At 35.0% G+C, this 65,771-nt stretch overlaps 1 protein-coding gene across 1 annotated transcript; it reads right to left on the reverse strand.

Annotated features, from left to right (window-relative positions):
- Window positions 1–24,835: 24,835 nt before the first annotated feature.
- LOC143635767 (tobamovirus multiplication protein 1-like) lies at window positions 24,836–29,725 on the reverse strand. Its single transcript, XM_077103519.1, has 11 exons — window positions 29,570–29,725; window positions 28,244–28,334; window positions 28,109–28,161; window positions 27,917–28,009; window positions 27,739–27,810; window positions 27,432–27,504; window positions 27,267–27,312; window positions 26,438–26,501; window positions 26,293–26,346; window positions 26,123–26,200; window positions 24,836–25,234 (listed from the first exon to the last, which is right to left on the reverse strand). The coding sequence occupies exons 1-11, from the start codon at window positions 29,723–29,725 to the stop codon at window positions 25,142–25,144; spliced, it is 873 nt and encodes a 290-aa protein (XP_076959634.1). The 3' UTR covers window positions 24,836–25,141.
- Between the last annotated feature and the right edge of the window lie 36,046 nt (window positions 29,726–65,771).

Consider the following 65,771-nt stretch of genomic DNA (forward strand, 5'->3'; position numbering starts at 1 on the left):
TATCCTAAAGGAGGAATCGAACTCTATTGGATATGGTTCGATCTATGATGGCTAGAAGCACATTGCCTCTATCATTTTGGGGTTTCGCATTGCTCTCGACAGCCCGTATTCTAAATATGGCACCAACCAAGAAACTGGATAAGACACCTTTTGAAATATGGCATGGAAGGGTACCATCATTATCATATCTAAAGGTATGGGGTTGTGAGGCTTATGTTAAGCGCAATACCTAAAACAAACTTGAAAGCCAATCCACTAAGTGTATCTTTGTAGGATAACCCAAAGACTCTATGGGATATTATTTCTACAACCCAACCGAGCAAAAGGTGTTCATTGCTCGAAAGGCCGAGTTCTTGGAAACTAAGTTCCTTATGGAAGGAACTAGTATAACGGTGGAACTCAAGGAGGATCGAGAACCACAAGCCGATACACGTTTGGTTGATACTAGCACTCAACAAGAGTTTGTTAAGAATGATCAAATGGTTGATCAAGACACACAAAACGTTTGAAAATCTTGTAGAATTAGTAATCCACCCGAAAGATATGGATTTTTCATGGATGGATGCTATGTGGTAGATTCGGATGAACCCACCACATAGCGTGATGCAATGTCACAATCCGATTGTGACAAATGGCTTGAAGCTATGAACGTTGAGATGTAATCCATGCATGACAACCAAGTATGAGATTTGGTTGTACCACCTCTTAACTCCAAACCGGTTTGAAGTAAGTGGGTTTTCAAAAGGAAGACCGATATGCATGGAAACTTGGATACTTATAAAGAAAGACTTGTAGCAAAAGGTTTTACTCAAACTCAAGGGGTTGATTATGATAAAACGCCCGTGGCAATGCTAAATTCTATTATGATACTATTTGCCATGGCCGTATATTATGACTATGAGATTTGGCAAATGGATGTCAAAACCGCTTTTCTAAATGGACATCTTGAAGAAGATGTCTATATGGTTCAACCCGAAGGTTTTTTTGATCCACAACATCCTAATAAAGTATGCAAGTTAAAGAAATCAATTTATGGATTGAAACAAGCATCTAGAAGTTTGAATCACCGTTTTGATGAAGAGGTCAAGAAATGTGGATTCATCAAGAACGCTGATGAGGTTTGTGTGTATAAGAAAGCTAGTGGGAGCATCATTACTTTCTTAGTATTGTATGTTGATGACATACTGTGGTTTGGGAATGACATTCCAACCATGGAAGGTGTAAAAGCCTGACTTGGGAGTTGTTTTTCCATCAAATAACTTGGTGAAGCCGCCTATTTTTGGGAATAAATATATATAGGGATATATCAAGACGGTTGATAGGTTTAAACCAAAGTGCATACATTGATAAAATCTTGAAAAGGTTCAAGATGGGGAACTCTAAGAAAGGTTTGGTACCTATTCAAAGAGGAACAATATTGAGTGCGACTCAATGTCCAATCTCAAAGGATGAGCAAGAGAAAATGAAAAGAATCCCATACTCTTCGGCTATAGGATCCATCATGTATTCCATGCACTAGACCGAATGTGTCATGCGCTTTGAGCATGACAAGTAGATACCAACAAAATCCGGGAAGTAGCCATTGGATGGCGGTTAAGAGCATATTGAAATACCTTAGAAGGACTAAGGATATGTTTCTAATATATGGCTCTGGTGAGGAAGAACTCTTTGTAAAGGGTTACACGGATGCGAGTGTCCAAACTGATCGAGATGATTCTTGATCACAATTAGGATACGTTTTCGTTATGAATGGTGGGTTGTGTCTTGGAAGAGCGCAAAACAAGATGTGGTAGCATTGTCCACCACTGAATCGGAATACATCGCCTCCTCATTGAGAGCTCAAGAAACTGCGTGGATAAGAAAGTTCATTGTCGATCTAGGGGTGGTCCATACCATTCGGGACCCTCTAGAGATCTTTTGTGACAACGAGGGTGCGATTTATCAAATCAAGGAACCCCGTGCACATCAAAAGACAAGGCACATTGAGCGGAGATTCAACTACATAAGGGATGAAGTTCAAAAGGGAAAGATGTGTATTCGCAAAGTTCACACCGATCAAAACATTGCGGATCCACTCACGAAGCTCCTTGAAAGGCCGAAGCATGAGGGTCATACTTGCACCTTAGGACTTCGATATTCTAGTGATTGGATTTGATCTAATTTTGTATTTGGATAACGGAACAATTGTTATTTTGACTCATTCAGATGATTATGGTTTATGATTATGACATTTTGAGTTATGTTCCATTTTAGCATTTTAAATCCGTGAATAAGTTAATTATTCTAAATTTCCGTAGTCGTTCATATTTGTGGGAAAAAATATGAAGGTAAGACTATTAGGAACTTGGATTGGTGAATATTCATAAGGTATGAATATAGAGCAAGGGTTTGTTCCCAAGGTTCATAGATACTTATGGGATATAAATATTGGACTACCCCGCCCTTAAATGTTACTACATGAAATCCTTGTGATTGGTCATAAGTAAATTTGAGTAAAGACGAATATCATTGTATCCTCCGACCTGAGATAAATATTGGGTCTTGATATTCACCAAATATTATTCTTTAACTTAGTTTATTCGCTGCTCTGAAACATGACGGTACATAAGGCTAGGATTAGGTATGGTACGAGGTGATTGTGAAAGACGTATGTAGTCAATATGGGATTTGTCCCTTTTATTCGTTGAGAGTAATATGTCTAAGGCCTGATAAGTTAAATCAACAAAGAATGATCACTATGTGTCTTTGGATTTGACATGACATCTATGGCAAAAGGATAAATGATAGATTCACCTAAATCATTTCAAGTAAGGGACTTGAAGGGGATGATGTTATTGAATGGCACTTCGTCATACGTATTAGGGGTAGTAAACCGTTGTTAGGCGGTATTTGCTACTTGCATCAATCTTCTATGTATCTTGTGCAAGTGGGAGATTGTTGGAATCGGTCTGCCCAAGACACATATTATAATTGATGTGGCTAGTACGTTATGATCCAAGTCGAGTCATACCCAATAACAAGCTAGACAAACACCATAATATTTATTGTAGATACGATCTAACAAATAAATATAACACTTATGATATTTAGAAAATGGGTTTCTAAATATTTGTACTTGAGGAATCAATAAATTATATGGATAATTTATTTAGAGAGATTATCTTATGATATTATTTAAGTAGGTTAAATAATATACATATATGATAATGGTTATGATATATTGCATGAAACTTATATCATGTTAAAAGTGTTAAATGTCATAAAGTTTCAATAGACCTGTGACTAATACATGGAGTATTAAACCTATGACTAGTACATGGAGTATTAGTCATGAGACTAGTACATGGGGTATTAGTCTGTTGCTAGGAAGAAAGAGAAAAAATATTTTCTGGTAGGACAAGCCACTTTGAGGAAAAATTCCCACCCTTTTGTTTAAATATATTTTCTCTTTATAATCCTTCTTGGGACACAACACAACACAAGCCAATAACATTACATGCAATATTCATATCTCCATCTCTCTTTGAATTTCGGCCAAAAGAAGAAGAACACAAGAAATGATATTTTCACGTGCAAGTGTCATCAAATCCTAGCATACAAGGGTGTTTGTTGGATGCTTGTGGGTATACAAGCTTGAGGCTCTTCTCTCCTTGAAGACTAGCCTTTCAAATCATCATCTCCTTCATTTCTTGGAGTCTTGAAGGTATAATACACAAACACCCTATGGTTATTTATATTGGTAAGCATGTAATTTCGTATATGAATCCGGGGCTTGGGTTTTACATATAAAATGGGTTTTATATTAATCTATATACAAGATTTAAAACTAATGTATCCGCTGCGTTTTTTATATAAATGGGTTTATATGACTTTGATAATCTTGTTAAAACCCAACACTTACAATAACCATAGACTGTGGTTTACGTTGGTGCCCACACACTGGATGGTTGGCGATTTTTGCCACCAGTTCCACGAGAGTCGTCTTGATTTCTATTATTATTTTCGCGGTAGTTACCACGCGAACTGCCACGCCAATTTCCAAGACAATTATTTGAGGAATGATTTGCAATAAAGGCTTTAGATTGGTTGGTCTTCTGTATTAGAGGGCTGAGTTGATACCCTAATTGGGCTACCATTTGTTGCACAACGTCGAATTGTGAGTTTTGGGGAGTACCTGCTGGAGTAGGTGCAAGACCAACGAAGGCAACCATGAATGCTTGAGGAGCAGTAGTTGTGTGACTAGTGACCATGTAGTCATAATTCATTGAATATCACGGGAGGGGAGCGATTTATAAGAGTTTGTTTTAAACATGTGTACCCTTGACGTAGACCTTCACCAACAAACATGACTAAGTTTTGTCTTTGAAGGGTTCTCCAATGTTGGCTAGAGCGATGGTGTACTCCTGTGCACGAGTAAGGTAAGCGGAGGGACTTTCATCGTCTTACACCTCAAGCCTCCACAATTTGGGTTTTAGTGTGTATTCTCTAGAAGAGTTATGTGGTGCATACGCTCGTTCAAGAGAGAGACATAGATCCCAGGAGGTAAGACCATGAACATGTTAGAAGGATGCTTCAGAATATAATGGAGATGACAAGCATTTTGACATGAGCAATTGGGGTAACTAGGGTTGTCCATAGATGTTGTGTCAGTGGTGTAAACAGTACGTGATGGTGGGAAGGGAATTTCTCCATCTATATAACCGAATAAATGGTTGGTGACTAAGAATGGATGAATCATATTGTTCCATAATCCATAAGTAAGAGTTTGAAAGAAAACTTATAGGAATTGTGAGCAGTCTTCTCAGTGGTTGTGAAAGCAGGGATCATAGCCATGATTTATTATAGATAGGTTGTGGAGATTAACAACTGTAGGTTATTGCTAATGATGGAGATTAGTTGCTACATGATGTGTTGATCAACTGCATGTATTGTTTTGAAGAGAAAATGAAAAAAAAAGTGTCTGATAGCAAGTAGGATTTAAGAAAAGGTTGATTAACCTAGTTGTGATACCATATTGACACATGATAATAATTGTTTATTATCATATATAACCAATTGCATGAAGACTTATATATAGGAATAGATATTATACTTAGATACCATTAGGAATAGAGAATATATAATACTAGCTAAAATATATTGTCTAATATGTTACGGCATTTGAATTTGATGTGTACTGTACGCACCACCGAAATCCTGGAAATTAGCCGATGATCAAAATCATGTTGAGAGAGCAATCAAAGAAGCAATAGGTTGAAACTTATCTTTCACTTTAATATTTTTTTAATATCATCATGAATCACATGTATGTCTAATAGATATATGAAATAGTTTCACAAGTTATATAACTATACCACTATTGGACTTTTCCCACCAAATTCTAAGTGTAAGGGAACAAATTCTTTTACATCGAAATTGAAGGCAAATGAACAAGTCGCTAACCCTTTTGGATTGCAAACGTGATGTGTTATAATCCGTGATACATATATGATATACACTTTGTTAGTTATATGAGGCTATACGCTCGTATATGGTAGCAATTAATTATGATGTTAAACGTCTGTGTACGGCAACAAATGGGCACATAGAGGTATGTGATTGTACCCATATGTTATAATCCGTATAACATATGATTGATGATTGTTATGATGGCATGTGGGTGCGTGGGTGTGTATATTCTCCTCAGTGTTGTTTTGGGAATTTAGTAACTAAAAGAAAATAAGGGAAATTGCAAATCACATATGAGATCAACAAGTAACTGAAATTCTGGCATGGCGAGGCAGTTTGCTAATCACGCATGAGACAAAGACTTGCTCATCCATCATCTTGTTTTGTTGAGAACATTACCTTACGATACACAAGAGTTCATAACCACACCATCACAAGTATAGTCTTGGATCGATCATCTTGTATTTATTAAAATTAAACACTAGGAAGTTCTTGCTACGGATACCTTTGGCCTTGTATTTTGATTCAAGTGAATCCCATATTTTCTTTAACGCATTTTAGTAAATATCAAATAGCCAGTCGAGCAGGCATGCATTTAGAGTGACCCGAATAATATTTTCTTCATGGATTTTGTATTATAGTAATCATTTTCCCATTTGAATCTATGCCTAGTTTGTTTTAGCATTTTATCCTTGGTGAACTCTGGCCACTCACTACTCAGAAAGTGCATTTTTGTAAACCATCTTCTTTCTGACTATTTTAGCCTTCAAATTTCTCAAATTCCATGCTCAACTTTGTTTCACATGATACTTCAATCTCCAAATAGAATATTGAATTATTGATTGACCAAATTTTTGAAACTTGTTTCAAAATATGGGTCGGATAACCATGAAATAGAAAACTAGTGTATGTAACTTTTACGAGTGCTAACTAATAATAGACCAAAAACCGTATGTACTTTGCGAACCAACGCATTGGGAATTGATACTCTAGGCGGGGTGGGGGGGGAGTAGGATCATCATTTTCACTAAAGTATTTTGTTGAAACGACACAAAACTTCATGTATAAATCCAACAGTTAACGGTAACCCGGTTGGCGTAAACTAGTCTTTTGATTTGGGTTAAAATAAATCATAATTCTGGTATTTTGATTGGCACAAACGGGTGCCATGTATTAACCCCATTGTTCGTCCGAGCAGTAAATTATTAGTCTCAAACGAGCACACACTCCAGACCTCTAACATGTAACGAAGCTTATTCAGGTTTCTTATTAATCTTAAGTAAATCCATAAATAGATAACTATAAAATCACAAACATTTATCAATAGACAACGTATTAAATTAATTTAAAATCAAATAACACTATAACACCATATGCTTGTAATAACTAGTTGCGATTAGTCTGCGCGTTGCGACAGGGATGCAACACAAATCTTTCGGTATTGGTTCAGAATTTTAAACAATAATAAGTTCAAGTTTGTTTGTGTAACCTTATAAAACTATATATAAACAAACCAATGGTGGGTAATCACCAGTTAAATCATAATATCTATTAAAAGGACAGTTTGGTCGACGAATTGAATTATTTGGTAGGGTGTTTACGGGTGGGTTTGCTAGGTAAAATCTACTCACACGCCACCTTAACTAGGCTTGATCACACACCATTCAGCATGCAGAAATTTTGGATTTGACTTTTTCAGATGTCGTACGCATCGTATGTAATGTTATACAGTTCATATAGCTTATATAAACAAATATACGAATCATCTTAACTGTGTACGAGTCGTATGAAAAAATTTTGTGTAAACTTAATTAACGCCTCGTATAGAAATGATACACTTCATATAATATAACATATGAATCGTCTATATTGTATATTAGTCGTATTCCCACTTTTGTGTAAAGTAGATAAAAGAGTCTTATAGGACATTATACGAAGCGTTTGAGAACATGTGAACGTTAAAGGAACCATATGCTATTTTATACGGTTTATATGCCTAATTTACAACTACAAACTACATCTTAGCTTTAGAAAAAACACATAATCTTTGATAAAATCTATTTTCATATATCACTTCTCACTTTCATTCTACTTGTTACCAGACACATAATTTTAATACATTTGATTTTTATAATATATATATATAATATGGCTTTTGATAATGCATAGTTATACGAAAGATAATATGTCTCATCCACTTATCGTGTTGGCTTTTGCTTCGTTTCGCATACATCAAACCCAAACATAGTTGAAAAGGAAAAGTATTACTACATCCATCCAGATTACTAGAATCCACTCATGTGTTATGAAATGTGCCTTACAAGATCTTGAATGTTATCAATATCATATGTGGTCACATATGAACCATGTCTTGCTGGATATTGAATGTCATAAATATCTTGTGTCTTCACGTATGAACTATGAATTGGGGGCTCATCGGGGAACACAAACGAACCATGTTTTGCTAGATTCCGTTTCTTCTTTTGTTGAGCCTTTGTAGGTCGACCACAAGTATTGGTTAGAACTTCTGGCTCTTCGACGTTCGTATCACAGTGGTTCCATAGGGCTCTTACTTTATTAATCCAACCATCTTGCTGGAGTTTGGGAGAACGTTGTATCGTTGCTTCAATGTGTCGAGTACATCAACAATGCATGTATCATAATCTCGAGGAACAACTGACGGACAAAGATCAAGCTTCATCTAGAACACACTTACAGATGGTAGGGGAATTGGTACACCATTATTCATACAATCGTTTATGAAACAAGTGCATGGTAGACCCCAACCCGACCGTTTCAAACATCCACATGGTCTCCTGTGCAAAGCATTTACCTGACCAACTTCTGTTACTATTAAATTTAAAGCCTCTCTAGAAACTTATATGGTACTTGACCTCTCTATTCTTTGGGATAGAGGAACAATTTAGAACTTTTTCCTCTCCATGGACATGGTCGGGGATATGAATTCTTGGAGACGTAGAATTAAGGTTAAGGACTTTTAGGAAGAATGTAGAGTTTTGTAAGAAATATGTCTTTAAAGGGCTCTCATTTACCTTAGTTTTAGTTTTATAGGATATATTATTGTAATTTTGTACTCATATATATATATATATATATATTTAAATTACTATTTTATTATCTTCTTATCCATTACCAATATCATCATTTTTATTTATCAATTTACTATTGTGACTATTTTTATATGGTGTTACTATTATCTCTATGATTTGGGATCTAGTGTTGATATTTATGTTTCTTGTATCTGGCTCATACGTATGTTTTTTTTGCCGAGGGTCTCTTTGAAAGAAACCTCTCTATTCTTTGGGATAGAGGAACAATTTGCCTACATCACACCCTCCCCAGACCCTGCTGATAGATGTGTTATTGGTGGGAATTTTACTGGGTTTGGTTGTTGTTATTTTCCTCTCTATAAATCTTTCGTAGAAATAGACTAAAGATTGGACGTTAATGGTGATGATGGAGAATGATTTGGCTATGTTCAAAGGTTGATTTTATATTAGCAACTTGCAACTTCACCAAGCGATCAATGATTATTGGAAAATTTTATAGAGTAGAATTGGAGTTTCTCAAATGTCTCTTTAATAAAAAATGTTGACTTTCCACTCAGTTGGTTGTATGGTTACCAAAAATTGAGATGTTTATTGCACCATGCAGACACAAATTTTTCTTTGCTAAGCTTCAACCATGTATCTTACAAGTAAGAAAATAGTCATGTAATTGTAAACACAATTGCTCGCGCCTCAATTGACGATAATATGTACATAGCAACCGAATGATTATGTGTATCACTCACAACTTTTAGTTTCTAGCCATCTTCCTCTTTGTGGTACTTTGAAATCAACTAAAATGGACAGTTGATTTTATTGGTATCATTGAGTCTGATAGTTGTCTTCCCCTTGTATACGCCACCACGGTCACATCTAAGAAACACATTGTTCTTGTCGAAGCAACATTTGTCTTAGATCTTTGGGTCACTATCACGTACTCATTGTCAAGTCCGGTGTTATACGTCCATTGCTTCAACTCATCAAAACACATAAACACCTGAAATAAGATTCGCTTTTATTAATGACATGATAACATAATACAAACATAGAGAGAAAACGTATACCTGTTCAGTTGCGAAAAAATGACCAGGTTTCACAAAAACCATGGCGAAAGATTCATCGGATTCCACAACATTTTCTTCAAAATTATACATCTTATCAACGAAATTTATCAATGTGGTTTGAAAGGTAAATTAAAAAAGTCTTTAGGCTTGTAATTTTCGAACAATTTTGAAGGGGTGAGGGGAGAGAGAGAAGAAGAAGTGGGTAAAGTGTCACACCCCGACCAAAGGTGGCGGAACATGCCGGGGCGTAACGTATTGATTGGACAGTAGCTCAAAGACACTAATTAAAGCGACAATTAATATTTAATTTCATTAATATTAAGCACGTACACAAATTCAATAATTATAACAATTACATCATATTTTTGTATGTTGAATAAGATCCTAAGGTCAAACTATTGTCTTTCAACTTGAATAATATCAACTACTTGTACCTGTAACATGTATGAAAATAGAGTTTGTCAACACGAAGGTTGGTGAGAATGCATAAGTTTTAGTTTTATATATATATAGATAAATCACAATTCATATGTAATTGATGAGTATTACAATTCCTGTGAAAATGTAAACAATTAAATATATGTGGACCCATTCTTATTGATACGAAATCAAATTACTTGGGTAAATGTATGATCATACTAGATAAGGATAGATGAGGATGAGATACCAACCACCAAACATAAAATAAACAATTAAGCACATATAGCATTATCATAGAGCATGCAATAATCACACATAAATATATATTGAATTGTGTTACGAATAGATAAGTAAATAAAAATGAGTATTTTAAATAGGGTATACATGTCACCCCCAAAATTTAAAATATGTAAAAGGGGAGATATGTAAACTCACCTTTGAAATTAAAGCCAAACTTGAAATGACAACCGAAAGCACGTTAAAGAAAATGAACGATCGAGCCTCACGAACTATATAAAAAATATTTAAATAAATACTAACTAATGGGATTGGAAAGTTTAAAGAATACTAAATCTAATGTATAAATATTAAGATAAAAAAAAGGAAAAGATCCAAAAGGAAGATGAAATACAAAATCATTTTTTGGACAGCAAACTGTTCTGTTTTGATTAAGGTATTTAAAATATCAAAATATTTTATTAGAAATCAAGACTTTCTGGTATACTAAATTAGAATGTTTTGAACAACTTTCATTTAGAAAAACTTTGCAAATTCGTAATCTAAATAGGCCAAAACAGCCATGTAAATCAGAGGGTACGAATCTGCGCACTGTTTTTAAAATATTTATTGCGAATTCATAGGAATGAATGAAAATGCATAAAAATAGTTTTTAGAACCATATTTCATTGAAGTATATCATAGAATTTGGTGTTGCACTTTTTCAGTTTGTTATAAACAAGATACGCCTCTTTCTTTGACGGTTATATCTAATATCAAAACTGAAAATTGCTAAAAGCGATATTCTAACGATTTCGAAAAGGATTTTGATGAAATAAAATTATGGACTTTTTTTGGATATGATTATATAACATTTATTAGAATATATCATCAAAAATCTTTGGGTCCTTTGAATAAAAAAATAATAATTCAAAACAGAAAAATAAAGATGTAAGAACATTTCAAGTGTGACCTTCGTGTAATCCATCATCTCTTTGTGTTCTTTGTCTCATCCACCCTATACACCATGGTGTATGGATTATGTGGATTCCTAAACATGATTGTGTTATGATCATATGACCATTTGATTAACTAGTATAAACAAGAATTTAAAATAAATATAAATAAGATGAAGAAAACTTGAATAATTAAAACCCTACCTTTGAAATAGAAAAAAAAAATGATCTTTTGAACTTGTCAAAGAGTGGTGCAAGAATGAAAGGTGTGGGAGTGAGTTCTTATTTATACTAAAATAAGAAGGTTATTCTTTATAATGTTTTAATGATAAAATTGATTAGGAGAGTGATTTGGGGGGGGGGGGGGGTTGACCAAAATTTAAATGGTGTAGGGAGATATTTTTCATCTTTTAAAAATAAATAACTTTAGGTAAAAATAAATGTGACATAACTAGATTAAAATGATGTACTTTGGTTATGTATCAATAATGTTATTTATGTGATATTTGAATAAAGAAAAAATCATGAGTGTTATAATTTTTATTTATATACATATTAATAATGATTAATATTATTAAATAACTTAGGAAAGAAAAGCTATTACGTATGAAATATGTAACATATGGGTATATGTATAATTAACCGAATCACAACGAAAATTTTAAACGAGTCGGGGTTTTGGGTCTGAAAATTGACGAATGCTACATAAAGCATAACTGCATACCCAACTTATATATACTTCATAAATGTTTGTTTATACTTATCTGAAAATTTACCTAGCATATGGAACGTATTGATTTTTATGTAGTTCGTATTGGGATGCATAGACATGCAGAAAGATTTGTTTATGGTCATACGCGTAATATGACTTGTCATAGGCTTTGTATTGCAGATGGGAAAAAGAACACTGTGTGATTAAATTTTCAAAGATTCTTTTTAAAACCTAGTATTCTTCTTACACGGACATGATATGATTAAAGTTTCAAAGATTCTTTTTAAAACCTACTATTCTTCTTACACGGTTCATATTGTCTAAGAGAGAAATTGATTGATTAATTTTCAAAAAAAATCATAAAAGCTATCGGCATACAGTTCGAATTCTTTCTTATACAGTTCCTATGGTCAGTTAAAGACTAACATTGTTCACACGCGCTTCCTACAAAAGTAATGGATTAATTTCAAGATTCTTCAGCATACGTTTCGTATTATTTCTTATACATTGATTAGTTTTCATGATTTTTCAAAAAACTACATGCATACGATTCGTATTCTTTCTTATACAATTTATATGGTCTTGTTAGATTTTTCAAAAAACTACATGCATACGATTCGTAATTATGTAAGATAATTACTCTACTTGTATATATAATTACTCTACTTGATTCTCACGTTTAACACGTTAATTTCATTTGTACGTTAACATTCCCTAGTAATAATTAACTTTGATTTTTAAATAGACTTTTACCATGACTAATCAAGTCAATACCGATCAAATCCCTTCCGTGTATGCACCACAACACGTGGGTTTAATTGATATTGACCAAGTTCACTTTGCGTCCTCGCCACAACGCGCGGGTTTAACTGATACCGACCGAGTTACCGTTGCGTCTCTACTGCAACATGCAGGTTGAAAGCAACTAGTTGGTTAAGGATAGGAAATATATAATGCATTGATAGTTTATAAAAATTAAAAAGTAGACTAGAAGTTAAGTGTTTGTAAGTTGAATGAACTTGTTTCAATTAGGGGTGTTTATAGTGTTTGGTTAGCGAGTTTGAGGTTAGAGGTTGATTGATCATGAACTCGAACATGACCTATATACTTATTTGTGTGAAAATACATCAACCCAAACTCAGACATACCTAACGTCAAGTAGCTTATTTATCTCGACAGGTCAAAGGGTTGATGGGTTAGCGAGTTGTAAATGAGTCGTAATCAAACGGCTTAAACATGCTGATGAGTTGTAATATTATATAGCTTAAACCGGGTTGTGAGCCGGATGGTGGTTTGCCTTTATAACACTTTTCTTTATTCTAGTTTTAACGGGTTGACATTGGATCCATGCATATACAGTTTCAACCCGTATAACATGCTACCACTTCAAACTCAACAAATTCTAACAAAAGTTACATACAAATATTAAAGATCAACAAAGTACAAATCCTAACTAAAATGGCATGTATGTTTTAATGTTCTATGGAATAGAGACATTGCCTTTCGGTAAGATCATCGATCTGTCTCACGTACTTTCGATTTCAACTTCTTTTCGCTAACCATGTATCGGGGATGAAAAATGTACTCTTGGGTTGGTTTCTTTACATTCATCTTGTCTATAACTCTTTCCAATACATGATCTTTATTCTTGAATGCATCATGGTTGGCTAGAATACACTTTTGTAACCCTACAAACGACTTCACACAATCCGACCCTTCAAAAAACACAAGAACGCCTCTGAAAACTGGGACCCACAAGGCCCGGTTGTAAGTTTTTGAATGCAAGGGGATTCCAATGCTAATTGGTCATCAGTGGTATCTTGTGTGTCTTCTAAAGGTTTCATGGAAAGAGGAGGAGCATGGTCCTCTATGGCATTGCTTTGAAAAACCCTAATAAACTCTGATAATAAATAAATTAATTAATAAGCATGCATGCTCTTTTTATTATTATTATTATTATTATTATTATTATTATTATTATTATTATTGTTGTTGTTGTTGTATTGAGCGGCAAGTTTTATACACTCTTTGGGTCGGTCACAAATTACGTAACCTTTTTAAGAGTTCTTTCAAAAATATTATTACGCATTTAAATATTTTGATCAAAAATCTTGTGTCTAAAAAGTAAGTCAAAAATATAATGGTGGCTTTATTAATTAATATATATCATGTAAACTTTTTACTATTATACCACTTTTACGAATTTTGGTGATTGAATAAACATACATGGGTCATAAATATATAGAGACTACCGTTAATGATTGTAGTGTAGAGTGATTTACTTTTTAATCAAATTAATTATAATATGAATTTAAATAAGTTGTTTGTAAGGTGCACACTTATTTGATCTTATTATAATTTGTATTCTAATGATACTTAGGGACGAGACCTTTAAGTCACGGGAGTTTCAAGGGGACAACGCCCATTGCTAGGGTCGGGCTTATATTAAAATTGTATTACAAATTTAATTATTATTAACTTCGCATATAATTTTTTTGCAATAAACATGAGCGTATTTTGATATTTTTGAATTTAAAATACATGGTAACTGGCAAAGGCATTTATCTAGAGACCCAACCTTAATAAGTTGTTGCTTGATCAAATGATTCATTTTCTGGTTCATCAAAATCTCTTACAAAAGTTCAAATTTGATCTAAAATGTGATCACAACTCTTAGATTTTCCGAAAACATACAATTTACATACCCCCAACTACTTTGTGTAAATCGTCAATAAAATTTAGTTAAATTTAGATATATAACACATCATCAAGATGCACTATTATGAATTTTAGTGGATGATTTATCAAGTTAGCTTTATTGCTTTCAACATGTAAATAAGAGGCGTCTAGGGGACACCTCGGCCCTTCTTCTATCTCACTACATTATATTAGCACTATGTACGAGTGCTTATTATAGTTCACTAGCTAAATTAATGTGTTTTAGACTTTTATATTAGGTGTGCCCCCTATATCTAGTTCAAATAATACCTTTTTGTTAAGCCTAGAAAGTGATTTGGATTGTTGATCTCACTAAAATTTTTGTATAATACAATTATAAGTTTGGTGCTGCAAATTCTAGATTAGGAAATTTTGCGGCATCTTATTGGTCCTTTTTTATTTGTTTTAGTTTCGATCCAATACAAATGTAACGAAACCGATCGAATATCAATTTTGTTTTTTTTTGTTTTGTTTTGTTTTGTTTTGTTTTAGTTCCGGTACCGTAACGAACATGACGGAAATCGACCGAGTTCGAGTATACTCAGCGCGTTTTGTTTTAGTTCAAGTATCGTAACAAACGTAACGAAAACCGACCGAATGCCGATTTTGTTTTTTTTTTTCGTTCCGGTACTATAACGAATGTGTAAAAAACAATCGAATTTGCGTAGACTCGTAATGTATTAGATTACTATTTAGTCCTGTGATGTATCTTTTTCCAAAATATCCGAAACTTAATTAAAAAAAACTAGAGACTAAGAGTTATAGCATGCTACATGAAAAGTCGATTAAATTGTATAACACAAAATTTTAAAATACATGTTATAATGTCAATGGATTTAACCGAGTACTAGAAAAGTTTTGTCACTATTAGTAATCAATCAACTATGGTGATGTTATTTATTGGAAGGACGCCTAGCAAAGTAGATGGGTCAGGTATGAGTAACAAGTAAAAAGAGGTTTCATATTGGTTTTGAGTAAAAAGATGACTGGGTCAAATTGGCTTTGGGTAAAATAGATACGGACCAAAATAGGCTTGATTGCGAGCTTGAATGTTATTTTAAAATTGCACCAATTTGTATCTGCTCAAAATAAGTTTTTATGAAATAGATTCGCTCGCTTTGAAATGAGCCACTTAAAAAAAAGTACTAAAAAGCGCTCACTCGATATATATTTGTTTAGTGGCAGCTTGCGGCAATAGATGGCAACAGCGGTGTTAGCAGTGAAATGAGTCAGATCGACTCATAATATGCTTAAATTTAATAAGTCAGAGAGTGAAATGAGTAAGATCAACTCATAATATGCTCAAATGTAAGAGCATTCTAAATCCAACACCCTATATTATGTGAGGGGGTGTTTTTATAATTTAGAAAGTGATTTAGGTGTTGTGAGTGAAGAGTTTTTATATTTTAGAAAACGTAGTGATTTTTCTGTATATTTGAAAAGCTACTGTTCAGCCCCTATAATTTTTAATATATTTTGAAAGTGGTTGTGAGTGAAGGAAAAATAAATGGTAATGATAAAGGTATAAAAATATTATTTAATTGAAAAAAGAGAGAAAATGTATTGTGTGTGTTAGTGTAATTTTAAATTTAGGGATAGGGGTTGGAGGGGAATGCTCTAAGTTCATTCGGATTTAAAATATATAATATTCTAAGTAAAAGTTAACATCAAAGTAGTCTCTAGTAGGCTTACGAACACATAATTATGTGGACTTATTTACAAATACAATTGCTTTAGGTACTACTAGAGACACCAACCCATATTAAAAACACCCATCTAATCCGCTACGGATCGGAGGATCCGCCACGGATTAGTGGAGTGTTTTGGAAAAATGTGTTTTTTTTGTATTTTGTTGTCTTTTTTTATTATTTTATTGTTTTTTTTTTTTTTGTCTTTTGTTGTCTTTTCTTTTTGTTTTTGTTTTTATTTCTTCATTTTGTTTGTTTTGTTTTTTGTTAGTCGGGTGTAACCATTTTTAATCGATTTTAAAGTTACAACGAAACAACAATTTTAAAATTGAAAACGAACAAAATAAACAGAACGAGATTTATATAATAATAATAAATACATAACGAGTTCTGTTTGTTTTGTTAGTCGGGTGTAACCAATTTTTGATCGGTTTTAAAGTTACAACGAAGCAACAATTTTAAAATTGAAAACGAACAAAATAAATAGAACGAGATACTAGATGAGTAATTTGTATTTCACATGTTCAAATAGGACTTGACGTCTTGACCCGTTTAATATTTATTAATATATTGATATACATACAAAAAAATTTATATACTTCTAATAAAAGTTTATATATAAATATAATTTATATTGTTTACTTACTTTTATATTATTTGATATTTATTATATAAATATTATGTAAATATATAAAAATAAATTTATATAAATAATAAACTTATTTAGACTTGCGAGCCTACTCGAGCTCGAATTTTTTTCTTTGAGCTCGAGTAGGCTCGCAAGTCTAAATAAGTTTATTATTTATATAAATTTGCTCAAAGAAAAAAATTCGAGCTCGTTTACATGCTCAAGTTCATTTCGAGCTTTTAACGATGCAATATCAAGTAGCTCATAAAACTGTTTGTCTTGATTACATCTCTACTAACCATGATCAAAATGAAAACCGGGACATGGAAGTGGTGTTGACAGACGGAACAAGAAAGGATTGGCTGACATTGTAAGTTTAGTTTAACTTGTAAAATATATTTAACTCAAGTTTTGTTGTAGTAATCTATTTTCTTTTGTTTGGTTAATCCACAAGTTTATTATTTTTCATTTATTACGTCTATGTGATTTGCACCACTCAATACAGGGATGGAATGGAATCACTGAAATAAGCGATGGGGCTCACATTTTATGTATTAGCAAAAAAATAATCTCACCTGAGTTAATTCTCTCTAGTAGTCCCACATTTTCTATGTTTCTTGGTTTATGATCCCCCGTTAAAAATAGTTAACGAGGTTAGGTTTTTGCTGAGGTGACGTGCTTTGCTGGCAACTAAAAATCCCACGTGGTTGTGACTTGGCTTTTCTTTATTTCCTTTCTGATTTTATTAACTCAATACTAAACCAATATAGGTCGATAAACCCATCATATTTCCTAACACAACCTAATTCGAAGAAGACGATCCCAAAATTGATGTCATATGAACCCTAAGTCGAAGAAGACGATCTTTAGGCTTGCGATTAGGTATGTGCTTGAATAGTCTGAACCCTAATTATCTAATATAAGTTTTTTTTGCTTGAATCCTTATTCTACTTCTAAAACGATCAGGATGGATTACAAAGTCATTGTAAAAGTTATTCAACAAGGGACTTTAAGATGTATTATTTGATGCCTCAATTTTGTTGGGAATTTGTGCTCGATATGAGGCGTACGAAGAGGATGAACTCATTTGGGACCCAATCTTAGGGTTCTATGCTCTCAATTTTGTTGTAGATGTGGGATTAGGGCTCCAATTGATCATTTGGGTTTAAATGAGGTGAGGGATTCAACGTATTTTGGCTAAAAAGAATATAAAAAAAATGTCAAGTGGGATTTTTAATTGCCAACACATCAAGCCACGTCAGCAAAAACCTAATCCAGTTAACTATTTTAACGGGAGATCATAAACCAAAAAGCATGGAAAAGGTGGGACTACTGATGGAAAATAACTCAGGTAGGATTAGTATTGGCCAATACACAAAAGATGAGATTATTTTAATCCAATTTGCCAAGATTTTATCATCCCAAACAACAAAGAAAAGTCTATCATAGCACCATGTAGAAGCAGAAAAATGGCATATCAAAAGGCAGGCGTTAACTGTACATCTTACCCATGTGAATATGAATATACCTTTTCTTTTTCTTAGTTCAAAATGTTCTATGATGACGGAATATAGAACTAACAATAGCAGTTAAATATCATAACATACCAATAATCAGCTAGATCCGTTAGCAATACTCTCATAGAAAAGAATGTAACCATGATCCGTGTTACTCGCATACTCCTGAGCCGAACCAAAAGCAGTATGAACCGCAGACTCCTCGATCATCTCCACATTCTCATCATCAAAAAACAGCCAGTGATTGTGGCTTTTAACCAGACTCACATAATGCCCGTGGTTGGGCCCGCTGCCCACATGAACCACCACTGCAAATAAAGAATATTTACAGTCCGCGTCTTCCATGGTGTTTCTTATTTTTAGCTCCAGTGGGAACACCATGCGATATGATAGTTTTTTGTACCTACCCATTTGTTCCATGTACTTGAAGCGTTTTAAATGTATAACTAAAATACGGGGCAGTTTTTTTTATCTTCATCCTCTTTTGTGCTTCCTGCAAACTGCAAGCATAAAAAGAAACAATTAGGTAAAACAGGTGCGTAGGGCAGGTTGGGTAACGGTTTACAAGTGATTTTTTAAGCGGGTCAAAAAGGGTTGATAGATTACATTTTTCAAACCAAACGCGACCATTATTTGTATGTGCGTCAAAAACATCAACCTTAACTCACACACGTTCAAAATCGTGTAACCTGAACACGACCTGTTTAACCTATGGATCTAAACGTGTCAAATGGGTTGGCGGATTACAATCAAGTTATAAATGCGTCAATCGGGTTGGTGAGATGTAAAAAATGGGATAAACGGGTTAGTGCGTTGACTCATTTGTAAGTATACCCTGCATATTTATTATTTAATTAGCAGTAAGAAACAAAAGCCTGAAATTAACCACCCCCACAATAAATCAATATTGAAAGTATTTGTGAAGCCACCCAGGTAAGAAAGGGCTCTTTCTTTGCACCATTGACATGGGGTCCGTTAAGGATCTTTTCAGGAGGTGATAAACTTCCAGCCGGACCTTTTGCCGTGTCTTTTTCTAGTATGTCAACAAGGTCGTTCAAAAAGAGATGAGATGAAAGCTGCAAGACGGTGTTGCAAATAATTAATAGCAAGTATTGCCAAAGTTTTCCAGACCGAAATAGCCTTCGCCCAAGGGCTTTCTCAACCTTAGACCCTGCACCTCCCATTGAATGAATTCTTTTCTTATTATTAGTAGGGAAAATACCATATACAAAACCAACATGCTTTTGGATTTTGTTTACAAAAGTCCTTTCACTTTTTTTTACACATTAAAGTCCTTTAACTTGGTATTTTTAAACATAATTGTGGTAATGACCTACAATAGCAGGTTTCATGTAATAAATGCACTATAAATAATAAAGAAAAAAACAGACAGATATCTATTATAATAATATACATAATAAATAAATTAAATCTTCATCGTCTCCTACCTATAACACAATCACATAACAACATTTCTATACCTCCAAATTCAACCTCCAAATTGACCCACTGGGATCGACAAGTGCGTTTATGGATTCATCACACATTCTCCCCCGCATTCCTCTCCGTTTAGCCTGAAGACATCGACTCCATGTGACTGACACGCCGATGGCCGGTTTCGGTTCCATCCCTAACCCCTTCCGATCAGCCGTGACGTTGTAATTTAAGGCCCGATTGAATATGAGAACTGTAGCGATGTTGTAAAGAATAATAAGAGGGCTGTAATTGGTTGGATTTTGGGGTTATTGTGATTGTTTTGAGGTGGAAGTTGAGACACATTAGGGTTTAGCGTCCATGATTTTGGGTATTTTTTTTTAGTTTGCTTTCTATGGATTGAAAAAGTGAGGGGAACATGAATTAACGGAGAAACGTAGGTTTTAGGGTCCATGATTTTGGACGACGTTGGGTCGCCAATAGTTAGGTGACCGGAGATACTGTGACATTCGTTAAATTTGAGTCTCGTTTTATATTCATTATTTTGTAATCATTTTGCAACATACTGATTTCTTTCGCGTTTATTTTAAATAAGTTATACTTCGTAATTGTGGTTAAACTTGTAGATTCGAATTGGAATTCATCAACTCAATGATAATATAACTCTAGCGTGTGCGAGGTTTGTCAAATACGGTTATTTATAATTTATAAGCTCGGTTAAGTAAACTTTAGTGACCAAAATGTGTTTTCCTTAAAGCTATACAAGGTTTAATTTAATATAACTAAATATCAAACATGAGGGACCAAAAATATAACTTTTATAAACCACCTATATAAACAACAAAAACCCTAACCCTAATCTTATTATCCAGCCGCCACCCACCCCCCTTAGCCGTTTTCCGGCGACCTCGAAGCTCCGGCGACTTCTGGTGACTGCCGACGGACCACCGACGCACGCCACCAACATCTCGGCCACTCCCTCTCCTCTCCGCACGATGTTCCGACACCACCTCCCCCCCCCCCCCCGTTTTTCCGACATCCGGCAGCCCCGTAACCCCCTTTCCCTCTTCTCCCTCGGCGTTCCGGCAGCCCCGTAACCCTGCCTTCCGGGTCGTTTTTTCGGCGACCGGAAATCCGGTCGCCGTGGCCTCACCGTCTCTCTCAGCTCCGCCGTCTCCCTCTCTCTCTTTTTCCCTCCGTCACTCTCTCTGCTCTCTTTCTCCCTCCCCGTCGCACACCCTCTCTCTCTCTTTCTCTATCTCTCACGGCCTCTCTCTCTCTCTCTGCCTCTCTCTCCCACCGTCTCTCTCTCTCTCTTTTACGGCCTCTCTCTCTCTGGTGGAAACATTCTCCGACGACCGTTGCTCGGCTTCGACATTGTTCTCGGCCAAACATCATGGTAAGGAGATTTAGAGTTTTTAATCGTTATTGTGTTTAACTCATAACTGGTAATCGAGTCACGAGTTCGTTTCCCCCTAAACCGACTTTGGAGAGTGTTTGGAATTATATTATTTATTTTATTAATCTCATAACTTATTATTATTAGGCTTATTATTATTATTATTATTATTATTATTATTATTATTATTAAGATAATATTTATTATTATTATTATCATTATGATTACTAACAAGATTATTATTATTGATATTATTAACAAGATAATTATAATTATTATCATCATTATTATTAACAAGATTATTAGTATTATTATTGTTATTATTATTATTATCCTTATTATTATCTTTTAACAAAACTATTATTATTATTATTATCATTATTTTCATAATAATAGATTATTATTATGATTATTATTATCTTTATTATTATGATTATTAAGGAATATTATTAAAATCTAGTATTGTTAATATCATCCACTTGTTTTATTAAACCGAAACCCATGTCGGGCCTAGTTACCATTTAACGTCATCATCACTCGAATTCTATCTTTTTATCACTAATACTACTATTTTTAAAATGTTATAAGTATTAGTTATTATTAATATGGCACATATAATAATAATAATAATAATAATAATAATAATAATAATAATAATAATAATAATAATAATTACTAAAACTTATAAATCTATTAATAACGTTTTCAACAATAAAGTAATAATTATTATATTTATTATTACTACTACTATTTTTAGTCTTAACAACAAATTCTCGATGAGTAGTATTTCACCATTATCTTATATATATATATACATATATATATATATAACATATTCTAAAGTTATTATTATCATAACTATCCTTATTATTAATAATATTATTTTACTTTAAATTACCAATTAAGTAAGAGTCCCTAATTATTACAAATTTACCGGTAACCCGATTAACAACCGAACCTTCTCGTTCAATGTTTCAAATGTAGTTTCAACTAAAGTTCAAGTTCATTAATATATTTTATTTATTCGTTTTCATTTAGCTTTCAAGTTGGATTCATTCGTTTCGTTCGCAAGCTTTTTACATTTCAATCATTTATTATTTCTCGATTCGTCAATTGAGGTGAGTACATTTCATCCCCCGTTTTCCATTTTATGTTTTGGGGGTAACATGCATACTTATTCAAAACAAGAATGATTTATTATACACTTTTCTCAAACCACAAACTTTAGGGTATATGACACTTGGAATACTTGCTCTTTTGTGTGTTATATGCCTCATATGCTTTACGTGCGCGAGTGTTTATTTTTATGTGGTTGTTGAGCCTCATTAAGTATGATCATACGCTCCCTTAACTACTTAGCCTTGTGCTAATAGAATATGGCCTCATTATCCGAGTATGTCGGTTGTTACCGAGTAGAAAGGATCCTCATTTACATATGTTTTATATGCCTATGAAAATTTTGAGTTCAAAATGTCAAACTTTCCAAAGTCTAGGGACCAAACTTGTCAAATTCCAAACCTTAGGGTTTAAAAAGAAAATTCGGTTTTCTCGTCCTATCGCGATACGCGACGGGACAAAAGACAAGCCCATCGCGTATCGCGAAGGGCTTGGTCAAAATCTTCTGGAAGGGTCAACAGCGATACGCGATCGCTTGTTGAACCAACACGCGATGACGTGGCCTGACACATTGTGACACGTGGCACACGGTGGCACCGTATGCCGCCGCGTGGCAACACGTCCGCCACGTGTCGCCACACGGCACAACGTCTGTCACGAGTCGCCACGTGGCAGGTCTACGTAGTGACGCAGAGGGCCTACGTCGCGATATGCGACGGGCTTGGCCAGGAGGCCATCGCGTATCGCGATGGGCTCCGATTTTTGCCAATAAATAGAAGGCCACGGGTTCAAGTCCAAACCACACCAAAACCTGCTTTCCTTTTTCTCTATAACATCTCTCTAGAAGTTCACAACCATATTACCGATCCACCTCGATAAGCGTGCCCGATTCCTCGTTTTGTGTATTCATTTCCTCGAAGTTCATGCCACCCTCCACCCACATACGACCAAGAAGGTGTTTGTTCTCGAAAGGTGTGCCGTCAATTGTTGAAGATTGGTGTTCATTGATTTGCGTATCAAGAAAGTGAAGCGGCGTCGGAATGCAGCTCAAATCATTAGGGTTTCCATAAGCCTTTAAATGTAAGGCATAACGCCAATGAATATAATAATAAAATATTATAAAGGCTTAAACCTTAAGTCGATGTTATACTCGATACCTCGAATAAAAGAAAAGAAAAGAAAAACATAACAAAGAAAGAATAAAATATAGAAATATAAATATGTATATATGTGTGTAAGTATATATGTATATTCTTTGTTATGAATATTATTTAAGGAATAAATAACTATTCTTAAATAATAAAAGAAAAGAATATGTTTCTTTAAGAAGAAGAAACGTCGGGTTTTATAAATAAACTAAATGTTTATAAATTACTTTTAAACTAAAGGTTTTCAAGTAAAAGAGATTTATGAAATAAAGGTTCATCGACGTAGTCTCGAGGGGTAATAAAGTGAAAGAAAATATTTTAGCGTCAGCGTGTTCACCAGCATTTGTTGCTGACGTATTTTACTTACATTTTGCATGTGACCAAGATTAGCGCTTGGAGTGTCGAAGTGCTACTTATATATCCGATGGCTCGGATTTGTTTTGTATAAACTTAATATACTAAAATGGTGGTTTGTAATTAAAACAAGTAATCTTTTAAACTTAAACGGGAATCTTTTATAATCCCGTCTTTTGTAATATTACAACTTTAATCCACAATTTATAGTCTTTCGCTAATTAAACATAACTCTGATTTATTTACACTTGTGGTACCAACATAAGCATCACACTCCTAGGCCGTGTTTTGGGGTGTGACAATTTGCCTATAGTATCACTCACTATTATCCTCTGTTGGCCTTGATTTTTCCATGAGGGTTAGCAAATAGTAGAAAGGTGAGTGTTTGAGAGTATGGCAAAGAGCATTGTAGTTTTTCAACGTTTACTACATCAAATTGATTGAATCAAGCAGCCATAATTCTCTAATACTTGTAACTAACGATTCAAGGCTCCTTATATACTATTTAATTTATCGATGCAATAACAACTTAGCTTGGATTTAAGATCAGTTCTTCTGTAATTTCTTTTAATTCTGAGCCTAACAGACTGGACTGGTTTTGCAATCACACTAAACAAACTATAGAGAACACACTACTGTATGTGTTGTTACTTTTTTCAGCCTCAACGGACACACTAGCTGTAAGCAATAAAATCTATAATTTTGTATATTTGCAAACTAAGATATTTAAATATGAAACAAAAACAGCTGAAATACCTTTTCATAAAGATTAATTTAATGCTACTAATCCATTGTGTGTTTTCTTATTCACAAGTATGTTCAAAATGGTCATGTTATCCATCATGCCCTCCCCATATGTTGTTTTGAGTTTTGACATCTTATGAGTTATGTCTGACTGACCCGTCCATTTACCACCTCCGCAAATGATCCACGACACATTACAATTCAAAGAATTCAATAAAAATGAAGCATTTGCTCAATTACATCCAACATGTAACATATCTTTCATCTCAAACTTTTTAGGAATCCAATTGAACAGGAAACAAAATTCTGCTACAAATGATTCAATAAATACCTAAACAAGTTCCTATCTATTGATCATGCTATTAGCAAGACATGCATATGATGAATAGGACCTTATTGTCATGATTAAAGGAACACAAAGACAGTTGCATCGTAACCAATGAAAAGCATATACGTGGAAAAAGGAACATTATGCTCACGGATCTAACAACAGGCGCTGCAATCGTTGTGATTAATTGATTGGATGATAATGATCTGACACGCGTCTAGGTGGCAGTTTTCTGAGGATGAAAAGCACGAGAGCAGCCGGGACAATCTCTACAATCTGGATACATGGCAAAACACCAATATATGTTGGATTAAAGAACTCGTGTTTGTATTAAAAGATTTATAATAGGTGGTCATTTCAGCCATTTACTTTTGAACAGGTCCACTCGGCATTCGTTTATCTAACGGTTCAAACAGGTAAAAGAGCGGGTCGACGGTCAGTGTCAATCGGTCCGGGTTTGAATTGCTAAACCCGAAGACGACCCATATTTTTACTCGTGTCAAAAGCATCAACCCCTGACCCGCACGCACATAAAAATCGTGGAATCCAAACACGACATGTTTAATCCATTTCTCTAAACAGTAAAACGGGCTGGCAGGTAATAATCAAGTTGTAAGCATGTTAATAAGATGTGCAATGGTAAGCTCTACTTATCCGAAACCTGATTATTCCCGTCACAAATGGGTTAAACAGGTCAGAAACGAATGATTAGTTTGTTCAAACCGAACATGACCCATTTTTTAAAGAAGATCTGCCAACCCAAAATCTGATTATTTTCGTGGCACGTTCGAGTCGTGCTGGAAATTACCACCCATGGCCCATAGTGTGTAGAAATAATATGATATTTGTAATCATATTCAAAACTGTAGTTATCTAGGAAATTAAAAACTGTAATTAGAACAAAAGTGTGTCGGGTCAAGCAATACTACCCGTCCCGCTTGGCTTGTTCCTTTTATAACTATTTTTTTAATTTTACCAGTTCTATTGGATATATAACACAACTGTTTTAGCCAACCCCATCTGAGCATTTGACACGTTTGATGCATATAAGTCGGTTACCATTTTATGCAATTAGCCCTTGTAAATACAAAGGCATTTCTCACAAGTGATCAAGAAGTAAAATTATTATATCTCATTAAACCAACAAATGTGGAATAAAATTACCATGTAGTAAGCAAGATCAAGGATTGGGTGATTCCTAACATGAATTTCGGCTTCCTTGTGGAATGCAGCAAGAGCAACCTATTGCACAAAAAAAAAACAATTGGTTATTGCAGGCAATAGAATATCTAGAATTCATAATAAATGACCAGCTTTGGATGGTTAGAGCTTACCATCACACATCTTATTAAAAAACATGTGCAACAAATTCCCGTTACAAATCCCACCTGCCAAAAAAAAGAGAGGGTTTAGCAGTTAGATTCTTCATCAGCCACAGGCTAAAATACCCTTGCTGCCACAGGTAACACGGATGCAAACCTCATGAAGTTTCTTCTGGCGACCTCTGGATTCAATTGGAAAGCGCCGAAGCATGACAAACAAGCTTTAACAAGAAAAAAAAAACATTATGAACAAATAAGTCATTTTTGTGGGGGCGTGTGAGTTTGTTCTGTAAACGAGCTGAGCAAAGCTAAGGTGGGCTCGGGCTAGACTCATATACAAGCCAAGGAGAGCTGGCTCAGGTTGTTTATCTCTGAGATGTTGAGCTCAAGCTCGGGTTGTAAGGCTCGTCAAAAGATCGAGCTAGCTCGTAGCTCGTCAAGCCGGCTCGTTTAATATTAATTTTTTTTTCTACTTTACACATATTGATATATATATAGAAACTAAATAATATCTCTAACATACACATAATGCAGAAATTATAAACTAGAGAATTAACAATTTATCTATATATATATATATATTAAAATTTGGGTTATAACTTGTATATAACTTGGGTTTGGGTTACGATTTAAATATACTAAATTTGGGCTATACTTTTAAATGAGCCAAACCCGAATTTTAATGTAAGAGAATTTTCAGTATTTCTTATTTATTTTTTCATTAAAAAAAGTCATGCGGCTTTAATTTACAAATATATTACATGCATGTGTGTGTAAAAAGTTGAGCATTAACACAAAAAGCAACGAGTCAGCTAACGAGCAAGCCACGGGCCAACCTTGGCTCGGGCTTGATTCGTTTACAAAACAAGTCGATTTCGAGCGAGCTTTTTGAACCTAGTGTGTGTGTGTCGGGGGGGGGGGGGGGGTTCACAGTTCTAAGCATCTGGATGTGTTCAAACTGTATTTGCACTAGATTAGCATGGTACCTTCCACCATACACAATGAATCCAATAGCAGCACAAAGCGAGATAACTGCATACACCATAAACTATTTGTTTAGTAATAACAGTTATGTCAACAGCAGCATAAAACCAACAGATGAAGCATTTCTAACCTTACATACATCAACCGCATTTGTACTATGTTCTTACCTGAAAAGAAGATTTCAGCAATCTTAATGCCAAAAGGACCATCGCTAAATTTCATATATACCCAGATGCACACCTAAAATCCACAAATTAGAACATCATTTAAAACTGCAACTGCAGCCCAACAGTACTAGAGGTGATAAACTTGACCCATTTACTTATATACGTATCAACTGGCGTTGTGTTTTATCACAAATGGTCAAACTGAATAATTTGTATTTTAAATACATACAGCTTTATAAATCATTTTTATTCAAAGATTTAGGTTATTATTGCAAAAAAATAATATTCTTTTACATTAATATTCTACCTGAATGAAGTACACAGCTCCATTGACAAGGAAATATGCAGGTCTGAGTCTATCAGCAGGAAGGCTTCTTGCCTGATATTTACAAAATATATTGTGATTTTTTTCATAATCTAATAAATTATAATCTTATTGTTGGTAAATGTAAAAACAATACACAGAGTCACTTTATGTTGAGTACCTGATGGTATATCTCGGCCCAAAATAACACGAGCAGCGTGTAAGTTGAAAAAAACAGAAGACCAGGAAGATCCAGAAGTACCATATCCAATATCTGCAAATAATAATTCTATCATTCATCTAACTCCATAGGTCAAACTATTAACATTTAACATTAAAGTGAAACCAATGAAGATGAAACAGAGTAACTTACCCTCGGCTTTAAGTGAAAAACACTCCAGTAAAATCCAAATTCAACAGCCCTTACTGTTTAAAGGTATATGAAGGATCACACAAACCGGCCAATATTAAAAGATACATAAATGATGAAAAAGAATAGCAACCTTACATCCATTGACCACAAAATTCATCAAGTGGAAAACCTTCTGTGTTGTCAAGCCATATTCAGGTACTCTTAACTGAATGCGAACAAGTTGCACCTAAACAATCACAGATAGACATAAAACACCTGCTTTCTTACGCGTTACAAAATTTATTTACCTAATTTCTCTTTATAATTCTCATTGACTTTTAGCATCACCTATCCAGAATTGAGCTCTAAATAAGCCATATATATGATTTAATATACAAATAACATATATGTAAAACCTAAATAGCTATGCGTAGCTATAAATAAGCTCTATATATGATTTAACAAATAAATAACACATATGTAAAGCCTAAAATGTTATATCTATAAATCAGCTATATGTATGATTTAATATATAAATAACATATCAGACGTTGGTCTAGTGGTCAGAGGGATTTCCTCATGAGTTTTATAGGCCCTGGTTTCGAATCTCTAGAGCATCAAACTAATTGGACGGTTGAAATTCCGACTCAAGACTCAAACTAAGGTATTGGTGATTGCCTGATTGGTAGGCCTAATGGCTTACCGCGAAGTCAGAATGCCATTATAAGTAAGCTCCATATTTATATGATTTAATATATAAGTAACATGTATGTACAAGGTTGGGGTGATATACATAGTCATCTAAAAACCATCAGTCGTACCAAACGGACTTCGATTGAACTCAAACTAGCGGCATTGGAACCGTCTCTTCGAACTCTACGATATTAGATTTTAGCTTTTCACTTTTCGATTTCTAGCTTGTAGATCTTTGTTCAGAACTTCAGACCATTGTGTCTTTTTATTTATCATTGTTTTTTTTTTCTTTTTTCCTCGACATCGTGTTATGTTACTCTAGGATTGTGTTGTATTTTGCAATTGATTGTGTCATTGTAGCTTCCTAGATTTAGGTGACTGTGTAGAATAACTAAACTCGTCATGTACAACCTAAAAAGCTAAAAGTAAGCTACATGTATGTATTGTATGGCATATATGTAGAATCTAAAAAGCTTTGCCTAGCTATAAACAAGCCATAGATATTATACGTACAACCTAAACAGCTATACCTAACTATAAATAAGAGATATGTATGATTTATTATTTAATAATAAGATAACCTAAAAGGCTATAAATATGAATAATAAAATATGTAAATAGCATGACATTGACATTAATAAATGAAATTGGAACCCTAGACAATTATAATTAGAAGAATGCAGTTACAGTTAGCCATTTAGATTTTAGAGATAGGAAATGTGGATGATTAAGATGAAACAAATAAAAACCTAATTGCAGAAGAATAATGTGGATAGAATAGAAGCATACGAGAGCGACAAAAGCGACGAGTGCATAGGCGGCACAGAGAGCGTAGAAGGCACCTTCCTGCCATTCATCGATCTTATTCCACCATCCGTACAGCAAACCCCGCACTGACGACGAGTAATCTTCCATCAGACTCACAGCCAATGACCACCTTGACATTATTATTATTATTATTATTATTATTATTATTTCAAAGTGAAGGTGTAAACGACAACGATGAAGCAAGCGTGCGTGCAGGTTAGTGACTCAATGGGTGGGACGGACATCTGACAGATTCCACTTTTATTTTATTCTATAAACTAAAGCCTTCATTAATTGCTTCAAATCCATTCCAAATATTAAAACAATACTCCTTTCTCCCGACTACGGCTGTTCACGAGCCGAGCAAAGGCTTGCTCGTTGCTTGGCTCGTTTACAACCGAACCAAACCGAACGACTGAAATTTGAACCGAGCGAAAACCGAAACAAGCCAAAATCGAATCGAGCATTTTTCGATCGACCGTCGAGCGATTTTGAGCATTATTTTTTTTTCACTTTAAAATTAGTAGGTTTTAGACAAATGTGTAATCAATTGTAAATTTTTGTTAAAATGAAGTTTTAAGTGAGATATAATGATCATTTAAAAAAACTTATAGTATTCTAAAATCTTGAATCGAACAAATAAAAATATAAAATTGACGGAATATGAAAAATTTAAAAGGGTAAAAATAGTTGTAAGCTTATATTTATGTGTTTTGTCTATATATTTATATATTTGTTAATATATAATTATATATAAAATAAAATAAAAATATTCGAGCCGAACCGAACCAAGCAGACCTTTGCTCGTTGCTTGACTCGTTTACAAACCGAACCGAGCAGAGCGGCTCGTTTTCAATTGAGCGAAAAAATGAGCGAGCATTTTCCGAGCATTTTCCGAGCAATTTCCGAGCGAGCGGCGAGCGAGTTCGAGCGACGAGCGGTTTGGACAGCCCTACTCCCGACCTACTTAGGGTGTGTTTGGGATTGCTTATTTGAGTGAAAAAGGACTTTTGATTAAAAAGACTTATAAACTTATGAAATTTTGAAAAGAAGTTTTTAAAAGAATGTTTGGATTAGCTTATTTGTTGGTGAAAACCAAAATGACCAAAAGGGACACTCTTTTTTAACATAAGTGTAATGGGATGTAAGGGTGAGAGGGGTGTAATAGGTAAATCACCAATATACGAAGAAACAATTAGTTAAAATAGTAATACGCGTCAAGAATTGATCTCATTCCAAGATTATGGTGTCGGTGGACTCGTTATGGCAAGATTAACAAGTATTGTGATTCAATTTCCAAATTAGATGTGAAAATATAGGTCCAAGAATGTTAATTGGGCCACGTGTTTGCTATAAGGGTCACGGGTATGGGTTTAGATAATGGGTAAATGGGTTATGATATCATAATAATCAGAATTTGCAATAAGGTCCTTGGAGATTAGGGTTGGGATCACTTTGAGGTTAAAGTTTGGTTTTGGTTGAAATTGTATAATATTGAAAGATATTTTATATAATAAATAGATATTTTAATTTCATGTGAAATGAAACCACAAGGACAAAAATCGTAAATTTGAAACTATTGGACTAAAACCGCATATTTGGACAAAACAACAGGGACGAAAACACAGTTTACTCTAAAATTTGTTTAGTATATTCATTTTATTCGATTTTGCAAATGGTATTGTACTCGTATATTTCCCATTACTAACAAAAATATCGTTAGCGTTTATTTTACTTTATATTCATTTATTTTTAATAAAAAAGTGACCCATGTTCTATAATCTTAAAACAGATTTCGTGAGATTGTTTCTACAATCTTAAACCTTATATATAAGGATTTTGGGTTCACGAAATGGTTTAAAATAAAAATTATTTTAGAGATTATAATCTTAAAAATATATTTTTTCGGAAATTACACGCAAAGTACAACTTGTTGTGTTTGGATTTTTAAAGATCATGGTGCAATCTTAAATCCTATATCGCGTTACAAAATGTAATGTTTGATTCAACCGTTTGGTTTTAGAAACGATTTTTGTAGACGTTTGTATTCTAAATATAGTGTTAGAAACGGTTTCGGAAAACCATTGAGATTTTATTGGTTTTGTTTTAACGATTTTTACAATTGTTTGTGTCTAACAATAGTGTTAAAAATAGTTTAGTAAACCCTTCGTTTCTTGTAAACATTAATAATCTAATGTGCGCGTTAGATCGGGATTATCAGTTTTTGTAAGCATTTCATTTCCTAAAATGTGTGTTAGAAATGATTATTTTTATAAAATAATATGTTTAAAAGTTTTTCTAAACATCTCGTTTCCACATATTTAAATATCTAACATGCGTGTAAGATATGATTTATGATGTATAATTATTTATACATTTTATTGCATCAGTTTATACCCGATTCATGTTATTTTCTTTATGATATTATTGAGAATCGGTTCTAATAAGCCTTTATTTGTTTTTATAGGAAAAATGAGCTTAGGATACCAAACATGATGAAAAAACAAAGAAAAGAATCAAGAAAAATGAAAGTCTGGCCCTAAGCATGGGGTTGTGCCTCATCTAGGCATGCCTCATTTCCATTTGAAGACATATAAGCTAAGCATGGGCCAATCCTAAGCCAGACATGCCCCACGCCTCCTCAGAAGATGACAAAAAAGTACATTGTCCCCCTTTTTGCCGACACACGGGGTCATGCCTCACCCAGGCATGCCCAATGCCAATCAAGCCTGCCAAGAAAGTACAATCAGCGCATGCACAATAAATGCATGAGGGACCAGCACAGGCCAAGCCTCACCTAAACATACCATGTGCCTAGCAATATGCCAAAGAGTACAACAGAAGCACGTGGTGTACTACTTGGGGACCAACATGGGTCATGCTTTGTGCACAGTGAGCCTATATAAAGACCATGCATGTTGCTCATTTGGGTGTGTCCGATTTTAGAAAAAAAAACACACTCATTTTCACTCCCACAATCCATAGAATTAAAGAAAGAGAAGCTCTTTAATCCTCATACAACATCAAGAAGAAGTCTTAGCATCATCATAATTATCTAGCTTGGTTTCTTAGTTAGATTATCTTAAATATTAAACATGAATGCTATATTCTTCTATTTTGGTCTTAGCATCATCATAATTATCTAGCTTGGTCTCCGCCAAGGGATGATTTTCAAAAATCACCCGCCAAAACAAGGCTCCTCCAAGGGATGATTTTCAAAAATCACCAGCCAAAACAAGGCTCCGCCAAGGGACGATTTTCAAAAATCACCCGCCAAAACAGGGATGATTTCTAAAAATCACCCGCCAGAACAAGGCTACGCCAGGGGATGATTTCCAAAAATCACCCACCAAAACACGAAACCATGATATTCAAAATATCGACTGATGCATGTTAAGTACCTACTTGTCGGGAAGAATGGTTTTCATTAACCAAATACCTAAACAGACAACATTGGTATAAAACGAGCGGAATACAAACGATTGAAAAAGTACAATAGAAGACAAAAGCTCATGATAAGTCCACAACTCCCCATTTTGGAAAAGGACAACTATGGACTAGGGGGACTTGTAGAGGTAGGGTATTAAACCCACCATTTAACAAGTATAATACCCAAACCAAGTGCAACCAAAGCGCTGGGTGGAATAAACGGCGAGAGTAACCGCCACGCGCCAGATAACATATGGCGCTAAAGTGGTTCCCTAAAATAATATACATCCCCTGACGCCTAGGGAATGGTACCGCAAAGATCTCACAAGTATGGGACAAAAAGGTACAACCTACATGGGAATAAACACCTAACCAATGGGGGCCGGACAACACACGAAGGATGGTACAAAATAGTACGAAACGTCCTTGTCAAAAGGCCATGATGCCCACCAACTTCCACCAACCTCCACAATCACACGAATGGAGAATATTATTGGTGGAAAGATATGACAACGTGGTTGACCATCCTCTCTCTCTCTCCTCCGGTTATAAATACCATTTGTTCTCCAAATGGTAAAGGATATATATTCTCCCATATTCACCAAATATATTCCATACTATCAAATACTGATTCTCACGCCGGAGGGTGGTTACGAGAGAATCCCCCCCCATTCCTCGTAACGAGCTCACGGTGTTCTGTTTTGCAGGATATACTCATCTGCGCCAGGAAGGTTTTATAACCCATCATGGGGAATACTTATCTTAACCCCTCGGACTAACGTGTTAGACCTTGAGGGGTGGATCCGTGTTTCTTCAGTATGCTACATGAAAATTGGTTAAACACATATCCTCATGTTTAGATTTGAAAAGATTGAACATTTGTTATGAATTGATATTTTTGTTAAGTAATATTATGAAAAATTAGTTGACACAACTATTTTAATATTATACTTGGGTTGAAAATTCATAAATCAGGGGAATACTTGAACTTAGTCTAATTTAATCAACCATAGGTGGATTATGTGTTGTTCATGTAATCTTTCCGACCGGTTGTTAAATTTGAATTTCGTAATTGAATGATAATCTATATCTTTAAATTTCAACGTAAAGGTTCACTTACATTATAGTATGATTTGAGGTGATTAGTTTGTATAATTCATACTAAGTTTTCCGAAAAATCATTTGGAAGGTTATCTATAACTAGAAACTATTCTTTTTCATAAAACAAAATAGTGAAATTATCATATATTTAAGTTTACCATCATTAGGAGTCAAGTGGATTCTAAGTAAAGGTGATAGCTTCTTAATTCTTGTTTATCTCCACTATCGTGTTACTTGCTTTAATTTAGTTTCACAAGTTTTTTCTAAAAATTAATCTTAAAAAAAAATCAATTAAGCTCATTTCTCACGGTTTTTATATTTGCAAAGATTTAGTATTAAATTTTATGTATCCATAGATTGATACCCGGTTCTCTCCGTTACTATACTACCACACGACGGGTACACTTGCCTTTTGTGTGTGTGGTTAAGTCTAGGTGAAAACCATTTTTAAAACCAGACAAAGTGTGAAAAATCTTTAATATACATATATATATATATCGCATCACATCAATTTATTATACATATAAACATATGTGTTTAAAATGTTTTATGTGAACTTTAATTTTCTAACGGGCTTGTTAGAAAATAGTGTAGAGAGACGTACATGTGTATTTTGGTGAAATAGTGCACAAAAGATTCCACGTGAGTCTGTTCATATTCCTCTCATTAAGTTACTAATAAGTTAAACATTAATTTGGTTTTAATTGTACGACTTTTTGGCTATACATTAGAAAAACCAACAATTTAAAAAAATTTTGTCCAAACGCTTATTGTTTCATTTATGTATAGTTTTTCCTCCAACGTGCGCGTTAGAATCGTTTAAGTTCTAATATTTTGTTAGAAATTGTTTATTTTATAAATCATACGGACCGAAAATGTTTTATGTAAACATTAATTATCTAGTGTACGCGTTAGAAACAAATAGAAATGGTTTCTTTTATAGATTGTATCCTTGGAAAACGTTGTTAACGCTTAGTTTTATAAAATGCACAGTATAACACATTTTTTTACATGTGTGATATAAACCACTTTAGTACATGGTTATTGATGTGATGTGGGGGCATATGAAAAATGTGTTAAGTTTTTTCAAAGGTTTGTTCACACAATGTCTAGTTTTAAATATATAAAAATGATTATTATCTTAAATAAACCACACATAAATAGGCAAGTATAGCTATCATATGTAGTAAAATATAGGTAAGAACCAAGTATCTATCCACGGGCACACTTGTTTGAGTTTTACTACTACATCTTTATATTTATCTCAACCCGAAGTGAATATCATATTAGTTTTGGTTGTGATAAGTAAGTTCAACGAAGTTAAAGATATAAATTAAAAGACAATACTTTTGGGTTTTTATAATTTTTAAATAGACAGAAGATCAAATATAAAAGGGTATCATCTTGGTTCAAACTCCTCTTAACTTTGGTTTAACAATGAATTAGTAAACATGTGATGTGAGGTTGCTTTGGTGATTAAATGTGGGAATAACACATTATTCCTAAGTCATGTTATTCCATAATAATTAAAGAAAGAGATATGCATAACTTCATGATCTCCACTAAAATATCATTTTATGTAAGCAAGTGGTTTATGATAAATATTTATAAGATAACTCGCTTTTAAGATGAGACAATCCCTTAAAAGGGTGACATGTCTTTCTACCATTTGCCTTTGATACATTTGGTTTTCTGGCTCCAGAGGCTGTGAAATTTTTGAATAGGGTTCAGCGCGTCGTACACGAAACCTCTTCAGCTTCTAGGTCTCAAAGCTTCGTTTTTAGCAGGATTGGCTTTGCTGTTCAAAAGGGGGTTGCGGCGCAGCTTGTTGCCCGTTTGCCTGCCACTTTATTGTAATCGTTTTATAGTAAATTATATAAAACTTCGATTTCCAGATATTAAATCAACCACTGCCAGGCCTAGCTCAAAAAAAATATTGTATTATACATAAAATATCAATTAAGATTAGTTGAGTCATAAATGATTAATCTTGAATTACCAAATCTTAATCCACACAACTCTTGGACAATTATAGAACTCATGTAAAAACCACCCAAGAATGGTTAAATCAGGTTTTGTTGCACACTCACTTAATGAGTAATTAACCGATCTTAGTGGATGAATATCAACAATCCGTTTCCACAAACATTGTTGATGATTCACATTCTAAAATGGTTAAATATTATTAATATTCCCCTTGATCCATGTCAATATTAGGATTCACCTTTTATTTCCCTAACCAAGCCCTTATAAGAATAGAGATTCCTCGATTTATCATCAGGCTTAGAATTTGGCGGCTCATTTAAAGATTCTTAATTTAATAACCAAACCCTTACAAGAGTGGCAGTTTCCCGGCTTATTGTCAAGCTCGGAACTTGGTGTATATTTTAAGGTTTGCCAATGCCTCACAAGACTAGCAATTTCTTGTTTTCTCGTCAAGCTTGGCACTTGGGGTATCTTTTAAGAATATTTAAACATTACTCATCAAGTGATAATTGCAACATAAGCATTACTTATTAAAAACCGATCACATGTTTAACTATCATTATTAAACTTTAATTAAGATTCATTATAAACCAAGATGATACTATGAAAGTTTAGCCAATAGTAAACATAATATTAATCATCAAAGTAATAAATAAAGCATGATCCAATTGAAACAATCTAGCTAATTTGGATGACTAATCTTTGATGCTAATGTCCTCTTCCAAGATCTTAACCTCCTTAAGCTTCAAGGGTTGGATGGGTGGGATAATTCCCTTGTTAATGGTGGTGAAAAGAGTTGGTTGAAGTAGAGTAAATGAGATTGGAAGGTGTATTGAATGAATGAGATGAGCATTCATTTTATAAGTTGTCCAGGTGCCCATAACACGACAGTGTTATGCATAACAGGGCCATGGTGACTTTTTTTGTCCACCTGCATTAAATGCTCATCATTAGTTCTTACAACAGAGGTTAACACGGTCGTGCTTAGCTGGGCATGGCCGTGGTGAGTCCACAACAGTCCTTATCTCATCCAATTTTGTCATTTTCTCTTGTATTGAAGATATGGTCATGTTTAGGAAGGTATGACCCTGTTTTGCTTCAGAATATTCTATTTTGTTTTTTACTCTTGTTCTTGATTGCATTGTGTTTTTAGGTTAACATGGTCATGTTTAGGCTTCCTGATTTTTGTCTTTACTTCGTATGCTCTAGGAATGTCAATGTCTTGATTCACCATAGGGTGTGTTGAGTCTGTTTTCACCGTTTATCTCCATTTTTCTTCGTATGTCAGCTCATTTTATTCCGGGAGGCTATATTTACCTATAGATAGAAATTATAAACGTTAATGGTTATTTATTCTAATATATTTGTCGATATTACGCTTATTTGGATATATTTTAGTGCTGAAAAGATGTTATAAGTTCTTATATATCATGTATCAAACCTAAAACATATAAAACCATTTGATATTTTAGGTTTTAATTTTTGAATTTATAAACCCTTAGTGATATTATTAATATAACATACTGCAAAACTAAGACGTTTTAGAATGATTTTTAAATAAAGTTTTGCATATTTAGATAATTCAAAATGTTTTGATACTCTTTCTAAAAGTAGTATATGTTAAACTAAGATAACGTTCTCAATGATACTCTATGGTGGAAAACAACTCCGTGTCGTATGAACAAAATTGATTGCTCAAACTTCACTACTTAAATGTCGTAATTGTAACAACTTTATATTGTTTTGAACATATTTGTTCAAGAGTATAGTTTCAAAATTAGAATGAGGATATGTGTGCATGGAGTCTATTTGATTTTGTACCTCAATTCATAGCTTAAAATGATATCATTGAAATGATTTCGGTCGGATGATGAGGGTGTTGAAGATAATAATAACACTTTGAGATTTGATGTATATATGTTGTCTTTTTATCCATTTGAATATTTATTATTAAAAAGTGTTTTACACTTTATGTTGTAGTTTCGGTTGTATTATTATTTTGTGTTCAATATCTTCGGATAACACATGCAGTTTTACAACTGAATACGATAATATTTTTTGTGACATATAAAATTATTTTATAGATTTTGTTTTAACGAAAAAAATTTGAGTTTATAAAAAAGGTATAATTTTAAATGGATAGTGCAAAAAGAATTTTGCATAAGAAACAACTTGTGAGTTGTTGTGTTGACTAAAGACTAAGAAGACACATCAAATATATAACAAAATCATGAGAGGGTCATGGAATAACGTAGTGAGTGTATTAAGATGAAATATACAAGAATGCGATATTTACCTCCTTGGAAATCAGTAATGTGAATTAATATATAATGACGCATTTAACTCCTTTGGATTTCACTAAGTGTGAATTGTAAGATAATATACGTTAATGAGATATTTATATCCTTGAATATTCATCTTTGAAAATTCACCGAGTGTGAATCATAAGAGATTTATTATGTTCTTATTTTAACTTGAATTTAAATAAATCTTAAGAGGTTTATTATAATAATCTTAATATAGCAATGAATATATAGATGTTACTATTCTCATCCATATTGTTTGAGCTATGTGAAAGTTTGTCTTTCATTTTGGGAGATTATCTTAAAAAATTGTTTCAAGAGACAACAATGAAATGTATAAATCACTTTATGCAAATGTGAATTTCAAGAGTTTGAGTGTCAATGTAGTTGACTTTATCTCGACATAATAGTGATTGTATACGAGTAAAGTTCATCTTGTTGGCGATGAATTTATTTATCAAAATGATTTGGATTAAGACTTATATTCAAAGTCCATATAAGTCAATGGTGAAGCCTTGAAGATCAAAGGCAAAAGAGTTATGTTCCTTAAATAAATGAAAAATTATGAATATTCTATATACAATAACTTGTGAGACTTTCGTGAATGGTTTGGGGATTGTGAATAAGTCTCATAATTTTGTCTAAACTAATGGTTTAGTGTTTCAAAGTGATATTGTGATGGTTGTGAAGAATCATAATGATGCAAACTCTGTTAACATGCTAAAGTATTGTAGTCTAAAGCATGCTAGACTAGTTATTGTTAATTATGGTGCTTTACGAAGACTAATTAACGCGAAACATTCAAAACATACACAACACAAGAATGAATTTGTGTATAGCCAAATTTAAAGAGAATTTTTCATTCAATGTAAGGAAATGATATAACTTATGAAGATCATAAGAAGACCTCAACTTTCTAGGTATGTCCCAGATGGTGACTTGTAAGCCTTCTAAATTTGCGATGGTTCGATAACAACCTTATACCAGGTTTATCTTAAAAGCTAGCAAGTGGTAAAAGCTTACACCAGGGTATGTGTTGATCCATGAGTAAGCATCGATGAACCCACTGATACAAAGACATGGTCTTGTTCAAATCATGAGTGTTGATTTGTGGTCATAAGTATAGTTAAGAAAAATACATCAAAATTCAAGAAATGTGGGGGGGAGCCATTTAGAAACAACCCTTTTGGGGTGTATAGTTGAGGTTATCCAATAACACTTAGATGTGAGGGTATCTTGCATTTTAAATTGGAAGGTTAAGCAATAAGAATTATTGTAATTCAGTTTGATATTTCAATCACATGACTAAGTGGAAGACACAAAGGTCATAGTAAAGATGTGTATGCATTGAAGTGAGTCTTCATGTCACTCCAAAACCAAGACATGGAACTAGAACCAAAAGTTTGGTGAAGAGTGTTAAGGTTTAACAAACCAGGCAAGACGAGTGTATGAATTCATAACACATGACAACAAATGATCTCAATAGAAAATTATCTTAATCAACTTGACAAAGTAGAAGATAATGGTTTGGATCCAACAACCTAAGGATTGACATGATATCGAGTTGTGGAATGAGACTAAAGCCCATGAAAAATTGTATATAAAGGAAAACCTAACTTAATTGACTAGAGATCCCACGATCTAAGTTTATAGGACAACCTAATTATATATCTAAGGCTGGTCACTATGGTGGGGGGGGGGCATAACTTATGTATAATTTGACACATAAGCTAATATTAGTGTCCTCCTAAATTATAAAAGGAGTCCATATACTTCGTAGTTCATTCCTATAACAATAGTGACAAGTTGTGAGGCTAAGAACAATGTATGATTAATGATTTATGACATTAATTCTTTTAATGATATATGGATAATCATATTTGCAAAAGAGAAGTGGGGTCGCTTCGAATGAATTATGGGGTAGCAATTCCATGAGCTTTCATAGAATCAGGCTAGTGTTCCAAAACCACAATGGAAACGACAATGAGAGGATATGCCCGGCTAGGGAGAGTATTGTGTGAAGTGTATTGTCGTCTACACAAATGGAGGGTTTGTTCAGGGATGTTGCGCCTACTAACCACTAAAAGACTAAGTATACTTCACAAAAGAAGGTTCAAATATAACACCCACCTATCCTGAAATACTCAACTACCGAGGTTACATTTAGTACATAGTGGGTGAGGTCCGGCGTAGGCTCTTTTGTTCGGGGCATTTTGGTTAGGTGGAGGTTGGTCATTGGGTTGGTTAATGGCAAAGTTTTGGTGGTTGGCCTTACGCTTGTTGTTGTAGTTGTTGTTGCAGTAATTGTTATTGTCTGAAGCAGGTTTGGATTTGGCTTTAGCATCGGCGGATGAGTTGGTTTCGGTCTTGTCTGGGGTTAGCTTGGAATACTTTCGGAACAAGGTTCCATTCCTAACATGATCGTCGGTGAGTGAAACAGCTAGGTCCATAGCCTCACCGATGGTTATTAGGTCACTACTCACCACAGCATCACATAAAACATTTGGTAAACTTCGAATGTATTTCTAAATGCCACGGTTCTCGAGGGGTTACAAGGTGGGGGTACAATGCGTCTAAGCTCACGAAAGTGGTTGGAATAGGTGGAGTTATCCCCACTAATTTACTTGGGCTCTGAAAATTCAGTTTCAAGCCTTTGCAGTTCATGTTCGGGGCAAAACTATTTCGCATGGCTTCCTTGAGATCATCCCAAGGCATGGCCACAACCAACTCAGTCCCTTGGTCGGCTTTGAAAGCATTCCACCAAGCGATAGCTCGATCCTCGAAAACGCTCGAGGCTAACTTAGTCCATTTGGCGTCCGGACATTCACAATGGATAAACACGTTCACCATATTCTTAAACCATTGTAGAAATTTGTTTGCATTTCCTCACCATGAAACGAGGAAGGTTTAGTACTCAGGAAGTTTCTAAAGTCATAGTTGTTCAAAGCACCAGATGAAGCAGAACCATTCGAGTTGAGGCTTTGGATTTGGGTTATCATAGTGGGCATAGCAGCAACAAACTCTTTGGTGATCCTAGCAGCCAGACGGCGGTCGTGAGAACCAGATGAACATTGGTGACGAAGATGGTTTCTTAGTGAAGACATTCTATGAAGAATAAAGGTAAAAGATTGTAAGACAATGGGTAAATTGTGTAAATATTTATGAGATGACGTAATCAATGCAATCAATGTGAGATAACTAGATGAGGAAATGAGGTTAGTTTAAAAGCTAAAATTTATTTGATTAACTTAACTTAATAAACAACTAACAAAACATAATTTGTGTGTTGGCCTCCCATGAGCTTTCCATGGCAGTTTGAATGACCCAACGAACTAACGAATAAAAGTAATTGAGTTGGGCGGCCCATGAGCGTTACATGGCATTTTAAATGTACCAACTAATTAACGAATAATCTATGCAAGAGAGTTGGACATCCCATAAGCGTTACATGGTATTTTAACTATCCCAACTAAATAACGAATCAACGATATAAAATATGAGTAGTTGGAGCAATCCCCATAACCACCACGTATGATTAACTCCAATAAAACACAATTTTTAAAATAGGTTGAGAAATGGATAGTAGGAGTGTCCATGGGTTCCATGGATTTTTCACCGAACTAGCCATTTAAAAAAAACATAACACAATAATCGGAAAAAAAATTACCGAATTTAGTCACGAACCACCATGAATTCGGTTTGAAGACATTGCAACCACTAATGCGGTTACGTTTGACAACCTAGGGTAGGGATGAGCAAAATCAGTACCGGTACCGGTATCGAAATCAGTACCGGTTTGGTACCGTCGGTACCGAATCTGTAAAGTTTTGAGTTTTGGTACTGGTACGGGACGGGACTGGTATTTACCGAATTTTTGCCTTCAATATCGTTTCCGTCCAGGTACCAAGAATTTGCGGTTTTCGGGACCGGGACCGGTCGGTAACGATACGGTCCTCATCTCATCTCTAGCCTAGGGTGTCGGTCGTATGAAAGTTGTGTCTCACTTTGGCCTATAAGATCAAGTATTGTGGTCAGGTTATCCTCCAAGTAAGGAATAACGTCTTACCTTGGGTTTTCGAAACCGATTTTCCAATGCCCGACTCACAGTTCTCTCCCCCTTTCAGTTACTACAGGACTTGTCACACAACCTAACCCTAATGTGAAAGAGTAAAAACAACACTAGGAAATTCTTTAGGAATTTCCCAAAAATAAAAGACAATCTACTTGATTTAAATTAATTAAAAAACATTTTAAGGTTGAGGCATAGCCTCGGAGTTTTGTGTATGTGCATGATAATAATAACCAATAATTAAATAATTAACCAGGAAAACTGTAAACAATTGTACACATATGACAATCAAATAAGCACGCATGAAGCTCCTAAGCATATTACTAAGGCACCACTAACGACCTATCTTACACCTTTTGCTCTTATACCAATCTGTCACACCCAACCTAAGGCGGAAATGTCGGGGCGTGAATATTCACAGCTCTCAAGGTACTATCATGCAATTTTAAAAGTGGCAATAACTATTAATTTAAATTAAATATTCAAATAATCCAAACAATTTCAAATGACAAAGTACAAATCAGTAAGGCAAAAAACATATAATTTCAAATTTAAGTCTTGATAAGTTTCTTCTAACTTAAAGCATCATTAAGTCTCTTCCAAATCTTGCAATAAATTCAATCTAAAACCCGCATATGCGTATAAAATAGATATATTTTGTCAACACTAGGTTGAGTGAGTAAAACACCAGTTAGTTCAATATAATATAATATGAGCAAAATAAAGAAACTGTCCTTATGAGATATACAATCAAGCCAAATGAGCAATTAATGAGTGTCGGTAAAACCATTGCCTTGCGAAGTGGGCTTTGTTTACTACGACGGCCGTATGATCATACTAATATGTGAATATGATAGACCTCTCCGAATGCGTTCTAATAAACAAGTAACAAATAGCAATTTAGGCAATTAACTGATAACACACAAGGTTAGCAGTTGTTAATGTGAATACTAATAGTATGTAAATAATATAAATACGCATATGTCCCCAAAACATTGGAAAACAAGTAAAATGAGGGAGTGATTACTCACCTTATCAAATAAACGAAGGAATGAGTGCGTTAAGAACGGTAATAAAATAAACGTCATGCTCGTCGAGATGTATGAACGGAAATCCTATGTAATAATAATGGCGGAAAACACTACGGATTAATAAATGGATTAATAAAGAATTTGAGATACGAACGGGTATTTGTGAAATAATAAATTATTAAATTTTATTATTGATAAAGATTACTTTTGAATTAATATTGTAAATAATAAATAATTATATTTATATAAATATAATCGTTTATAAAATACTTGTACTTATAACTATATTTTAATATGTTAAATAACAAGATAAATCTATACATTTCAATTATGTATTTTAAACTAAAAACCTTTTTAAATCTTTATTATTTAAACCTTTAACAATTTTTAATCTAACTACCTATATAATTGCCTACCAGGAAATCCTACATGTCGCTCTCAGGTTGTCCCACCATTCTCTAGAGCCACCAAAATGCTTGATTTATAAATAGAGGCTTCTCATGCATTTGACCTGAAATCGCGGGTATGGGTCTTACCAAACCCAGATAATCTTTAAATGCGTTATAACATCTCATTTATTTGTGAAACACTTTCATAATCAAACAATAATTTTCGCGGGTCATGGGTCTCACCAAACCCGGATAACCCTTAAATGTGTTATAACATCTCATTTACTTGTGAAATAACCCCTTAATCATCAAATAATAATTTCCACGGGTTATGGGTCTTACCAAACCCTAATAGCTCTCAAATGGGTTATAAGGTCTTAATTATTGGTAAATACTTTCATCATTAAACCCTAATTTAATTTATCTTCTTTACATGTTCTCCATTGTTGGTCTATCATCTCCATCGATGGTTAACTTCCGATACTACCAGTCATCGTCAACTATATCAACGTCCCCTTTTTCATTAAACAGATATTTGTGTTCATGTTTGTTCATTTAAAAAAATCAACATGGTCGTGTTCGTGAATTTTTGTTCGTTAAAAATCTGAAAAACCTACACTTCTCAATTGAAAATACCCAAACACAAAAAAATATAATAACAAACTAATATATATATTAAAAACAAAAACATAAGTAAACTCCCGTAACACGGGAGGATCAAACTAGTACTTATTATCTCTCTATATAATAAACAAGTGGGTTTCCACAAAATTGTCCTTTTGTTTTTTACCAAATTTCTTTAAATTGCCACATGACATTTTCTAATTATTTTTTAATTATTTTAACTCTCTAAATAGTTAACAAGTTGGGTTCACCAAATTCTCCTTTTATTTTTCATCAAATTTCTTCAACTTTTACATGACATTTCTTAATTATTTTAATTCAATTTCAAAATTAAATTTGTGAATCCTATTAAATATTGATCATCCTAATTCACATATTCTAACCCTTGCAATCACCATATACATATTACATTGATATTCATCAGATGTCAAGGTAACTATCAAATCTTTGTAATCGGATTCACATAATCAATCGATTCACCTACACATATTCAATCGGATTAACAGCTTCAATCGGAGTCAATCGATTCACCTACACATATTCAATCAGATTTAATCGATTCACAGGTTCAATCGATCAATCTTCTTAATGCGATTCATTTAATCCGAATCATGTAATCTGATTCACGTAATTGATTTATATGTAATCCGTTGTCTTTCAATTGAAACTCTAATTCTATGATCATTATATAACATAAATTATATACTTAGAGATATATTACAAAAAATTAAAGTATGCCATCAGTTATCGATAAGTATTATTTAAATAAAGACATATTATCTTTAAAAAATACACAATAAAATGTCCAAAAAAAGCAAGTTAATATAGTACAAGATTCAATGTTTAATAAATTAACGAGTAAATGTCCTCGAATATTCAATGTTTGAATTACTTTTATTCTTAGTGGATTGTTTTCGAAGAATTATGGGACTTTTATTGTTTTTAAGGAGATGATTTGTGATAACAAAAAGAATAACCCCTACCAAATATCTTATTAGTCTGCACATCATAATGCAACTTTATATCACCCTTGAGTGTTATGTGTCTTATGTCCAAGGCTTGATGCAAAACTACTATCAAGCTGAGGGTCTCACTGGAAGCAGCCTCTATATCCCTATGGGGTAGAGGTAAGGCTATCTACATCTTACTCTCCTCATACCCTACCTAGCTTTGCTATTGGTGGGATATACTAAGTACGGGAATAGAGAATATATAATAAGTATTTTTAAATGATCGGATTGGGTTCATGTTTAGTTTAAAATAAATTTGGTCAATGTATTTTTTAAGTAAAAATGAGTTTGGCTCAAACGAGCATAATCTGAACAATTACTTACATTTTTTTGCGTATAATATTATTTTTATATTTAACTATAAATATATATTTATGTGAATTCCTTGTCAAATAAAACAAAAGGGAAAAAAGAAAAAAAACAATCACTTTATAAGTAAAATGTTTTTTTTTTTGGTTTTTAACTTTTAATATGTCAGCATGTTTATAATTTTTTGTAAAACTTTCTCATATTAACACTTTCTTCACTACCAAGAATTCCATATCTAGACATTATGATTTCTTATGTTACAAAAACTATTTCCAGATTTAATAATTATCAGATACCTTAAATAAATTGATTTGAAAATGGTGAAAAAGATGACTTTTGTGAATTGGAAAATAATGAAGTTGGTTTTTCTTGCTTCATATATTTTTATGTAAAAATGGATTTTTATTTTATTTATTTATTTATTATTTTTTGGGGTTTGATGTTTGAAGCAGTTCAAACAGAACTTTCGTTACTTAAAACACAAAGAAATAAATTTAAGATCATGATCAAGTTTAAATATGACCATTCTGAATCTGCATTTTCTTTAGCCACAAGTGTTAGCCACAAATTACCAGCAACATATTGTAAATGAAATTCGCATCTTAAGGATAATTATAGAATATTTTATATGTTATTTTTGTAACATAAAATTTGGAAACTAAAGGTTATACATGTGTAGGGTGAACATATCATATATTTAGTTTCGAGTTAAGATCTTGAGTGCGAGTCAAAATTATTCAGCTTTTTTTCCAAGGGCAGTTTAGGAATTTGTGAAAGTTTGGTTCGTTTGAGTTAAAAGTTGCAGATTTTTTGTCCTACGATAGTAAGAAGATTTTTTGTCTCAGTTTTGCTAATATTTTAAACACTATATTTGTTTGCAGCATTATATTTATAGTTTGTGCATTTTCAAGAATTTTGATTTTTTACTAGCCCGTGTGTCACACGGGTTCTAACCTAGTGTGTGTGTGTGTGTATATATATATATGTGTGTGTGTGTGTGTGTGTGCTTTTAACAAAGAATCGGAAAACGACTAGTTAACATGTCGGTAAAAAAATACTGATTAATTATTGTACTTATATTTATTATTATGTATATAAATGATTTAAAATAACTAATATATTAATAGAATTTGATTTTGCACGAATAAAAGACCCAAAACGGGTTTGGAGGGGCTCGAACCTGCGCCCTCCATCCACCTAGAGCCTTAAACACACACACCCAAGCCATGCGTGCTTGGGGGTCAGTTGTTATAAACTTGAAACATAGTTTTCATAACACAAAGCAAAACACTCAAATCAAACTAAGAACCCTAACAAAATCAATCGGCCAACTCGTTAAATGTTTGGCCAATTGATCATGGGGTTAAGTTAGCTGAAAAGATAAGAACATAATTGTATAACCAATTACCTGAAATGATTAAGAAACGAGGTTTAATTAAATGTTTATCTAGCCGGCTAAACACGAACAGGGACTGACACTTGCAAGTTGTGATGATCAAATTAATCTTAGGGCTTAAGTTTGCGGGCTATATAGGAACGTGTAGGCAAGAACAATTGAATTATGATTTCTGTTTAAATGGTATAATACCAGTGAGTTATAGACGATTTGCTTAAAACGCTAATACGTATCAATAAGATCAAGATTTCCTAATTAGAGATGTCGGTGAGGTCGATTTAGGCATGAGGAATAATTCCCTAGGATCAATTCCAAATTAAGACGATTATTATGCTACAATAAATACAAATGGGTATACGGGTTTGGGTTAAGGGTTAATGGGTTAAATATATAATAATTACCAGATTTGCTAGATGGTCCCTGAACTATGGAGATAGATACAAAGTAAGGTTAAAGTATTCTCTAGGGTTAGAAATGTATATAAATCAAAGTTATTATGATAATTGAATAAATATCTTAAACAATAATATTAAAATAATAATAACAACTCGATAAACACGATATTTTATTGATAAAATTTCCCGAACATAAAAACAAGTCGGGTAACGGATATAAAATATTAAATGGAAAACCCGAGTTGTTACGTAGTAGTGCGTTCCTTTTTATTCCACAAGTCCAAATTGCTTGCAAAAATCTAGCCTTTTTCTTGGAAATCGGCGGGTACTTATAAAAGTCCAAAAGGTCGCGAGAGCTGAATAATAAAAAAGGTGAGACCTTACACAATTGCGAAATCACAATCCCCATAGTTTGTGCAACACTGCACGTAACGAAAATTTGTTCCACTGACTCTTTAAGCTCACCACATATCGGACAAATAATTGAATTGACTGGGATATTTCTCATTTCCATTGCATCAAAGGTAGGTAGCCAAACAAGAGTTTCCCTCCAAGCACTATTTTGCTTTTATGCTCCGAGCTAAAAACTCACTTGAAAGGTCACCATTCCAAACTACAATATCATCCCCCAACCCAAGCAAAACACCTTGGTAGACTTGGAGCAGACCCCTCAACTTTTCTATTTCAGTTATGTCCGTCATTCCCAAACCCACTGACCACAAATTCACCTGTCTATCATAAATAACCGATCAGTTACTAGATACGTTTTAGAGGTTTCGAGAGCAAAAATTCTTGGAAACCGAAACCCAAGTGGAGCCGCCTCGATCCAAGTATCTAACCAAAACCATGTTTTTCTACCACATGTTGGAAGCACTTGGCAAGATAAAGTCTGACTCTTTTAAAACATATTCTAATTTTGCAATCAAGTTTCACGGGCACGGGTTCGTAATCTTTTTTGGTATAGCCGACCACGATCTCGATGAATGGTGTGAAGCCCAAACAACCTTCCACCATACTCGATAGGCTCAACCATCTTATCCCAAGCGACCTAATTAATTTTTGCATTTTCCTCTTACCCTCCCAAAATTAAAGATTACTCAATTAAGAAAACTTAAATATAACTATCAATGTTGGACTGTTTATATTCCACTTATAATTTTGAAGTGCTTGATTAACTGCACTACTGGATAGTACATACACTAGGGGTGTTCAATGTCGGATTCCGGAGTTTCGGATATCCAAACATGTCGGATAGTTCGGATCCGGATTATCGGATAATTCTTATACGGATTCAGATTCTTTTTTACACCCCTAACAAACACTTTATGAATCTTTTTCATTGTTAAGAAATTCTATTTATTTAAGTTATTTAAACTGTATTTTATTAAATTATTATTTATTATTTATTATTAATCATTAATTATCATCATCAAGAATTTTATTCATTACTATCGTTATTATTTATTATTGTATTTAATAGATAATAAAAAAAATTGATGTGAGTGGAGTATGGACCCATCAGCCTCTCTTTGATGAGGGGCATCGATGCCCCTTTAAACTTTTGTTTTTTTTTTATAAAACAAAAAAACCAACAAATATATGAACTACAATAATAATAAAAAACAAATTAAATTATATCTAAAAACATATAAATAAAAAAGCATAAAAAATAATAAAAAATATAATTAATATTCGTCGTCCTCGTCCTTGTCCTCGTTTGCGTATTTGGCCATTATCCTTGTTTTTTTCTCCAAAAAAGCCCGCGTAACCGAATCTAGACGCGAGAGATCCTTTGCGAGGAGCTTGAAATCCTTTTCTCGTTGCCGCTCCGAGTTAGCTTTCTTTCTTTCTTCATGCATGGCTTTGTATTCCGCATGCATCACTTTTCTTTCTTCATGCATTCTCTTGAGTTCATCTTTTGAGTGTTTTTTAGCATCGGAAAACTCTTTAAGTTCAAGCTCCAAGTTGTCAAAACGCGAGCTCACATTGGAACTCATCGAGGATGTCGTTTTAGACGAAGATCCCCCACCTCTAGCCACCGCATTGGCTTTATCTCTTCCTACCGGACGTGGTAACACATTCGGTTCATCAGAAACATGATCGGGATCAAACTAGTTTAAGTTAAATTGATAACGAGCATCCGACCCGACTTGATACGGCGATTGATTGTCCAAAGTAGACGTTGTCTTTGACCGTTTGGACGGTCGCGGTGAAGATGTCAGGATCGGATGCCACTTTGGCGATCTCGTTCATTTCCTCCAAATTTCCGACATATTGAAATCAGTGTTATTAAGGGCCTTGAATTGTTTTAAGCAAGTCTCATCGACATTGGCCTCCTCGTGTCTCTTCCTCAATTGTTTGTAATGCGAGTGTGAATTTTGGATAAGTGGTTCATTTTTTTGCGCATTGCCTTCCATTTGTTGGAGATGGAATCATCCTCGCGGTAGTGACCTCGACCCATTTTATCAAAGAACTTAGTACGTATTTCATCCCAAAATTCAGGGTTGTGTTTACCGTCACCTACGATACATATAAAACCATAGTATTAGTTAACAAAAAAATATGAAATATATATAAATATAGTTTTATGATTTACCTTGAATTGAGTCTTCGGATGAGTCGATCCACGCTTGCGCCAACGCCGCTTCCTCATCATATTCCCACTTTTTTTCTTTCAACCCTTTCGGTAGTTGTTTGACCGACATCAAGCTTCTTTTTATAACTTCGTTTGCGAGGAACTTGCGGTTCGTCTACTTGGGTTTTGGGAACTTGGGTTTTGGGTATTCGGGTTTCTTGCGGAGGCATAAAGGGCATTGACATTCGATAGAACATATCGTTGCTAAACGATTGCATGGTTGGAGGCATTACGGGTCGATGTTGGTTGATATAGAAAGGGTTATGAGCGTCATTGTTATTTGAGAGCACACTAGCCCAAAACAATTAAGCCAAATCCCAGGGTTCGGGTTTGAGCTCGAGCTTGTGTTCGGGTTTGGGTTCGGGTTTGAGCTCAAGCTTGTGTTCGGGTTTGGGTTTGGGTTTGAGAAATGATCCATGGTTGTAGAAAGTTGAGAGAATTTAGAGTGAAATTTGAGAGTGGTTTGAGTGAAATTTGAGAGTTGGCTGATTAAAAATTGGAAATATGGTTTGAATTATATAGAAAATAATTAAATTAATTTTTTTTAAATGAGCCGTTATGTAGCCGTTGAAGAGAGAGAGGCCCACCTCCACACCCCTTACGCGCCCGACGTTCAAAGACGCCTAGACCATACCCCCGAGGGCGCCCATAGCATATGGTCTTACAACATGCATGATGTGCAATGGCCATGTCATCATTTGTGTTGCATAAGTTATTCCTAGTCCTTATCACCCAAACAATTAGATTCATAATTGAACAAAATGATTCAATTACAATAGAGATGTGAGTAAGCGGAGAACAAGCTGCGCCACCACCTTCTTTTGAGTGGCAAAACTGATCCCACTGAAAAACAAATTTATAATTCTTTGGCGTCGATAAGTAACTGTGCAAGACCCGCTGAACTTTTTTAGGAAACATGTTAACTAATTAGATTTGGCATAGCACGGGGATAGACCTAGCTCTTTACTAGGAGTAGCCTCCGCTACCCTCAACTTTTTTGCCGGTGGTATAAAAAATACTTTTTTGGGTAGGTTTTCGTATTTCGTTATCCCTGAAAAAATATAACGTTACCCCTATTTGTTTAAAGCTCAACCAATTTAAATGTTCAACCTAATTAAAGTTCAATTAAAGTTTAAAGCCCAAACCAAATAAATCCCATTAGCCCCATTTTCAAAGATATACTCGTTGTTTGGAAATTGGAAACAGTCAGACATCAAACAACGTTGCACCATACACCATCGGTCGACATCATTTTGAGTTTGAAGTTTTTAATATGGTTTTGGATATGCAAATTCAATAACATGGAAATAGATTTTGTGAGATCTCAACAAGATTGTTAGAAGATATGTTTGTTTAAACCTTGCGATTCAATTGGTAAGTTTGATATATCTAAGATAGTGACATTTTATGAGATACATCCGAATAATTTTAGTAATGAAGAAAGATGGTGTATTTTGAGTGATGATATTATGACTTTTTATCACACTATAAAGGAAAATGATAAATTTACAAAATTGGGTGTAATGTAGGACTTTGCTCATGTAAAGGTGGATAGCGGAAAGCACGCCACTTTTCCTTTGGTTTATCAAATATTGAAGCTAGCGCTGGTTTTACTAATTGCAATCGCAATCGTTGAAAGTTGTTTGTCTAAAATGAAACTTATCAAGACAGATTTGTGCAGCCAAATGGGTGATAAGTATTTAAACAATGCTTTAATTTTGTGTGGTCGAAAGAGAAACATTTGATAAAGTAAAAGAAGATGATGTAATGACTCGATTTCAAACTTTCAATTACAGAATATGAGAAGTTTACACCTCATGTGTTTAAATTTATTTAATATTGTGTTTATATTTTTGTTCCGTTTAAATCAAGGCCGGCTATGAAGCAGGGCCTGGTGGTCGACCGACTCCGGCGCGACACACCGATAGGCCTGAATTTTTACTTTTTTTAATTATATATATTTTTTTTGAAAAAAAATATGTAATTTTAATGTTTAAATCCAATTACTCAACTAATTTAAGACCCAATTTTTATTGTCTTCGGCCTAAATTTTTTTCACAATTCTCGGAGACGACCCTTGTTTACATTGTGTGAAATACGATAAGAAGCTTTATCCCTAAAATTGATGTCTAGATCCGTGACTAGCATGACATTAGTAACTTGTATCTAAAAATGTAACATCACGTAAATTTCGAGTTAAAAATGACAAGTTTCCAAAGTCAAGGGACCAATTATGTCAAATTCCAAACTCCAAGGGTTTGAAAAGGAAAATTATGTTTTCTTGTCCTCTCGCGATACACGACAGAACAAAAGACAAGCCCATCGCGTATCACGATAGGCTTGGTCAAAATATTTCTAGAAGAGTCAATAGCGATACGCTATCGCCGTTGAACCAACGTCATCGCGTATCGCGATGACGTGGTCTGACAGCTTGTGACACGTGGCAACCGGTGGCACTATGTGTTGCCACGTGTCACCACGTGGTAGTCGGACTGCCACATGTCGTCACGCGGCACAACGACTGCCACGTGTCGCCACGTGGCAGGTCTACGTGGTGACTCAGAGAGCCTACGTCGCGATACGCGACGGGCTCAGTCAGAGGACCATCGCGTATCGCGATGGGCTCCAAATTTTGCCTGTAAATAGAAGGCCACAGGTTCATACTTTCCTCACACCAAAACACACATACAATCCTCTCTCTAACCTCTCACTAGAAGTTCACATTCATATTAACAATCCATCTCGATAGGCGTGCCCCGATTCATCGTTTTCCATGCCAACGTTTCCTTGAAGTTCGTGCCACTATCCACCGACGTATCAACCAAGAAGGTGTTTTCTATATCTCGAAAAGATGGTGAGTCTCGTAAGGCGTTCCGACAAGTGGTGAAAGATTGGTGTTCATCGATTGGCGTGTCAAGGAAGGAGTAACGAGAGGAAGAGTTGATCAAGAAGGTGAAGCGGCGTTGGAGTGCTGCTCGAGTAGTTAAGGTTTCTATAAGCCAACAAAGGTAGGCGTAACGCCAATGAAAATAATAATAATAAAATATTATAAAAGGCTTAAACCTTAAGTCGAGGTTATACTTGATACCTCGATAAAAGAAAAGAAAACATAACAAAGAAAAGAACAAAAGATAAGATTATGAATACTGATAAATATATATATATATATGTGTGTAAGTATATATATTCTTTGTTATAAAAATATTATTAAGTAATAAAAACTATTCTTAAGTAATAAAGAAAAGAAAAGAATACGTTTCTTAGAGAAGAAGAAAAGTAGGGTTTTATAAATAAACTAAAGGTTTATAAATTACTTTTTAACTAAAGGTTTTAAAGTAAAAGAGATTTTGAACTAAAGCTTCATCGAGGTAAAGTTTATAAAATAAGACTAAAGGTCTTAAGTCGGATTGTATATCCGACTAACAAATGTTTATACTCGTACTATAGGTGAGAGATAACAAGGGAAAGACCCTCGGACGGTGTTGAAGCCGATCCAAATTGAAAAAGGTGAATACGCCCAACTTTTACAAACTTTTTTTCAAACGAGTCAACGTGTTACATGAAAAACTTTACATGAGACTAAGTGTCTCTAAAACATTTATAAACTAGGGTATAAATACTGGCCTCAGGATATCATGTACGTTTTTCTGGATCCTTACATATGTGGTGGACACATCACACCTGGTCACAATTACGCTCGCCTGCGGGGAGTATAACCTTGTGTATACGCATAGGCACTCAACTAGTCGAACGTTGCGGTGTTTGCTGTGGGGACCGAGTATAGATACTTGAGTTTATAAATTGTGTTGTTTTAACTTGATTATTACTAAGCCACGTTGGGCCGAGGCCTACGTAGTCTCGAGGGGTAATTAAGTAAAGAAAATATTTTTAGCGTTAGCATATTCACCAGCATTCGTTGTTGACGTATTTTCTTACATTTTGCAGGTGACCAAAATTAGCGCTTGGAGGAACAAAGTGCTCAACAGATATCCGATGGCTCGAATTTATTTTGTATAAACTTTAAATATTAAAATGGTGGTTTGTAACTAAAAACGTAATACTTTTGTAATAACTTAAAATGGGTATTTTATAATCCCGTCGTTTGTAATGTAAATATTACAATTTAAATCCACAAGTTTATAAAGTCTTCCGCTATTAAACGTAACTCTGTATTATTTACAATTGTGGTACCAACATATGTGTCATACGCCTAGGCCGTGGTTTGGGGTGTGACAAGTGTTGGTATTAGAGCCATTGATCTTAGCGAATTAGGTATTGCAAGATAATACCTAAGCTTCGATCCAAGTATAGGAAATATTTGTATTACTTGTTTTAAAGATAAGATAGGCTGGTAACCTTTTCTTTCCCTCCTCATTCTAAACCACCTAAAAATGTTAGATGCCATTCAAAAGTATGATGGAAAACTTTGTGCGCAAGGCTAAAGAGGCTGGAATCGCCGAGCCTTTTCCCGAAGACAATATGAGTGAAGGTTATTATGAAGCATATTTCGACCAAGACGTAGCACATGACCTAACCAAACCGGTATACTACCCTGGAAGCAAGCACTATCCAATAAATATTCCCGATAGCCCACCGAAACAAAGAAGTGAACCACCGAGGCACTCAAGCTATCATCCGCCAACAATACCCATGTACCATCCCTCTGAAGTTCCAACATACCATCCATCAGAGATCCCCACATATCAACCATCGAAGTTACTACCATACTACCCAACTGGAGTTCCAACATACCTACCACCAAACCCTCACCCATCATATGCTTTCCTTTCCAACTTTCCCATCAAAGAATGTCACACCCTCAAAATCCACTAACGGAGTTTTACCATCAAAGGGTGTGAACTAATAGGATCGGAATCATTAGTTATAATCAAACCATAAAAACATTAAGTGAAAATAAGTACGGAAGCGTAAAAACATAGACCAAGTGTTGCGCCACACAGGACGACTTAAAAACCCACATAGTAACAGTTTAAAACAAGTTTGCATAATCAATAGTGTTCAAAACAATGCATGCTCCTATACCGCGCGCCCGCCTCGGCTACCTGAGAATAACATACTAAAAGTGTCAACACGAGGTTGGTGAGTTCACAAGTTTATATAAAACAAAGCGTTTAGCGTTTTGCGTTCAGCGTTTTGCGTTTAGCATTTTGCGTTTAGCATTTTGCGTTTAGCGTTTTTCATTTACCAGATAGTGTTAAATCAATTATATATCGATAGGTAGCTAGCCTATACAATAAGTATTACTAAGTGTTCGACACCGAAGCTGACTGTTTATCATGTGCCTTGCCACCAGGTCTATCCCGACCATGGTAATGTGTTAGCCAAAATTACACCCACTCGACCTCCAGTCGAGCTTAGCGTTGGGTGGGGTTTGTCAAACCCAGTAGTACTACTCAACAGTGACTCGCTATTTTCCAATACTAAACGGTTCGATGTGTAGGACTTCAATTGTTTCGTTTGCCACTTAGCCTTTACAAGTGATATATAATCTACTAACAAAATCTAAAAGCGTTTTCGGAGTATGTTATCTCCCCCAAGTGAAAAGCGTTTAAAGATTTTAAAAGGGGAAAGTGAAACTCACTGTTTGCGAAGAATTCCCAAAAACAAGTCACCCAAGTGATGCGCGTCGCAGAAAACTCTCACTAGCATTCTATAACAACAAGGAGATTTTCTAAGAGTCGGAACTATTATTGAGTCTCTAGACTCGGCACATAATACCTATGCACAAAATATGTTTCGTGTTTCGTTTGTGACTCGTGTGTGACTTAACAAGCACATTTGTGATACGTTACGTGTGTGAACAACTATTTACGTGTCAAGTGTTAATGGTGTACATATTTAGCAAATATTCCCCGCAAGGGCAATTTGGTCAAAACATAACAATCATCTAGTAAATTATTCCCCGCAAGGGCAATTTGGTCAAAACATAACAATTATCAAGTAACAGCACGTTTCATGTATTTTCACAAAGTTCAGCAACTAGTTTCATCAAGACAGAATTTTACTTGAAAGATTACTCTATTCAACAGATCATAGCATCTCAATTAATTCACCAAAAATCATCACAAAAGCATACATGAATTAGGTTTCCAGAACATATTTTTATTGTATTTTTATTCTACATATATTTCTCACAATGATCAAAACATTACAGCAAACTCACAGCAATCAAAATCATGCGCAACAGAATGTTATTTGTTATTCCCATCACATGAAAAATCCAATTAATGCAAGACTAATTGGGTTGGGTTCTTAACTCAACATGTTAACTTCCAGAAGTGGAACCAACCCATTTGGTCTTGTAGTTCATGAGTTATGATATTTACAAAACAACCTAACAGCAGGTCTCACAATTCAGATTTGCACTTCAGTTTTGTAAAATCATAAAGATTAACTTTTACTCGTCCAAAAATTACAAACTTGGACTTTATAGAAACTAGACTCAACATAGCACCCTGTAGTGTTAACAACTTCAATTAATTTCCACATTAACAATTCGTTACAGTTGTCTAAACATAACTTACAATCTGTCCAGTACCAGTTTTGACCTTTAATCACATTTAAATCGTTTGACCAACCAAAACACCTTCAAATTAGACGTGGTTGGACTTTCTGAAAACTAGACTTAGAGTACTACCTTGTAGACTCATAATTAGCTCAGTTTGCTTTTATATTCAACAAGTTACACATCGTTCAAGTTTAACAATCACTGCTGTCAAAACTCAGCAAGCATAAACAATCATCTAACATGCATCCTAAGCATACGACATAACTCATAACATGCAATACACATAATAAATCATAGAAATCGGTAGTAACCCTCTAGGGTTTACAAACAATCAATGATTCAAAGATCTTTCACCGTTTAAAACCACATATGATCATCAATATCAATCACTAACACATAATCAATCATCCTCTAGCAATAATCAATCATAAAACACTTAATACATGATATTCAAAAGTTAGGGTTTCATAATTATACCTTAAAAAAGCAGAAATAACCAAGGGAAACGTGAGAGGTGCTTAGAAACGAGTGTAGGATGCTCCGATTATGAAGAATGAGATTAAAACGGGTGTGATATGTGTGTGTGTGTGTGGCTGCCGATCGCAAAGAGGGGGGGGGGGCTGGCTGTCGGGTAGAGAGAGAGAGAGGGAGTGTTAGGGTTTAGGTTAATATTATTATTTATAATAACATGTTACATCTAGGTCCCTCAACTTCTAATAATAACTTTTCTAGCTTAAATTGACTTGTTTGCATCTTGAGTTAACGTTTTATACAACGTTATCACATAACACATAAGTCTAACACATAATTATCACATAATTATTGTTTTGACGTTTTTCGTTTATTCACCAATTGTTTGCGTCAACTCGTTTGCGTTTTGGTGCAATCCCGAAAGACTACACATGTAGTAATTGTCAAGCGTCATTTAAAACCTTATTTTAAATGTAATGAGATGTGCGTTATAGATCCAGTGATCTTAAGTTTGAGTTGACGGAGTTTGAGTTAACGGAGTTAACCTGAAATTGACGAGTGTCACAAATAAGAACCAAGATCCCCATCATCTGATTGGATGCAGTGCCATTCCGACCAACGAAGATGGCATACTGGAAGCTCCGCCTTCAATTAAGTTAGCTCACAACCCAACATTGGTGAAGGGTCTCGTAAACCCAAAATGAGAGTGATGATGCCCTAAGAAAGTTTCTGAATGCCACCAATTGTGAAGGAGACCGCTCAACTCATGGAGGAAGAAGAACCTGAGGAAGAGGAGAAACCTGAGGAAGAAGAAGATCCTGAGGAAGAATCTGAGGAAGAACCGGAAGAAGAGTATCACGATAATCCCAACGAAATATCAACACCAATGGAGGAATCACTCACTTCCCAAAACCCAAGCTATGGTTCTGTTAACCCCTATGTTCAATATCTCGAGAAACTCAAGAACCAAGCTTCATCAAGTTTTCCACCTTTTCAAGGCACGATACCTACGGAAGAAGAGCAAGCCAATGAGATTAGAGAACAAAACAAAGCTGCCGAAGCTTTCTTCCACTATTCATCTGACTTGACAGCATCCCCGTATCCAGAACCAAGAAATTATTATGACATGGTGACGATGGGTTACCGCGATCCACCACCAAGATATGGATACCCCAATGAAATCCCCCAGTCACAAGAGGAACACTTGGACCGCGCTTTGCATGAATCGGACGATTTGAGGAAGAAGATATCCGTTAATGGAAAGAAAAAGAAGAAGATAGGAGAGACGCTTCTTCAGAAATGCAACAAGTTAACCAAGGTGGTAAGGAAGTTCATGAGAGATTGAAGATGGTGAAGGATGTGATGTGGAAGTTTGTGTGTAATATAATTGTATGTGTTATGTGAAATGTTGTGTAACAAAGAACGTGGAAACATTCTTAAATAAAGATAGGTTATCAATATATATATATATATATATATATATATCAATCAAACGATATATATATATATATATCATGAGGTTAGAATAAGAAGTGAGTTATTTGTAAGAAGTGTGAGAAGTAATATCGGGCGTTGGATTTGATCATCTGATGGTGGATATTGTTAGTGTGTTTTTTGTTCGGTGTGCTTTATTTTTTTAAGGGTAAAAACCACTTCTTACACTTCTTAGGATAGTTTTACTTCTTATTTTAACCTTGCTCTATATATATATATATATGTGTGTGTGTGTGTGTGTGTGTAAATGATGTAAAATAAATATATACATCATTTCAGTATATATATCTTTATGAAATAAATATTATGTTAAGGAAAGAAATTTATTAAATTTCAGATATAAAAAGACATATTGAAAAAGAAAAAGATAATTTTTGAACAAAGTAACAACGTAGAGAATGCTCGAAAAGAAATAAGAAAAGAAAAGGGGAAAGACCCCGAGAATAAACAAGAAGAACCAATTCCCGAAAAGTATATGAGTCAAATACAATGAATGATAAAAGATGCGGTTAGAGAATAATCTATGGCAAGATCCCAATCAAAGCATTCCAAACATTCTCAATCTGTTAATCCTTCCCATAAGTCTGTTAAGTCCCGTCCGAAACCTTCCCATGTTGAGGAAAGTGTTCATGAATCAAATGTTGATGGCTAGATCCGTCAAGAGTTCAAGAAGCTAAATATTGGAGGCTGTTCTTTTAAAGATTTCAAATATTTCGGCCCAAAGGAATTTCATGGAAACAAAGGAGCTATCATGACCGTTAGATGGCTTGAGGAGATGGAATCTATCATTATAATAAGCAAGTGTTCAAGACAAGAAATGGTACAATAATCCGCGCAAATGTTTAGAGGCGAGGCGTTGGAGTGGTGGAACACGTTGATCTTGAGCAAAGGATGTCAAGTGTTATACAACCTTTCTTGGGATGAATTCAAGACGATGTTGATGGAAAAGTTTTGTCCCATGCATGAAACCGACCAAATTCAAACAAAGTTTCTTAATCACAAGGTCGTGGGGACAAATCTTCGTGAATAAAACACCAAGTTTCATGAGTACTGCCGTTTAGTTCCCCAGCTGGTTAATCCTAAATCCAGCAAGGTCACAAGATACATTTGGGGACTGCCACGGGAAATCCGCGATATGGTGAGGTCTCATTTACCTCAAACCGCCGACTCTGCGATGGAGTTAGTTGGTTACTTGATGGGCGGAATGATCTGCAACAAGGAAGAGGAAAAGAAGATAACAACAACAACCACTCAAGGGAGAACAAGTGGAGGCGCCAATTACAAAAGCAAATGTGCAAACCAAAGCCAATCTGGGTTCAATTCAAACGCTCCATTCTGTAAGATTTGCCGAAAGCGCCACCGAGGGCAATGCCGACACACTTCAACAACTGTATGTGAATCTTGTCAAAGACCGGGCCACGAAGCTGCTGACTGTTGGAAAAAGAATATGACATGTTATAATTGTAAGGAGATGGGGCATCTAAGTTTCGAGTGCCCAAAGAACAAACCCGCGACTGGTGGTGCGGGTGGAAGTGGCCAGAACAAGAAAGGAAATGCAAGAGTCTTCGTACTCGACACGAAAAAGGCCGCTGACATGCCGGAAACCATTACCGGTACGTTTCTAGTCAACGACACATATGCTAGAGTTTTGTTTGATTCGGGTGCCAGTCTAAGTTTTATAGATTATAGCTTTTGTAGTCTATTAAACGAACCTTTGACAAAGTTGAATAAAACTCTAAGCGTCGAGACTGCTAGTGGCGAAATCATTAAGATCTCCGAAGCCCTTGAAAACGGAAAAATTCATTTAGCTGGTTATATTCTGCCTATCCAACTCTTACTAATGGCACTTGCTGGTTTTGATATTGTAGTTGGTATGGATTGGTTATCCAACAACCATGCTCGTATCATTTGCAATAGCAAAACCGTTGAACTTCAAGCCCCCGATAAACGAACGATTCGAATTGAAGGGGACAATGACGCTTGCCAAGTTAGCTTAATTTTCATGATTAGGGCTAACAAATGTTTAAATCAAGGATGCTTAGCATTCATGTCCTACGTCACTGAAGAATCAAAGCCAAAAGGAGATAAAGGACGTACATGTCGTCTCCGACTTTTCTGATGTCTTTCCTGATGAACTTCCCGGAATCCCTCCCGATCGTGAGGTAGAGTTTAGGATCGATCTTATTCCTGGTACTGCTCCGATGGCAAAGGCACCGTACCGTATCGCTCCGACTGAAATGAAAGAATTAAAGAAACAACTCGATGAGCTGCTTGAGAAAGGCTTCATTCGACCGAGTTCGTCACCATGGGGAGCGCCAATCTTATTCGTCAAGAAGAAGGATGGATCTATGCGTATGTGTATCGATTATCGTGCGTTAAACAAAGTCAAAATAAAAAATCGTTATCCACTCCCTCGAATCGATGATCTTTTTGACCAACTTCAATGTGCTAGTTTCTTTTCTAAAATCAACCTTCGATCTGGTTATCACCAACTCAAAGTTCAATCCGAAGATATTCCGAAAACTGCCTTTCGAACAAGGTATGGCCATTATGAGTTCATCGTTATGCCATTCGGACTTACTAATGCGCCAGCCGCGTTCATGGACATGATGAATCGAATCTGCAAGCCTTACTTGGATAAATTCGTTATCGTATTCATTGACGACATACTTATTTATTCTAAGTCTTAGGCTGATCATGAAGTCCAACTCCGAACCTTACTTGAAATACTTAGAACCGAGAAGTTGTACGCCAAGTTCTCAAAATGCGAGTTCTGGTTGCACGAAGTGCAATTTCTTGGGCATGTCATAAATGTGAATGGTATTCAAGTCGATCCCGCTAAAATCGAAGCCATCTAGAAGTGGGAAATTCCAAATTCGCCAACCGAGATTCGAAGTTTCTTAGGTTTGGCCGGCTATTATAGAAGGTTCATTGAAATTTTTTCTCGCATAGCCGTTTCCCTAACTTCTTTAACTCGTAAAAACGTTAAGTATGAATGGGAAACAAAACAACAAGAGACGTTCGATATACTCAAACAAAAGCTTACCCTAGCACCTATACTGGCCTTGCCAGAAGGTACCGAAGATTTTGTTGTCTTTAGTGACGCGTCCCATTCCGGTTTGGGATGTGTACTAATGCAACGCAAGAAAGTAATCGCTTATGCCTCTCGTCAACTCAAGGTACACGAAAAGAACTACACAACTCACGATCTAGAGTTAGGTGCCATAATCTTTGCACTTAAGATATGGAGGCATTATCTCTATGGAGTAAGATTTACCGTGTACACTGATCATAAAAGCTTAAAACATATCTTCGATCAAAAAGAGCTTAACATGCGCCAACGACGATGAATGGAAACTCTCAACGACTACGACTGCAAGATCGTTTACCATGAAGGCAAAGCCAACGTTTTGGATGATGCCTTAAGTCGCAAGGAACATGAGAAGACAAAAAGAGTTCGAGCGTTGTGCCTAGAACTTCAAGTCGATCTACTCGAGAAAATCAAATCTGCCCAAACTCAAGCGATCAATGAAAACCAAATCTCCGACGAAAAACGTAACGACACCATTGACTCGCTAGTCAAGGGTGACGATGGTATCCTTAGACTCGGCAATAGGATTTGGGTACCAATCGTTGGAGGCTTGCGTGAGAAAATTTTGAACAAAGCTCATAAGTCCAAATACATGATGCACCCCGGTAGTGACAAAATGTATCAAAATATCAAACCAAACTACTGGTGGAATGGGATGAAAAATGACATCGCTTCGCATGTGACGAAATGTTTAATTTGTTTGAAAGTCAAGGCTGAACACCAAAAGCCTTCGAGATTGCTTCAACAACCCGAACTCCCTGTATGGAAGTGGTAGTTAATTACTATGGATTTCATTACAAAACTCCCAAAGACGAATAGACAACATAATGTTATTTGGGTTATTGTGGATCGATTAACAAAATATGCACACTTTATACCCATCAATGAATCATACTCAATGGATAGATTAACGCGTATTTATGTGAACAACATCGTTTCTTTGCATGGAGTACCGCTATCTATAATTTCTGATCGAGACAGTCGTTTCACATCTCATTTTTGGAAAAGCTTCCAACAAGCCTTAGGCACAAAGCTCAACCTTAGCACCGCCTATCATCCACACACTGATGGGCAAAGCGAAAGGACAATTCAAACGTTGGAAGACATGCTCCGCGCTTGTTTGATTGATTTAGGTGGAAGTTGGGATGACCACTTACCCCTAATGGAATTCTCGTACAACAATAGCTATCACACAAGTATTCAAGCCGCACCATTCGAGGCGCTATATGGTCGCAAATGTAGAACGCCTGTGTGCTGGTCTGAAACAGGAGACAATCAATTATCTGGACCCGAGATAGTCCAAGAAACCACCAACAAAATTCTTCAAATCCGAGAACGACTTAAGACGGCACGTGATCGCCAAAAGAGTTACACCGATGTCCGTCGTAAGCCGTTGGAATTCAAGGTTGGTGACAAAGTTCTTTTAAAAGTTTCGCCTTGGAGAGGCGTCGTTCGCTTCGGTAAGAAAGGAAAGCTAAGTCCTCGATTCGTTGGACCCTTCGAGGTACTTGAACAAATTGGCACTGTTTCATACCGTTTGCGATTGCCCGAGGAAATGCAAGGGATACACGACGTATTCCATGTTTCAAATATGCGAAAATGCTTAATCGACGAATCTCTTTCGATGCCGTTAAAAGATGTTGAAATAAATGAAAACTTAAAATTTGTTGAAAAACCAATTCAAATAGAAGATTCGAAATTAAAGAAATTGAAAAGACGAACATTAAAAATTGTGAAAGTTAAATGGGACTCACGAAGAGGGCCCGAATATACATGGGAGCTCGAATCGGAAAAATGAGAAAGAAATACCCCCACTTATTCTTGTAAAGCAATCTCGAGGACGAGATTTATTTCAAGGTGGGGAGGATGTAACATCACGTAAATTTCGAGTTAAAAATGACAAGTTTCCAAAGTCAAGGGACCAATTATGTCAAATTCCAAACTCCAAGGGTTTAAAAAGGAAAATTCTGTTTTCTTGTCCTCTCGCGATACGCGACGGGACAAAAGACAAGCCCATCGCGACAGGCTTGGTCAAAATATTTCTAGAAGAGTCAATAGCGATACGCTATCGCCGTTGAACCAACGTCATCGCGTATCACGATGACGTGGTCTGACATCTTGTGACACGTGGCAGGTCTACGTGGTGACTTAGAGAGCCTACGTCGCGATACGCGACGGGCTCAGTCAGAGGGCCATCGCGTATCGCGATAGGCTCCAAATTTTGCCTATAAATAGAAGGCCACGGGTTCATACTTCCCTCACACCAAAACACACATACAATCCTCTCTCTAACCTCTCACTAGAAGTTCACATTCATATTAACAATCCATCTCGATAGGCGTGCCTCGATTCATCGTTTTCCATGCCAACGTTTCCTCGAAGTTCGTGCCACTCTCCACCGACGTATCAACCAAGAAGGTGTTTTCTATATCTCGACAAGATGGTGAGTCTCGTAAGGCGTGCCGACAAGTGGTGAAAGATTGGTGTTCATCGATTGGCGTGTCAAGGAAGGAGTAACGAGAGGAAGAGTTGATCAAGAAGGTGAAGCGGCGTTGGAGTGCTGCTCGAGTAGTTAGGGTTTCTATAAGCTAACAAAGGTAGGCGTAACGCCAATGAAAATAATAATAAAATATTATAAAAGGCTTAAACCTTAAGTCGAGGTTATACATGATACCTCGATAAAAGAAAAGAAAACATAACAAAGAAAAGAACAAAAGATAAGATTATGAATACTGATAAATATATATGTGTGTGTAAGTATATATGTTCTTTGTTATAAAAATATTATTTAAGTAATAATAACTATTCTTAAATAATAAAGAAAAGAAAAGAATATGTTTCTTAGAGAAGAAGAAACGTAGGGTTTTATAAATAAACTAAAGGTTTATAAATTACTTTTTAACTAAAGGAGATTTTGACTAAAGGTTCATCGAGGTAAAGTTTATAAAATAAGACTAAAGGTCTTAAGCCGGATTGTATATCCGACTAACAAATGTTTATACTCGTACTATAGGTGCGAGATAACAAGGGAAAGACCCTCGGACGGTGTTGAAGCCGATCCAAATTGAAAATGGTGAATACGTCCAACTTTTACAAACTTGTTTTCAAACGAGTCAACGTGTTACATGAAAAACTTTACATGAGACTAAGTGTCTCTAAAACATTTATAAACAAGGGTATAAATACTGGCATCAGGCTATCGTGTACGTTTGTCTGGATCCTTACATATGTGGTGGGCACATCAAACCTGGTTACAATTACGCTCGCCTGCGGGGAGTATGACCATGTGTATACGCATAGGCACTCAACTAGTCGAACGTTGCGGTGTTTGCTGGGGGAACCGAGTATAGATACTTGAGTTTATAAATTGTGTTGTTTTAACTTGATTATTCCTAAGCCACGTTGGGCCGAGGCCTACGTAGTCTCGAGGGGTAATTAAGTAAAGAAAATATTTTTAGCGTCAGCATATTCACCAGCATTCGTTGCTGACGTATTTTCTTACATTTTGCAGGTGACCAAAATTAGCGCTTGGAGGAACGAAGTGCTCAAAAGATATCCGATGGCTCGGATCTATTTTGTATAAACTTTAAATATTAAAATGGTGGTTTGTAAGTAAAACGTAATACTTTTGTTATAACTTAAAACGAGTATTTTATAATCCCGTCTTTTGTTATGTAAATATTACACTTTAAATCCACAAGTTTATAAAGTCTTCCGCTATTAAACGTAACTCTGATTTATTTACAATTGTGGTACCAACATATGTGTCATACGCCTAGGCCGTGGTTTGGGGTGTGACAAAAAATGAAGTAAATGTGCTCTAACTAGATACAATGTTATAGCAATTTGTCATTATAACAACTTAACTAACATATAAGGTTTTTTTAAGGTCAATTATGAACTGTCAAATATCAAAAAGACA

The sequence above is a fragment of the Bidens hawaiensis genome, unplaced genomic scaffold (genome assembly GCF_021521415.1).
Source record: "Bidens hawaiensis isolate Kalapana, Puna unplaced genomic scaffold, B.hawaiensis_p1.1 tig00000536_1, whole genome shotgun sequence".
NCBI classification, from domain to species: Eukaryota; Viridiplantae; Streptophyta; class Magnoliopsida; order Asterales; family Asteraceae; genus Bidens; species Bidens hawaiensis.

Bases quoted from the DNA above. Each gene is read 5' to 3' on its own strand.
- LOC143635767 (XM_077103519.1), bottom strand. From the start codon at position 29,725: ATGTCAAGGTGGTCATTGGCTGTGAGTCTGATGGAAGATTACTCGTCG. The intron at 28,010-28,108 runs GTAAGTTACTCT...TATTATTTGCAG, and splicing joins TTTTTCACTTAAAGCCGAGG to ATATTGGATATGGTACTTCT. The intron at 26,502-27,266 runs GTACCATGCTAA...TTCTTGTTAAAG, and splicing joins TTCATTGTGTATGGTGGAAG to CTTGTTTGTCATGCTTCGGC.